We start from the raw sequence: 72,089 nt of genomic DNA, 5'->3' as shown, positions 1-72,089 counted from the left end.
CACAACTTTCACCAAATAGAGCAACCTGGTGAGAGTGAAGCACCTAAGAAAAAATTTGAGGGAATTCACTTTGTAAATATCGTTTTCAAGCAGGTAATAAACTCGAATTTGGTAGATTATTTGTTTAAAAACTATTTTATGCGTTTTATCCAGAGCTCAAAAGAATTTAATTTTTAATTTGCAAAAATACACACTTTATAAGCCAGAACATCTAAAAGAAAAACGAAAGTCTGAGTTTCACTTGCAACATTTACAGTATTCAAACATCGTTAAATGTTATCATTATAAGTACCTGAAGCATCAAAAAATTGTCTCAGATGGTTCCCATAATAATACAACTTAATAATGGAACTGAAAATATACTAGCAATACTTGGCTCTTGGTCAGAATGTTCATGGTTTTAATTCAATGAACAAGTTTTTTTAGAATCCACAACATGTGTTTGTACAGCAGGATTTTCATAGAAATTTGCCATATTAAATTTTACTCATAAAAATTTGCCAGTAAATATTTTATTTCATGGAATTTATTCAAGTAACATTGCTGTACTTAACCTGTTTTTTTATTTAATAAACCTTATTTTTTACAATTTATAACTGTCTTAAGGGTGAAATTGGTTAAAAAAATTGAAATTATGAAGATATTAAATTAAAAAATTCTAAAACTTTTTAATATAAATATTTAAAATTTTATAATTTAAATGTTTTTTACCCCCTTAATGCTAATAAATGTATGTATTAAATGGAAGTATGGGAGGCGTTTTGCAAATGCTTTGATAATTAAATAATTCAGGGTTTTTTTTTTTATTTGACACCTCATGCTTAGATATTTTAACATTTAGTCAGTAAATTTTTAAATATATCCATGTAAGTGTATTGTCGCTCTGACATAACACATTTTGGTATTTTTCCGTTTTGCCAGCGCAAGCGATAAAGTCGCCAATAATGGTACAACCGATGCCAAACGGAATATTCTCGCTGGTAACCTTTTACGCCTCATTTTCAAAACAAATCGCAGCTTTTTCCTATCAGATTGATTCTTTCTTTCAATACTGGCACATAATTTTATAGAATTTTTATCAGCTAGTTCAGTTTTATGTCTAAGGCCATTTTCGGTAATTAAATCAATTAGGATGCAATCATAGCGCTTTTCCGAAGCCGAAACGATAGAAAAGGTAAAGTCAAGGGTTAAATTCATTAATTCAATGAGAATGCATTAGCGAAGTAAAGCACTGCAGTTTTACATAATTTCTGAGTAAGCTATTCGTACGAATTGAAATATTTCTTGCATTTAAACTTGTGTTCCAAATTAAGATTTAACTTGAAATTAATGTAGAATGTAGATAATTACTGAGAGCATTAGATTTTTGTACAGTTGTTTACGTGAGATGAGATCGCTTGGGGTCACGTGATATGAACCAGCGAATCAGGATGTTGAACCATGAAAACATAGTAAATTCTTAAATTAATGTCTTTTTATAATTTTATTTTCTTTATTTATTGGCTTTTTATAAAATTTTAAGCGATATTAAAATGTTTATGCCTTCAAAAAAAGAATTCTTAGAACTAACATTTTTTTAATATTTTTTATGTGTATACTGTATGTTGGCCCCAATAAAGTCTGCTTGGCGAGATTTGCGCCGGCAAAACGGAAAAGTACCCACATTTTTTTTGATATCTTCTATAACTGAATGTAATGTACATACAGACTAGTTCAGCATTTTTTGCAAATTTATATGCATAAATTAAGATACAACTGTTTTGTTATAAATACAGACAAGATTTATCTGAAGTATTAGATTTGTCATTTTTCAAAAGTATCATGAGAATATTCCTTACTGCTTGCTGTAAATACAGTACGAAGTCCGAGATCCAGACTCGCATAAATGATTTTTTATAATTTATTTACTATCTTAAGGGTGAAATCGGTTAAAATAAAATAGAAATTATCAAGATATTAAATTTAGAAATTCTAAAATTTTTTAATACAGTCGAAAGTCGTTAATCCGGACTCGTCGGGACTTCGGCGATTCCGGATTATCGATTTTTCCGGATTATAGATCATCAGTTTAAATCTGGTAAGATGGCATGCAGAAATTATAAAATAAAAAATATGAAACCGTTATTTATGAAATAAAGAACAATTATGATCTAAAGGGTATCAAAATTTACAAAAAAAAAAAAAAATGCTTATTATTTCTTTGTTTACTTTATTAAATATTTCTTTCAATGTAAGTTGCTTCGTTTTTTATGTGATAATACATTCTCTTTAATTCTATAAACAGACATAATTTCTTGTTCAGTTACAAAATTCCGCTGTTCAAGTCCTATAATTGCTGTGTCGAGAATACGGACTAATTTGTCAATCGAAATTTTTTCGTTTTCAATAACCTCTGTTACTTTCTTCGCTATCGGAAGCGAATTATAATGACGAGGAATTTGATTTAAATCATATCAAAGATGGTGTACATCAAGATGAAATACCACATTTAGTAAGGAATTATAAGCCAAATAAAATAAAAACATCTGCCCTGAAGATAAGGATAGTGCTGACAGATCAACTTCCAATTCATTGCACGCTGCTGCATTTAAGATAAACAATGTTTAGATAATCAAGCGTTAGAGTTTAGATAAACAAAGGATATGTCTTTATCCATTTTTTGCAGCAATTCCACTTTTTGTTTAATGGAATTCGAAAGATACTTTCGCTTTGTAGATCCTTTACATATTAATAAATATATATCAGAAATTCTATTTGACATTATCGAAAGTTCAAGCTTACTTTTATAAAATTGCTCTAACAGTCTGCAAAGAATAATAAGCCGAATCCAATTCGAAGATTAAGGAACAACGCAATCTGCAACATTAACTGAATTAGATAATTTTAGCTTAGCTTATACCGTCCGTTATACATTAAACATGCATTCGTAAACGTATTTTGCACACGCGTATTCGCAGCCGTAAAGGTCTTACGCGTATGCGTCTCAGCGACGCATGCGCAGAAAGTTTGTAGCTTTGAGGTCCGGATTATGAGTGTCCGAATTAACGACTTTTGAATGTATAAATATTTCAAATTATATATTATAAAGGTTTTTACCCTCTTAATGCTAATTAATATATGTGTTAAATGGAAATGCATATAAGTTTATTGTTGGTGGGACATAATACTTTTTCCCTGATATTCTCATGAACTGAATGTAACTGACTTACAGACTAGTTCAGCATTCTGTACAAATTTATATGCATCAAATACAACTGTTTAGATATAAATATAGGCAAGATTCATCTGAAGTATTAGATTTGCCATTTTTCAGAAATATTGCGAGAATATTCTTTACTGCTTGCTGCAAATACAGTATAAAGTCTGAGATCCAGACTCGTTGGGACATCAGCAATTCCAGAATTAGGATTTGCCCTGATATTAGATGATCAGTTTAAATCTAGTAACATGGCACGTAAAAATAATAAAATTAAAAATATAAAATCGTGATTTATGAAATAGTGAAGCATTTATGATGTAAAGAGTACCCAAATGTACAGAAAAGCTTAGTATATATCTATTTACTTTATTAAACATTTCTTTTAATGTAAGTTGCGTCATTTTTAGTGTTAAAACTTTCTCTTTAATTCGGTACACAAGCATAATATTCTGTTCAGTTACAAAGTTTCCTTGTTCAAGTCTTTTAATTGCGGTGTCGAGAATTCAAATTAACTTGCCAATCCAAATTTTTTTCATTTTCAATAACCTCTCTCTCACCTTTTTCACTATTGGTAGCATTATTTTCTGGATCAACAACCATACTGCAGATTGGTACTACAGTCAAAAGTTGTTAATTCAGATACCCATAATCCGGACCTCAAAGCTACAAGCTTTCTGCGCATGTCTCGCGTTGATGCATGCGCAGAGGCGTTCACGGATGCGCACAAGACCTTTAAGGCTGCTTGCATATGAATGTGCGCATGCGCATAATACGTTTACGCATGCGCGTTTAATGTGTAACGGATGGTATAAGCTAAAATTAGCTATTTCAGTTAATGTTGCAGATTGCGTTGTTCCTTAATCTTCGAATTGAATCCGGCTTATTATTTTTGCAGACTGTTAGAGCAGTTTTATAAAAGTAAGCTTGAACTTTTGATTACGTCAAATAGAATTTCCGATGCTGGAGCTCCCAAAGGATCTACAAAGCGAAAGTACATTTCGATGTCCATCAAACAAAAAGTGGAATTGCTGCAAAAAATGGATAAAAGCATGAAGAAAGTGACAGAGAGGTTAGTGAAAACGAAAAAAATTTGATTGACAAGTTAGTCGGTATTCTCAGCACAGCAATTACAGACTTGAACAGCTTAACTTTGTAACCGAACAAGAAATTATATCTGTTTATATAGAATTAAAGAGAAAGTATTAGCACATAAAACAAAGCAAATTAAACAACATACATTGAAAGAAATGTTTAATAAACAAATAAATATTAGGCTTTTTTTTTTTTTTTTGTAAATTTTGATACCCTTTAGGTCATAATTGCTCTTTATTTCATAAATTACGGTTTAATATTTTTATTTTTAGAATTTCTGCATGCTATCTTACCAGATTTAAACTGATGATCTATAATACGGAATTGCTGAAGTCCCGACGAGTTCGGATTAACGACTTTTACTGTATTCCGTTTTGAGGGCCGTAAAAAAACTGCAGCGAAAATGTATGCTCAAAAGCGCCAAATCCAGCGTATGCTTTGATTTCAGATTGTGTCAGTTTATGTAGTTTTATATTTCTTAACACACCATTGAAATACAGTCAAAAGTCTTTTATCCGGACTCGTCGGGACTGGCGATTCTGGATTATCCATTTTTCCGGATTATAGATCATCAGTTTAAATCTGGTAAGATGGAATGCAGAAATTATAAAATTAAAAATATGAAACTGTAATTTATGAAATAAAGAGCAATTATGATCTAAAGGGTATCAAAATTCACACACAAAAAAAAGATTAATATTTATTGGTTTACTTTATTAAATATTTCTTTCAACGCGCGTGTGCATAAAGCATACATTACACATAGTCGAAATTAGAAAACTGCAACCAGAAAACTATTTGATATGTATTCGTGATATTTATAATGAATTTGATTTAAATCATATCAAAGTACATCGAGATGAAATACTACATTTAGTAATGAATTATAAGCCGAATAAAATAAAAACATCTGCCCTGAATATAAGGATCGTGCTGACAGATCAACTTCCAGTTCATTTCGCGACGTTCCCCTTCCCCGCAGAGCAGCATGAAATTGATAAACAGATTTCGGAATTGTTAGAGAAACAAAGGATATGCCTTTACCCATTTTTTGCAGCAATTCCATATTTTTTTTTATGGGCATCGAAACATGCTTTCGCTTTGTAGATCCTTTGGCAGCTCCAGCATCGGAAATTCTATTTCACATAATCGAAAGTTCAAGCTTACTTTTAAAAAATTGCTCTAACAGTATGCAAAAAATAATAAGCCGGATCCAATTCAAACATCAAGGAACGATGCAATCTGCAACATTAACTGAAATAGATAATTAGATAATTTTAGCATAGCTTATACTGTCTGTTATACGTATTATGCGCATGTGTAAGTGTATTGCGCACATGCGTGAATGCATTATGCGTTGACGCATGCGCAGAAAGTTTGTAGCTTTTAGGTCCGGATTATAGATCATTCTGGATTATGGGTGTCCGGATTGACGACTTTTGACTGTACCACCTCCTTGAATTATTTGGTATTGATCTGATAGTTTATATATTTTCGAAGTAATAGTTTAAGATATACTCAGTTTTTCAGAAGTAAGGTAAAATATACAATGGTCCCAACAAACTACTATATATTTTCATACATTTTGTGTCTCCTAACACGAAAGAAAAGAAATATTAGGAAATGCTAAATTCCAGATACTTGAAAATTCCAGGTACAGTAGAACTCCAGTTATTCGAATCGGATGGGACTAGAACCCATTCGGATAATTTAATTTTTTTCTCAAGAAAGGATCTATAGACATGTGAATTAACTACTAAATGTACTGTATGTTAAAAATGGGAGAAAAAAAAAACTATTTTTGAAGAAAAGAGGTATTAATTAAATAAAATGAAAAGACAACACTTTTACATCTATGTGATATCGTGTATTTTACAGCACTTACAAGTGCTGAAAGTAATTGCTTGCTGAACATCTCGTAAAGTAAGCTGTTTGACTGTCTTCATCCATTTTCGGGCAGCCGAGTCGTGCGTCCGCTTGACAATGAGAAGCTGTATGTGGTCACATTTGGGTTGATGCTCCTTCGAATGCTGATCATTTGTGGTCAAGTCGTAAATCATAAAGAAAGAAAACAAGAGGATGCAAGAAATGGAAGCGTGAATATCAAAAGCACATATTTATAATTATGTTCTTAAGCATTTTGAAGATATGTAAATACTTTTATTGAAATTATATGTGAATTGTATGTCATGCATAATGTAACATGAAAATCCTCAACAGTGTTAAACGTTGCTGGGAAAACAAGGTTATAGTGATAAGTACATTTAACATTTGGCTAAATGCCTGTCTCTTCAAATTAGTGAGATAGTGCCAAGCTGTCATTGGTCTTGGCAACTAATTTTTATCTCTAAATTTCGAGACGAATCCCCAAAAGTCGGCAGATTTGGAGTCTGTACTTTTAGAAATTTCTCGGTAGACAGGGGAAAATTATATAAGACTAGATCAGTTGACTTTAGTTCAGGTTACCTCAGAGTATTGAGCAACCTTATGCATTTGAGGCTTTTTATATTATCTTGTGTTTAATGATCTTAAAAGCTTGAAATGGTAACTACTGATCTGCTCTGTCATACTGAAAAGAGTTGTCGAAGTAGTTTTGTAAAAACTTCCAGAAATCTAAAGTGTTTCCTTAAGAAAATAAATTTCAGGAAGCCATCATTGGATGTAAGTGCATTCAATCCATTACAAACCTGTACACACATAACAATACCAAATTCTGAAAAATGCTTTTAAGAGGTAAAAGCTTACAGACTCTGTATCGCTGGTAAGTGCGTTGTTTATTTTTATTGGAAGTGGCTAAAAATATGTATATATAAACTATTTAAAGTCCTAAATTAAATGTGGATGGATTAAAGCCACCAAGTAATCTTAGTTTCGAAGGAAATTTAAGCGAAAATTGGAAGAAATGGAAACAAAAATTCCAAATTTATATGTTAGCTTCTGGTGGTATTACTAAATCACCTGAAATTAAAGTAGCTATTTTATTGCATATTATTGGTGAAGAAGCACTTGAAAAGTTTAATACTTTCAATTTAAGTGAAGAAGATAAGAAGGATGTTGACAAAGTAATTGAAGCTTTCGAAAATTTTTGCATACCGAAAGCAAACGAAAGTGTTGATAGACATATATTTTTCTGTCGAACACAACATGTAGGTGAATCGTTTGATGATTTTTTAACCGATTCAAAGAAATTAAGTAGCAACTGTGGATTTGGAGAATTAAAAGATAGTTTAATAAGAGGTAGAATAGTAAGTGGAATTCTAAATAAAAATCTCAAAAATAGATTATTAAGGGAAGATCAGTTAACATTGGGGAAATCTATTAAAATGTGTAAAGCTTCTGAATTAGCAGAACTTCAGCTGAAAACTTTAACTGAAGAAAATAAAATAGAAGCTATCAAACGTAATAAATTTCGACCTTCAGAGGAAAAAAGTCAGCCTTGTAAGAAAGACTATCATGTAAAACAAAAGCAACAAAGTACTAAATCTTCTTCAAACTATCAAGGAAATAAGTACAATAATCCAAAACCATGTAGAAAAAGTGGAACTTTTCATAAGTTATACAACTGTCTCCTGTTTATAATAAGATTTGCTTGTACTGTAAAAAGAAAAATCACTTTTCTAAAATGTGCACTTATAAAAATGTCAATGTTGTACAGAATAATTTAGAGCATGAGTTACATAATAATGGTAATGAATATATTTTAGAGTCAGTAGAAGATACAAATCCATTTTCTAAAAATAAAACTGAATGGTTTGAAAAACTAAAAGTAAACATATCTAAATATTTATTTGTTAAGTTGGATACTGGAGCTCAGTGTAATGTGCTACCATTGCCTAAATTTAAACAATTAAATTTAAGAGATAAATGTTTGACTGAATCAAAAGTCATTTTAAATAATTACAATGGTACTACAATTGATGTAGTTGGAAAATGTAAATTATTATGTGAAACATCGAAAGGGGACAAGGATGAAATAGAATTTCAAGTCGTAGCATGTGATAAAACTGTTCCAGCTATTTTAGGTTTACCTACATTGCAAAAATTAAACCTAATACAAAGGATTTGTACAGTAAATCCTGATTCCAATGAAAAGTTACCAGAATCTTTAAAAGGATATCAAGATTTGTTTAAAGGAACTGGGAATTTAACTGGATATACATATCATATTAAATTAAAACCAGGAGCTGTTGGTAAAATAGAACCCTGTAGGAAAATTCCACTTAGCTTATTAAATCCATTAAAAAAGGAATTAGCAAGAAGGGAAAAAGATGGTATTATAAAGAAAGTTAACCAACCAACAGAATTCATGAATTCATTAGTGGTAGTAAGGAAAAAGGATGGAAATTTAAGAGTGTGTTTAGATCCTCAGCACCTTAACCAAAATATACTGAGAGAACATTATCACATACCAACCTTTGAAGAAATTTCATCTCAAATGACAAATGCAAAGGTCTTTAGTATTTTAGATGCAAACAAAGCATTTTGGCAAATTAAACTGTCAGATTCAAGTTGTCAATTTACTACATTTAACACTCCGTTTGGTAGATATTGTTTTTTGAGGTTGCCATATGGACTGAGTTCATCACCAGAAGTTTTCCACAGAAGTTTTTCTGAAATTTTTAGTGATTTAGAAGGAGTTCAAATATATATAGATGACTTATTAGTTTGGGGTAAAGATAAAAAAGAACATGATTTAAGATTAAAGAAGTTATTGGACAGAGCCAGAGAAAATAATGTTAAATTTAATTTAAATAAATGTAAATTTGGGCTGAATGAAGTGAAATATATGGGACATATATTTTCTAAAGATGGTTTAAAACCAGATGAAGACAAAATCAAAGCTATTCTAGATATAAAACCACCAAAAAATGTGAAAGAATTAGAAACTTTCCTAGGAATGATTACATATGTTTCTAGATTTATACCTAATGTATCAGAATTGACATCATGTTTAAGAGATTTGTTGAAAAAACAAGTTATCTGGAACTGGAATGCAACACATGAAAAAGCATTTAGAAGACTAAAAGATGTCTTAGTAAATAAACCAGTTTTACAGTATTATGATATAAACATGCCAGTAGTTTTATCTGTAGATGCATCTCAAGAAGGACTAGGAGCAGTCTTGCTGCAGAATAATTTACCAGTGGCATTAACAGATACACAGAAGAATGCTCAAATTGAAAAGGAAACTTTAGCTATTGTATTTGCGTGTGAGAAATTTCACCAGTATATATTTGGAAAAAATATTACTGTGGAAAGTGATCATAAACCACTGGAATCAATTTTGAAAAAGCCATTAAATAAATGCCCTGTAAGACTACAAAGAATGCGTATAAGATTACAGCCATATCAGTTTGAGATAAAATATAAACCAGGAAAAGAACTTTTTATAGTGGATGCTTTATCAAGATCATTCACTGATAAAGGATCTGATTTCTTTGAAGGAGAAATAGAAGCTCATGTTGAAGGTTGTAGAATGTATACCAATGTCTAATGGTAAAATGGAAGTTTTTCAACTGGAAACAGAAAAAGATGAGGAACTATAAGTTTTAAGAAAATTAATTAAAACTGGATGGCCAGATGAAAAATGTTTGGTTCCAGAACTGGCAAAACCATATTTTAACTTTAGAGAAGAACTATCAGAAGCAAATGGATTAATATTTAAAAATTCCTGTGTTGTTGTACCAAGAAGTTTACGAAAAGATATGTTAAGCAGAATTCATTATGGTTATTTAGGAGTAGTAAAATGCAAGATCAAAGCAAGAGAAATATTATATTGGCCAGGAATGTTGAAAGAAATTGAAGATTTGGTACTGAATTGTCAAACATGTTTAAGTTTACAAAAAGCTAATACTAAAGAACCAATGATATCTAAAGAAATACCTAATGGTCCATGGGAAGTATTGGGAACAGACCTCTTTAACTTTCAAGGAAGGGATTATCTAATGGTTATAGATTATTTTAGCAAATATGTTGAAATTGGACATTTGGAATATTTGTCAAGTGTAGCAGTGATAAAGCAATTGAAATCAATTTTTGCAAGACATGGTATTCCGAAAATAGTATATTCGGATAATGGTCCACAATATAATTGCAGGAAATATAAAGATTTTGCAAGAAGATGGAATTTTGAAACCAGAACTTCAAGTCCAAATTACCCATAGTCTAATGGAATGGTTAAAAGACATATTCAAACTGTCAAGTGAATGTTAGAAAAAGCTGTAGTTGACAACAAGGATCCATATTTAGTATTACTGGAATATCGTAACTCTCCTATTACAGATGAAATTAAGTCACCTTCAGAATTGATGTTTGGAAGAAAAGTAAATGGATTGATGCCTATAAAAAGAGAATTTTGACCAAGCTAAACGATATGAAGACCATAAACAACATTTACTGAAGAGACAAACCTTACAAAAAAGTTATTATAGGAATGCAAGACCGTTAAAACCACTGAAAACAGGAGATCATGTTTACATAAAAGAGAAGAGGAAAAAAACTAAATGAAAAAGGGAAAATTATAGAAGAAGCAGAAAGACCACGTTCATATAGGATTATAAGAACAGATGGAAGATTTGTAGAAAGGAACAGAAGAGACCTTCTTAAAGGAACTAATCAGGAAGAGTTTGCAATACAAAACAACTATGAGAATGAAGTTATAGATGAACCCGAGATACATGAAAATAGTAGGAGCACTACAAATTTAGATGTGCCTGTAAGTCCTTCAAAACCGAACAGAAGTGTTGTGTCACCAAATAGTGAAAGAGGTATAGTATCATCAAATTTTTCAAATGGACATAACTACGTCACTCGATCTGGTAGGACTGTTAAGAAACCTTATTTTTAAAAGAATATGTTTAATTTTACTACTATTATTATTTTTTATAAAAAAGGGAGATGTTATATATGTAACTGTATCTATTATTATCTTTAATCATAACTGTAATATAGAATAGTAGATGAGCAATGTAGAATAAACAATGTTTGTGTACATCTTGTAATCATCACTGAGCACATACCCAACATATATAAAATACAACACAATAAACACTAATGTAATAGTAATATTAAATACAACAAATGCTTAACAGTATATAACAAATCTTTCCAAGTTTACGTTATGAACTATCAAACAGAAGTATTTACAGAGAAGATAGTTCATGCATAGTGCAACAAATTTTGAAGAGACTGATTGCCTGTATGATGCAAACTGTTTTGTTATATTATTTGATACAGGCTAGCCAAAACTAGATCACAAAAGGAGATCTGTTTGGCATGTACAAAATTTGAAGAAATTTTTTATGTACCACAAGGCACATTTTTGCAGAATTTGTGATAGTTAACTATAAATTTTTGAAATCCTAGTCCGACCTTGGCACCAAATTAGCACCATTGCTGTAGACGTACATGCTAGCCATCTTTCAAAGTATATGCCAGTTACCTCATTGTGGTTACGATGCATGTGTCAGTGATAGTTTATTTGAACAGTTCTTATAAATGTTAAACTTTATTCATTATTAAAATCATATTTTGTTCTCCACACTTTTATTTATTGAGTATTTAAATTTTGAAACAGTCATGGATTTATTTTCTGTTTTGTAGCTTTGAAAAATTAAAAAGAAAGAAAAGAAAATATATTGTTGCTGAAAATTCTGAAATAGTAAATTATATTATTGATTGGTTTGTTGATTATGTTTGTTTGTCTATCAAGATATAATTTATGTCCTTTAAAACAAATCTTTTCTGCATGCTTGTATATCTTTAGCAATATATTATTGCAAGCATCTTACTTACTAATAATCTTTTTAACTAATGAAACTAATTCCATGTATGCATACCTGAGAATTAAAATAATAGTTTAATACTAAATCAAGTTCAGTGACAGAAATATAGGTTGTAAAGATGAATGCTGAAAACACAGAAAGTTGAATGGTTGATATATGTATAAAAAAACACATTCCTAGCACTGCTACCTATTATTTCCCAATTTGGCAGAATCTGCATTTAGTTTGTCTTTCATAAAGATGCAGCCTATACAATTGCTATTCATTTTTTTTAATAATCAGAAATGCAGTGTTCCATAAAATTATAGTAGAGGCAACACTGCAGAACAAAAGTGTGTTGAGTGCCACATATAAAATCTGATATTTATTAATTTTTTTCAGTTTCACTTGTATTATTAAGATGCATAATAAAAGTACACAAAGATTTTAAAAACATACTTATTAGAGAAAAAATGAGCATAAAATTTTTAATAGGAACATTGTGCAGGATTTTTTTTTAACACATGTGAGCTCCTTGTTTGAAAAATATGATAATGATGGAAATAGTATTACAAGATATGATCCTGAAATTTTGCTCATTTTATATTTTAATTGCATCATATAAAATTTTTACTGATATGCACCTAATTTCAACTTGCAATAAAAAACTGTCATTTTTTCTGTAATTTCTGATTTATGTATCTGTTCTATTTGCGAAGTCAAAAAATAGAAACTGTCTACTTTTTTTTTTTTTTTTAACTTTATTGAATTGGCAAGAAAACTATATAACATTAGGTAAAAAAAAAAAAAAATAGGAGCCTAGATTTTGGATAAAACTAAATTGATTTTGAAACAGCGAGGAAACACAAATCCCAGTTTGCCTGGAGCAAAGAAATTCAGTTTCTAATTGTGTTGATATCATTATAAACTGTTATATGAGAGTCAGATATTTATTCACAAGTATGAATGGTGGCATGACAAATATCTGTTATTATGCAAGCATCATAAATCCAATAAAACACACAGATGTTTTAGTAGTAACTATATAAATTTTATTCACAAGTTTGCCCATGATGATGAATGATGTGACATGAGAAAAAATAGCAAGTATATGGAAATGCAGTTGATTGGCATTTTCAAAAACTTAAAATCTATTTTTAAGGTCTGGTTACAAAATATTTGTCACTAATATTTGTAAATAATCTTACTGTGAGGTTACCATATCCCAGTTTTATTCTGAATATTCTTTGAAAGAGAAATTTATAGACTAAATTTGGCTTAATCAGTGAACTTGACAAAGCAACCGTATCATGTAAAAATTTCTGATACTAGAATATCTTATTGAAGATTTTTTTACGTGCACTACATTTTCTATATAACACCAATCTAAAAAAGGTACAACTCTGATATACGCCCTAATTTCACCAAATGTGGCGATATGTGTTCTGTGCTGGTTTTTGGCGCGATTGCGTGTTTTATGGCAAACCTGTTGACGTTGAACGATCTTTAGCTGGAGCTCGTTGATTAGTATTCGACAAGCGTCTACGGAGAGAAGGCAACTTTTGGGATCATGAATCTGATCCTCCCGTCTTACGCGCATCTCAGTTTGCGCATCATGTGACGTTAACAGATACGTCAAAAATGTGTCTGTTTACATTTTGCATTTGACTTCGTGCGTTTTATGCTGCGTTAGTATGTGAATTTTGCTTTCACATATTTATAATGAACTGAAGAATCTCTCAATAAAAGACCCTTCTTACAGCCAAATACTTAGGAATATTGTGAGGATTCTGCTTCAGAATATTATAATATATAGCACCTATTTAAATGAGCTGGGTGGTGATATCAATGATCATTCAAGACAATAGATCTGAAATTCACATTTCCGCTTTGATTACGATTGGTAACATCTTTCAGAAAACTGTAATTTCAAAATCTTACAACTGTTCTATTTGCAAAAAGTGTTTTTCAAATGCCAGCAATTTATAGCATCATTTGAAGAACATACATTCCAATAAAAAGCATATTTCTAATGCTGAAATATTTAATTCCAATTCAGATCATGCATTTTATAAAGTCGTCAATGATAATTCGATTTCATACACTTTTGCTTCAAAATCCAGTATAACTTCAAAAAAGTTTTAGCTGTCCTGATTCCAAAAAAATGTTTCTCAAGTAACAGCAATCTAAAATGTCACTGCATGAAATTGCATATATCACAACAAACAACATTACTCAAAGCAAGTAAAAATAAAGTTTTCCAATTTAAATGCAGTTTATATAGTCGTCAGTTCAACAATAATAAAAATTTATTATTTTCACAATCAGATAGTGCATTTACTGCCCTTGAGTGTTCATCATTAAAAAATTATATAAATGCACATTATGTAATGAAGGTTTTCCATAGGAAAACTTTTCATTACATTTGCAAATGGAACATGAAATAGTCATTGAAAAAGAAAGAGATTTCTCTGTGTTTAATGATTTCATGTTGTGAAAGGAGAATTTTGAAATGGAAACATAATCTAAATTTTTTTAACTTACAAAGAAACATGACCCATTACATGTAAAAGATATTTATTTTGTATGCCATCATTCAGGACATTATTTTATATATAAAGTGCAAGGCATGGGACATTTAAAAATACAAGGGAGTAACAAAATTAATGCTTATTGCCCAGTAAGCCAGTTTAATAATGGAAAATGTACTGCTTATATAGAAAAACCCATTGTAAGTCATAGAAAGGGTATAGGGCATCTGTCTCTTACAAAATTAGAACGGCAGTTATACCATTCTAATGTTAATTTATGTAACTTAAATTGCTGGAAAAGTATCTTTTGATGAAATTTTAGATAAAATTCAAGATTCTGTATATGATACTGCATCTTTTGACAAAGAATGATTTATGGAATATTGAAAATTCGGTACTCTTCCGTTATCAGAACCAGAATCAGAAATGTATGCATGTATGGCTGGATGGATGTGTTCATGTATGCATATATATGTGTACATATGAATGTATACATTTCTGAATCTGGTCCCAGTAACAGAAGTGTACCGAAAATTCTTATAATCCACAATCAAATGCTGTAAGGCATAAAAATGATTGTATAAATGTTAATGAAATGGGGTTAATGAAATTACTAGTGAGGATAACAACTCTATTTTATTTTATAAGCCTTAAAATATATTTTAAAAAGTTATCCTGAATTTTAAAATGATGATTTCACATTAATGAAAATGAATGACTCCCAGAGGCACTTTCTTCAGAAGTTGGGATCAGACTATATATGTATAAATGGTACACATAGGTTGAACGGTTACAGAATTGAATTAATCACACTGCTTTTACTTGATGCTTTGCTTCACGGCTTTCCCTGTGCATTTATTATTACAAACAGAACTGAGCAGGAAGTTTTGTCTGTTTTCTTTGCACATCTGAAAGATAAAGTATGTCAGTTAACACCCGAAGTATTTATGAATATGAATACAAGCTAGTTTTGGCTCACCAGCGGCCGAACGGACGCTGGTAGTTTGGTCCGAGGTTCAAGTCCCTCAAACGGGCTGTCTGCATGGGCATTTCCATGTTTTTCCCCATGTGTAATGTGTATACGAGCCAGTTTCCCTTAGAATGTCCTCCACAAAGGCATCCCTCCCCTTAGGCAGATGGCCGTCAAGTGCTTTGCCATAATAAAATAAACCAAACCAACAAACTAGTTTTGATTAAAAAGTCTTCCATGAAGGTATTTCTTCCCCCACATGATCTTTGCCATATTCCAGTTCCAACAATCAAATCAACACATTGTTATTTAACTACTTAATTTGAAGATTTTTGGGCCCACCAGCGGCTGAGCGAGCGATAAAGTCGCTGAACACTAGTAGTTCGGTCTGAAGTTCGAATCCCGTGAACGGGCTGGCTGCATGGGCGTTTTCGTGGTTTTCCCCATGTGTAACGTGTATAGGAGCCAGTTTTCCATAGAAAGTCCTCCACGAAGGCATCCCTCCTCTTAGGCAGATAGCCCTCGAGGCTTTGCCATAATCACACGCACACATTTTGAAGATTTTATAGCAGATTATGAAATATACAATATTATATTGATGCAAAAATATATTTTTTACTCAATTCTGGAGGAGGGGCAAGTGTTCATTTTCCCGTTTCTGCAGATTCCTACAATCTAGCATTTTCAAACCTAAAACATGATAACCCTAAGTAACATATCACCATCATTGGTACGCATTAGAGCAAACAGATCACTAGAATTTACATATCTTCTATGTCTATTTGCTTCAATATTAAACCAAAGTCTGTAATAGTTAATGTGAAAGGCTTGAAATAAAGCAGTATGCATGATTGTTTAGAGCTCATATTCGCAATATCATTATTGTTTAGAGCCTGTTCTCTGGAAGTAATTTACAGACTTGCTGGGAATTTTATTAAAAATGATATACTTTTCTGTAGTTGCTGCATAAAAAGTAAAAGCCGTGTGTTGGCCATCCCTGGTGTAGGACGGTAAAGATAAAAATTGCCTTTCTCTCGACATGTTGCAATGCAGTGAATATAACTGAGCTTTAACTTCAAATATCTTGAGTTTGTGCAGCAAATGAATGACATATGTGTTATCCCTGTTTCATTCTTACTTTTAAGCAATTCTACTGCAGAACGTAGCTTGAGAGTTATACACCAGAAATATGAAATACTTGTCAGCTGGACTAACACCACAGATTTACACCAGTGGACAGGGCCGTCCCTAGGCCATTGGCTGCCTGTGTACTTTCCTAAGAATATTTCCTAAGAATTTAAAAAAAAAAAATTCTTAATGATTAGTTGAATTTTTATTTCATACTCACTAAGTACTTATATGTGACAAATTGTATAAAAAGTATTTACATGTGACAAGTACAATGAATTAAAAATATTTAGTCGTGGTATCGCGAGTGTTCAGCTGTTGCATAATTTTACAGCTGCACCGCGCTAGGAACGGCCCCGACAGTGGAAGATAACCATATTCAAATCATGACAAAATTACTTTGGCAACAACACAATCAACTGGCTATTAAATTGCTGGTGAAGGTTACTTATCAAGTTCCTATAATTAATAAATATCCTTATTCAGGACTTAATTTCTAAACTTAGAAGTGCCAGAACCCTATGCTAAACTGTCAGCAAAGGAAAAGAAAAGTAAATAAATAAATAAAATGACTGTTACAATCATTAATAATTTAAAAATTAAATAGTTAATTAATACCAAATTAATTCATTATTATTTAATTAATATTAATAAGTATCAATTATTTTTAATTAATGATTGTTATTTAATTAATAAATTATTAAAGTAATTAAAATTAAGTAAAATGTAAAGAGATAAATTAAAATTTAATAAGCGATTTGTAATACAGTTTTACTGCAAAAAATTAAATGTTTGAGATCAAATTTTTGTTCAGTTGCATAAAAGAAGTGCCGGAGCCTTATTTATGATTTATTCCAAAAACTAAGAAGTACCGGAGCCAGGCTCCGGTGCAATTTAAGCTCTGTCTCTATTAACTTTTTAATAAACTTACACATTTAGTCATTATGAATATCTTAAACTTCCATTAAGTTATAAGGTTATTCTTGGTCTAATAATGGAATTTTAGTCTTATAACCCTAATATAATTATCACTTGAGATATTATGACAAAGCTTTATGAAAGATTTTAAAACAACCTTTTTATTTAAACTGAACTTTTAACAAAACAGAGCATGGCCTGAACTTAGAGCATAACCACGGCTAGTGGCGATGCAAATAAATGCGAACAATCAAATAAATGAAAAATGTTGATCAGTAGTCTAAGACTACATAGTTAATTATTAAGCTAGCCACTAATTTACTGGCACATCAGATTAAAGTATCGGTGGCATGAGAACACAAAGCTGATACTTTTAATTATACTAGAGCTGGAAGAATCTGACCATCCAACACAGATGCCAGAAACACTCTCTAAAGATCCAAAATCCTCAATTTAAATAATGGAGGTAGAAATAAGAGGAGAGGTCTTAACTGGTTTTCCTCGTGTACTGCCCTGAAGCAGTAGTGCACCTCTCGTGGAAACCAAACTATTCAGTGACTATCCATTAAGATCAATAGGTTTTAACATAATCAGCGGTAAACATTTTGTAATTACATCGTAAATATACATATAAATATATATATTTTCTTTTTCCGTAATACTTCAAAGTCATAAGTATGTAAAAAGAAAATATTTTAAAACAATGTATTATTCTGAGCGGAATTAAATGCTATACTTTCCCAGAAAAGTTTAATTTGAATGAAATATTTTCACATGTTCTTGTTAATTACATTACAAAGAAATTTTAAGTTAATTTGATTTTATTTGGTTAATGATTACAAAAATTAAGATCAAAGTTTATTATAATACTAAAATCAAAATTATGCATTATTTCTTTCCTATTTACAGAGCTTCTTCCTGAAATACCTTCTCAAATGCAGAATGATTTTTTAGCTTCTGAGGCATCCTTTAAAAATCAGAGCTACTTTATAATTAATGCTCAGTTCAGTTAATTTCAAATTAGAGCAGCTGTTATTTCCATAGTAAAATACGTTAAATATTGCTACTGATTTCCATGTACTTAACTTTCTATGAGTATTTTTGAAATGGATTAAAAAAGTTTATTTTTAATATTGTTTAAAACTTGTAACTGATTTATTACAAAATGTAAGGAAAGAATTCTTTTGATACTTACAGTCAAACGTCTTTAATCTGGACGTCCATAATCCGGACCTCAAAGCTACAAACTTTCTGCGCATGCGTCAACACAGAAATTATGGTTTCATATTTTTAATTGTATAATTTCTGCATGCCATCTTACCAGATTTAAATTTATGATCTATAATCTGGAAAAACCCCTAATCCGGAATCACTGAAGTCCCGACGAGTCCGGATTAAAGACTTTTAACTGTATTATATTTTTTTATATCCTTAATTTCAACAATGCATATTCTAAAAATTATTTTTTACTAATTCCTTAAGTACACATCTGTCTACCTCACTTTTATGTACTTTGTGTGTTTCTGGACAAGTCCTGCTCATCTGGATATGTGCTCTGCACTTTAATGGTCAATAGCCAGGCATTTGATAGATAAAATTAAGTACACATCTTGTAGACTGTGCTTTACAGCACTTTTTAACAGATTGCTTTCCAGTATGAATAATTCTTGCTGAAATAGCAAATAAAAAATTCCTGCTAAAAATTTTCAATTTATGTTTACAATTAAATGTTAAGGTTATTATATATTTAAATAATATTTATAATCATTATAAATTTAGATATATTTAATAACTAGATTTCTTCACAATAACGTTAACAGGGATTTATGAAAGAATAAATCTTTCATTTCCAAATACATTTATAATAATTTAATAAATATTTATGTATTTTATGCTTTTTACAAGGATAATGTATACTCATATATTTAATATTTTTCGAAATGTGCAAATCTTAAATTTCTGTGTATTTACTATATTTTTCAAATCAAGTAATTAACAGTAATGTAGCATATATCAGAATTTTTTACATATGAAATATGTATAAATTGAATGAAAATTAGATGTATTATTTTTTAATATGCACTCAAATGTCAGTTTTGCCTTGAAATTCCTCCATGAAGGCATATTTTCCTTTAGGCATATAGCTCTTGCACTCCTTACCTTATTTAAAAAGATTAACCTGACCTATGTGCCTAATTACAAAGTATTTAAACATCCATAATTTTATATTTACACTCAGCCATCAAGTTTCAAACTTTTGACTCAAAACATGTGTTTGGATACATTCATTATGAAATTCAAATTTTTTAGTAAACATATTTTCACGTAGCATTCAATACCTTCCTTGGCGATTATGCCCAGTTTAATAATTCTCTGATAATATAATAAATAACAACTTTCCATTTCACATTTAAACATTAATCTCATTGTCATCGGATCACAATCTTGATTTCCTTACTCTGCATAATATTGCTTCATTTTTTAAAACAGTTAAAACAACTAATTGATCTGAATTCACAAGTGCATACATTATACAAGTAATTAAAAATATATAAATTATACAAATTTTCACACTTAATACTATTTAGATGTAAGGAAACTGAGGTTTAAAGAGTGTTATATTTTTCCGAAATTTTGACATTTTAAATGTATCTTAAGGTATTTTTCATTTTTTACGCATAACATGAACATTTTGCTAAAATCTATATTTTTGTTATCCAGTAGCTTAGAATTTCCTAAAACAAATTTATAATCAAAATCACTGTTGCAAGTTATTGAAAAATAACCAACACATAATTTTTACATAAATGCCACCAAACTGTACAAAGTACTATCATCCATCCAACAATTGAATGTTTCTTTTATGTAGAAGTGTCCCCCGTTTTCGATTTGTGATGAACTGTCATGTGTGGAAAAAACAGAGCTCTGGATGTAAAAACAAAAAATTCTGCCTCTGGAGACAGTAAGTGAAAATACATGCAAGATCGAAGTACTGTAGGCAGTTCAGGTAGAATGTTATAGCTAACATTCAACCTGAAATGGTCTTTACTAATATCTCAACTATGAACTAGCAATAAAAATGTTGCAAATTTACTAACTGTAGTCTACTACTATACTGTTATGTTACATAATCCTTAGCCATTGAAAGGCTCCTCAATGATAAAATCACAAATATCTGAATTATTAAGTAAACTGCAGCTATGGCTCTTACAGTTATTTTAAAATTAGATACTTCTATTTAAGCTTCATGTCTATTAATTTCATTTTAAAATCCAGGTTGATGTATGTTTTTTAAGACAAAACACAGAGCATCAATGATAATTCTGAGCACCTTGTTCTCCAGCTGTTACACAGACAGTCGATTCATTGGCAGCAACCATCCAGTAAGATGATGTACATAAAAACACGTTATTCATGGATTGATAAACCTCTTTATTTTAGTACTGAGTAATGAATCATGTTTAGTTACAGAAAGAATTCTTATACTTTCTTTGTCAACCTTGTCCTTGACATATAATATACCTCTTTTAAAATGATAAATTATCACAAATAATACTTAGGTATTATTAGCTTGACATTGTAAATATATTGAGAATAACATGATGAATATGAATGTCTAAAGTATTTATTTTTTCCAAAAAGTAACAGTTTTTTCAAAGAAATTGACTTTAATTTTCTTGTTTTCACACTATTGTAATAACAATTTAATGCATTTGTCTCACATGCACGACTTAATGATATAATTAAAATCTCTTGTACAGATGATGAAATGTCAATAGTTTAATTCATAGTTGAAATGCCAGTTGTAACACCAACTTATCACATAGCTCATGCAACAGAATGTGCTCATATGTGTCGTAAATAAGCTTTTTAATACACTTTAACGCATAAGCTTAGTATAAGCAATAAAGAAATTTCAGGAACAAATAATAGACACTCTCTATCATGGTCCTGTGATTACCTGCTAAGAAATAAACTAGCATAACGTATATTTCCTCATTATTTGCACATGTTTTAGCAATAATTTACAGAAGATAGGCATGCTTAATTAACAACAATCATAGATAATATTTCATTATTATTTAATGTATATAATTAATTTAATGTTTAATGTATAAAAAGAAATAAACTTTTTTAATGAAAAGTGCACTACTTAATAACTTTCATTAGCAAAAATTTTATTTTTTTATCTCCAAGCATAAATTAATTTTTTTAACAAACACCGATTTATTAATTGAACTGTATTTCACTGTAGATCAAATACAGACGTAATACAATTTCACCCATTCTCAACACATGACGCAAATTTCAAAACCACAGAGTACTTCACGTAAATAAACAAAATTTCACGAAGTGCACGGCAGCATATGCGCAAATTGAGATGCGCACAGGAGGATCAGATCACGATCCCAAAAGTTGCCTTCTCTCCGTAGACGCTAGTAAAGTTGCCTTCTCTCCGTAGACGCTAGTAGGTCCGAGGCGGACATGCGCAGAATATTTTTTCATCATTAAAGATTTACGAATCACCTGATCATTATACAATATTTAAGTAAGTGCATTTATCTGTGTGTGTACGTAAAGTGAAATAAATTGTATATTAAACGAAGATGGATTTCGAGTCAAAAAAGTTACTAATTTAGTGCAGAGTTACATGTTCTGGGAGATTGTAACAAATCATTTTTAAGAGCCAGTGTTTAAAAGAGCACATGCAGAGATCCTTACGGAACACAAACCTCATGTATGTGAAATTGAACAGTTTATTTAACGGAAAACCTTATTTAAACATGCATATGCTAATTCACATAGGAGAAAAGCTTGATGTGATTTAAGTGCATAAGAAGACATTTAGTTAAATGTTTTTAGTTAATTTAGACTATCATTTGCTTTTTCACACAGGAGACAAACCGCCAATTTAACAAACACCAATTTAAGTAAGCATATGCTAATTAACAGAGTAGACATGCCTTCATATGTGTGTGAAGTATGCAAGAAGTCATATAGTAAGAAGATTAATTTAAAGATGCACATGTTTACTCACACAGGAGAGAAGTCTCATGTATGTGAATTATGTAAGAAGTCATTTATTCAGAAGGCTATTTTAAAAAGGCATATGCTTATTCACACAGGAGAGAAATCTTATATGTGTGAAGTATGTAAGTACTCATTTAAACACAAGTGGTCATTAATTACTCATATACCTATTCACACAGGTGAGAAATCTCATGTGTGTGAAGTATGTAAAAAGTCATTTAGAAGCAAGGGTTATTTGAAGAATCATATGCTTATTCACAGAGGAGAGAAATCTTATATGTGTGAAGTATGTATGAAGACATTTACACATAAATCGTACTTAAAGAATCATATGCTGATTCACACAGGTGAGAAACCTCATGTGTGTGAAGTATGTATGAAGACATTTACATATAAATCTTACTTAAATACTCATATGCTGATTCACACAGGAGAAAAACCTCATGTGTGTGAAGTATGTAAGAAATCGTTTAGTCAGAAGGGTAGTTTAGCCACTCATATGCTTATTCATACGGGAGAAAAACCTCATGTGTGTGAAGTATGTCAGATGTCATTTAGTCACAAGAATTATTTAAATAGACATATGCTTATTCACACAGGAGAGAAATCTCATGTGTGTGAAGTATGTAAGAAGTCCTTCAGGCGCAAGGATTGTTTAAAAAGTCATATGCTTATTCACAGAGGAGAGAAATCTTATATGTGTGAAGTATGTAAGAAGTCATTTAGACAAAAATGTATTTTACATGCTCATATGTTTAAACACTCGGGAGGAAAACCTCATGTATGTGAAGTATGTAAGAAGTCATTTAGGCAAAAGTTACGTTTAAAGACTCATATGCTTATTCACACAGGAGAGAAACCACATGTGTGTGAAGTTTGTCAGAAGTCATTTAGTCGCAAGTGTTCTTTATATAAACATATGTTTATTCATACAGGAGAGAAACCTCATGTGTGTGAAGTATGTAATAAGTCATTTAGCCTCAAGGATACTTTGACTACTCATATGTTTATTCACACAGGAAAGAAAACACATGTGTGTGAAGTATGTAAGATGTCATTTAGTGTGAAATGCGCTTTAAAGAGCCATATGCTTATTCACACAGGAGAAAAGCGTCATTTGTGTCAAGTATGTGAAAAGTCATTTAGACATAGGAGTTCTTTAAGGATTCATATGCTCACTCACACAAGAGAAAAACCTCATGTGTGTGAAGTATGTAAGAAGTCATATAGACACAAGCCTGCTTTGAAGAATCATATGCTTATTCACACAGGAGAGAAACCTTGTACCTGTGAAATATGTAAGAAGTCATTTAGGCTTAAGAGCAGTTTAAACAGTCATATGCTTATTCACACAGGAGAGAAACCTCATGTGTGTGAAGTATGTAAGAAGTCATTTAGGGAGAAGGCCAATTTAAACAGGCACACGCTTATTCACACAGGAGAGAAACCTCATGTGTGTGAAGTATGTAAGAAGTCATTTAGGGAGAAGGCCAATTTAAACAGGCACATGCTTACTCACGCAGGAGAGAAATCTTATGCGTGTGAAGTATGTAAAAAGGCATTTAGTCAAACAGGTAATTTACACACTCATATGCTTATTCACACATGACAGAAATCTTATGTGGGTCAAGTATGTAAAAGTCATTTAGTAGGAAGAGTAATTTAGATAGTCGTATGCTTATTCACACAGGAGAGAAACCTCATGTGTGTGAACTATGTAGGAAATCATCAAGACACAAGTTTACTTTAACCAGTCATATGCTTATTCACGCAGGTGAAAATCCTCATGTGTAGAAAGTCCTTGGGAAGAATGTAAGAGTAAAGAAGAATAAGCGTAAATTTAACAGGGGAATGCATATTCACATAGCATAGAAACTTGTGTATGGAGTATGTGAAAATTCATTTTTAGTAAATGATGAGTAAAATATGCATATTCACTGAAGAGAGAAATCTTTCATGTTATGTAGGTAACAATTCATGTGGACAGTAGAATAATTCGAAGATTAATATGTTGGCCTACACAACAAGAGAAATCTTCTGCCTTTTGAGGACATGTTAAATTAGTACCAGCCTTTAATTATCAGTGCATTAATGATTTGTCCTGCAGCAAACAGACCTCATTTTTTGAGTGCAAGTGAGTTTCAACAGATGTCAGTATTAGTGGTACCAAAATTCTTGCAATTTAGAGATTCATTTAGTAGCTGAACTGTAGATATAAAGGCATTATAACATGTGATATAAAAGGTACTGCTGACCCTGTATGCTGTTTGTAAATTGTCATTTGATACAAATAAGGAATAAACTATTTATTTCTTTCTAAAAAACAAAAAATTTCATTTGCATAAGATACATCTCAAGTGTTTTTTAAATAATTTTAAGTGGAAGCTACCTTTGCTACTATCCTGTGTTAAAGGGTTTAAAGCTGTTTATACCAAACTTGATTGAAAAACTCTTATTTAGAATCTGTCGTGATGTGTTTTGCAATACTTTCAACTTTTACAAAATTTGGGTGCTTGTTATTGGATTCCAATTTTCACAGTTTTTCTATAACTCGTGTTCACTGTCACATCTGTGACCTACCAAAATGCATTTTGTTCATCATATGTTTGTTACCACTTTGATATAGTTCTGATACTGCAATTCTGAAGCATGCCTAAATGTTTCATCCATATGTGTTTTATTGTGATGAAATACTAAAGACCTGCATTTAATTTATATAGTACCATTTTTTTTTAATATCCATTTTAGCTAAGTAGAGGTATTATTGGCAAATATTATTCTCAGTATTAGTATCGAGCTTCAATATCAAATGCGTCAAGTGTATAACATTCACAAAGGCAGTATAGTGGTATAACATATTATACTTGTAAAGCAAAATGAGTTCTCAAATATATTCAGTGAATCCACAACTTTCACCAAATAGAGCAACCTGGTGAGAGTGAAGCACCTAAGAAAAAATTTGAGGGAATTCACTACGTAAATATCGTTTTCAAGCAGGTAATAAACTCAAATTTGGTAGATTATTTGTTTAAAAACCATTCTATGGGTTTTATCCAGTGCTCAAAGTAATTTAATTTTTAATTTACAAAAATACACACTTTATAAGCCAGAACATCTAAAAGAAAAACAAAAGTCTGAGTTTCACTTGCAACATTTACAGTATTCAAACATTGTTAAATGTTAACATTATAAGTACCTGAAGCATAAAAAATTTTCTCAGATGGTTCCCATAATAATACAACTTAATAATGGAACTGAAAATATACTAGCAATACTTGGCTCTTGGTCAGAATGTTCATGGTTTTAATTCAATGAACAAGTTTTTTTAGAATCCACAACATGTGTTTGTACAGCAGGATTTTCATAGAAATTTGCCATATTAAATTTTACTCATAAAAATTTGGCAGTAAATATTTTATTTCATGGAATTTATTCAAGTAACATTGCTGTACTTAACCTGTTTTTTTATTTAATAAACCTTATTTTTTACAATTTATAACTGTCTTAAGGGTGAAATAGGTTAAAAAAATTGAAATTATGAAGTTATTAAATTAAAAAATTCTAAAACTTTTTAATATAAATATTTAAAATTTTATAATTTAAATGTTTTTTACCCCCTTAATGCTAATAAATGTATGTATTAAATGGAAGTATAGGAGGCGTTTTGCAAATGCTTTGATAATTAAATAATTCAGGGTTTTTTTTTTTTATTTGACACCTCATGCTTAGATATTTTAATATTTAGTCAGTAACTTTTAAAATATATCCACGTAAGTGTATTGTCGCTCTGACATAACACATTTTTTTTGATATCTTCTATAACTGAATGTAATGTACATACAGACTAGTTCAGCATTTTTTGCAAATTTATATGCATAAATTAAGATACAACTGTTTTGTTATAAATACAGACAAGATTTATCTGAAGTATTAGATTTGTCATTTTTCAAAAGTATCATGAGAATATACCTTACTGCTTGCTGTAAATACAGTACGAAATCCAGACTCGCATAAATGCTTTTTTATAATTTATTTACTATCTTAAGGGTGAAATAAGTTAAAAAATTAGAAATTATCAAGATATTAAATTTAGAAATTCTAAAATTTTTTAATATAAATATTTCAAATTTTATATTTTAAAGGTTTTTACCCCCTTAATGCTAATTAATATGTGTGTTAAATGGAAATGCATGTAAGTGTATTGTTGGTGGGACATAATACTTTTTCCCTGATATTCTCATGAACTGAATGTAACTGACTTACAGACTAGTTCAGCATTCTGTACAAATTTATATGCATAAATCAAAATACAACTGTTTAGATATAAATATAGGCAAGATTAATCTGTATTAGATTTGCCATTTTTCAAAAGTATTGCGAGAATATTCTTTACTGCTTGCTGCAAATACAATATAAAATCTGAGATCCAGACTCGTGGGGACATTAGCGATTCCAGAATTAGGATTTGCCCTTATATTAGATGATCAGTTTAAATCTAGTAACATGACACGTAAAAATTAAAAAGTTAAAAATATAAAATCTTGATTTATGAAATAGTGAGGCATTTACGATGTAAAGTGTATCAAAATGTACAGAAAAGCTTAGTATATATCTATTTACTTTATTAAACATTTCTTTCAATGTAAGTTGCTTCATTTTTAGTGTTAAAACGTTCTTTTTAATTCGGTACACAGGCATAATATTCTGTTCAGTTACAAAGTTTCCTTGTTCAAGTCTTATAATTGCGGTGTCGAGAATTCATACTAACTTGCCAATCCAAATTTTTTCATTTTCAATAACCTCTCTCTCACCTTTTTCACTATTGGTAGCATTATTTTCTGGATCAACAACCATACTGCTGATTGGTACTACAGTCAAAAGTCGTTAATTTGGACACCCATAATCCGGACCTCAAAGCTACAAACTTTCTGCGCATGCGTCGCATTGATGCATGCGCATAGGCGTTGACGGATGCGCGCAAGACCTTTATGGCTGTGCATATGAATGTGCGCACACGCATAATACGTTTACGCATGCGCGTTTAATGTATAACGGATGGTATAAACTAAAATTAGCTATTTCAGTTAATGTTGCAGATTGCGTTGTTCCTTAATCTTCGAATTGAATCCGGCTTATTATTTTTGCAGACTGTTAGAGCAGTTTTATAAAAGTAAGCTTGAACTTTCGATTACGTCAAATAGAATTTCCGATGCTGGAGCTCCCAAAGGATCTACAAAGCGAAAGTACGTTTCGATGTCCATCAAACAAAAAGTGGAATTGCTGCAAAAAATGGATAAAAGCATGAAGAAAGTGACAGAGAGGTTAGTGAAAACGAAAAAAATTCGTTTGACAAGTTAGTCGGTATTCTCGGCACAGCAATTACAGACTTGAACAGCTTAACTTTGTAACTGAACAAGAAATTATGTCTGTTTATATAGAATTAAAGAGAAAGTATTAGCACATAAAACAAAGCAACTTAAACAACTTACATTGAAAGAAATGTTTAGTAAACGAATAAATATTAACCTTTTTTTTGTAAATTTTGATATCCTTTAATCATAATTGTTCTTTATTTCATAAATTACGGTTTAATATTTTTAATTTTAGAATTTCTGCATGCCATCTTACCAGATTTAAACTGATGATCTATAATCCAGAATTGCTGAAGTCCCGACGAGTTCGGATTAACGACTTTTGACTGTATTTCGTTTTGAGGGCCGTAAAAAAATTGCAGCGAAAATGTATGCTCAAAAGTGCCAAATCCAGCGTACGCTTTGATTTCAGATTGTGTAAGTTTATATAGTTCTATATTTTTTAAGACGCCATTGAAATACAGTCAAAAGTCTTTTATCCGGACTCGTCGGGACTTCGGCGATTCCGGATTATAGATCATCAGTTTAAATCTGGTAAGATGGCATGCAGAAATTATAAAATTAAAAATATGAAACTGTAATTTATAAAATAAAGAGTAATTATGATCTAAAGGGTATCAAAATTTACACAAAAAAAAGCTTAATATTTATTGGTTTACTTTATTAAACATTTCTTTCATAGTGCGTGTGTGTAAAGCCTACATTACACATAGTCGAAATTAGAAAATTGCAAACAAAAAACTATTTGATGTGTATTCGTCATATTTATAATGACGAGGAATTTAAATCATATCAAAGATGGAGTACATCGAGATGAAATACTACATTTAGTAAGGAATTGTAAGTCGAATAAAATATAAACATCCGCCCTGAAGATAAAGATAGTGCTGATGGATCATTTTCCAGTTCATTGTGCGCTGCGATGTCCCCCCCCACACACACACACAGAGCAGCGGGAAATTGATAAAATAGATTTCGGAATGGTTAGAAAAACAAAGGATATGCGTTTATCCATTTTTTGCAGCAATTCCACTTTTTGTTTGATGAACATCGAAACATGCTTTCGCTTTATAGATCCTTTTGCAGCTCATGAATTGGAAATTCATTTTGATATAATCGGAAGTTCAAGCTTACTTTTATAAAATTGCTCTAACAGTGTGCAAAGAATAATTATCTGGATCCAATTAGAATATTAAGGAACAATGAAATCTGCAACATTAACGGAAATAGATAATTAGATAATTTTAGATTAGCTTACACCGTCCGTTATGCATTAAAGCGCATGCGTAAACGTATTATGGGCATGCGTGAATGCATATGCGCATGCGTAGACGCATTATGCCTTTACGCATGCGCAGAAAGTTTGTAGCTTTGAGCTCCGGATTATAGATGTCCTGATTAAAGACTTTTGACTGTACTAGTTTAATTTTTAAATCCTTTTTTGATATCCTATGGATTTAACAATTTGGGAGTTGCCCTTGACAAAAAGTCGGCAATAGAATTTTGGGTAAAGTGCAGAATCACCCACTGCTTGACATGTTTTTAAGAATTGCACATACTCGGTATCCATGTGCGCATCGACCTATTTTCACTTAAAAAAAATCCTAGAATTGCACAAAAATGGCATTGCGCACACCCTTGACTTTATCTATGTACACATCGACCTATTTTTTCTTAACAAGTAAAAGAAAATTGACAAAAATCCAATTGTTTTTAACCCTTGTAAAAAGCGGCAAACAAATAAGTGAGCGATTCTGCACTTTACCAAGAATATTTTCAAAGAAAAGGCATCATTCATTATAGAAAATATCATTTGAACAACCAACGAGATGAAATTATACTTTAGCGATAAATCGGTAGTGAAATAGCAATGCAGGTATCCATTCAGTTATGTTTAGCAATTTTTATATAAATTATAATAATGATCTGAAATAGTTATTTACTCTTATGCTTCCATTCAGTCATATTTAGCCTTTTTCATATAAATTATGATAATAAAAAAGTATTATATGAAATTAACCTTTCATCTAAATTAAAACATCAATCTTAGATAGTTATTTACTATTATAATTCCTTTCTTGCCGAATTATTTTTAGCAGCATTGGCATCAACAATAGTTTGGCGATTTTTTACGGCCCTCGAAACCGAATAGTGCCTACAGATTTTGCCGTCCATTATTGATGATTGGGACGTTGTCATCAAAATGAAATGTACTTTATTAAACATTTCTTTTCATTTCTTTCATGTGGTAGTTTCTTATTATCTGCATCCCCACTAAAAAGTTATGAGCTCATTGGTGACTTTGAAGAGAATTCATAAAATCATTGTTGAGTGTGGAGACAAACATCCATTCGGAAATCATTATATCTATTTAAATGCTACTTTGACTCTTACTGTTTTATTATATTCTTCTTTTCCATGTAATACTCGGATACTTCTTGGTATTTTGTACTGTTGTGGTTGCTATGTACACAGGGATCTGTTTACACGAAAAAAAAAAAAAAGGAAAGTGCACAAACCTTGCATTGAAATTCTAAAATTGGATGGTACGACCTGAATGATAATGGCTTTAAGCAAGCCACAACATGCAATGTGACTGCAGAAACATTGTGACTGCAGAAACTAAATCTGATATTTCACCAAAGACCTGCAGCTTTTGTCATTGCTCAGCAAAACAATAAAACTCCTATAGGAGGAATTTTTGTAGTCTTGGTGGCAAACTTTTCTAGACAGTTAAAACGCCATTTAGGGCAGATGCTACAGGCATATCTGGATTGCCACATAAATAATTTTTGGTGACATGCTGCATTACCTCATCAGCAGTTTGTCAAGGCTTTCCTGTGTGTGTAATGAGAAATTATTGAATATATAGTAAAACACAGATATGAATAACTTATCTGAAGGAAACCAGCACAATACTTGTTTTTGTCTAAGCGAAGTTTGTATATTATCAAGAGCATTTAACAATTTGAGATAAAGTAACTCATGGTTAACTATGCATTTGATTATTTTGATAAGTATTTAAGCAATACAGAAACTAATATCAGACTAAAACTTAATAAAATGAAAAAAAATTAATAAAAGGACGGTATATACAGATTAATTTCACGCTGTCAATTAAAGTAGAAAAAGTCTATTTTTATATCTTAATTAAGAACATGGAACTAATTAGAAGTTTTTAGTTTTTTCTGATACTGATTTTATAATTTATTATTCGTTAATATGTGCTGATATTGCTATTTATATAAAATAAGCATAATTACTGAAATGCAATAAAGTAAAAAATATCACATAAATGTATAAACAAGGCTGAATTTTAAATATAAATACAGATGTGTGTAATAAAGCATATGTACCAAGGCCCGCGCCAAGCCTCATTGGTGCCATCATGCAAATGTCTAACGATCGCCTTTATGCAGTGATGCCTTTTGCTTATGGTTAACATTTAAAATGAACTCTTATTAACATAATAATATGAAAAACCAAAAAAATTACATTTTATCTTTTAATTTGTCTAAATGTGCAAACATTTTGTGCTTTGCTAAAACCCACATTCGAACGTATTTATTAAAGAATTATATGTACATTTATGTTATAAAAAGCCGCCCAACTGGTATAAAGTCAAAAGTCGTTAATCCGGACTCGTCGAGACTTCGGCGATTCCGGATTATGGATCGTCAGTTTAAATCTGGTAAGATGGCATGCAGAAATTATAAAATTAAAAATATGAAACCGTAATTTATGAAATAAAAAACAAAAATTCCAGATACTTTGAATTTCCAGGTACAGTAGAACTCCAATTATTCGAATCAGATGGGACTAGAACCCATTCGGATAATTTAATTTTTTTCCGAAGAAAAGATCTATAGACATGTGAATTAACTACTAAATGTACTGTATGTTAAAAATGAAAGAAAAAAAACTAATTTTGAAGAAAAGAGGTTTTAATTAAATAAAATGAAAAGACAACACTTTTACATCTATGTGATATCGTGTATTTTACAGCACTTACAAGTTCTGAAAGTAATTGCTTGCTGAACATCTCGTAAAGTAAGCTGTTTGACTGTCTTCATCCATTTTCGGGCAGCCGAGTCGTCCATCTGCTTGACAATGAGAAGCTGTATGTGGTCACATTTGGGTTGATGCTCCTTCGAATGCTGATCATTTGTGGTCAAGTCATAAATCATAAAGAAAGGAAAACACGAGGATGCAAGAAATGGAAGCGTGAATATCAAAAGCACACATTTATAATTATGTTCTTAAGCATTTTAAATATACGTAAATACTTTTATTGAAATTACATGTGAATTGTATGTCATGCATAATGTAACATTAAAAGCCTCAACAGTGTGAAATGTTGCTGGGAAAACAAGCTTATAGTGATAAGTACATTTAACATTAATTTAAATAACTTAATTAATAATTAAATGGCTGTCTCCCAAAATTAGTGAGTGCCAAGCTGGCATTGGTCTTGGCAACTAATTTTTATCTCTTAAACTTCCAGAAATCTATTCCTTGGGAAAATAAATTTTATGAAGCCATCATCGGATCTGAGTGCATTCAATCCATTACAAACCTGTAGACACAAAACAATATCAAATTCTGAAAAATGCTTTTAAGACATAAAAGCTTACAGACTCTGTTGGCTTTCAACATCAAAGAAAATATATTATCCGATTGTGAAACTCTTCTGAACATGAAAGTTGAAGGAGACCTTGCCAATCATTTCAGCAGAAGCAGATTATTCAGAGACTCAAATTATGAATATTGCATGTAAAAAGCTAACATCATTTAGAATTTTTCAGATTGCATTGCCATTCTTTACCTATTTTTAAAGTCGAATATGTTGTTAATGAAGAGATGTTGTAGCTTTGAAAATATTCCACTTCATGCAATCTGATATAGATGATGTTTTTGAAAATGTGAAGAAAATGTAGAAATTAATCCATCTTTTCAAAAATTAAACCAGATTATCAAGAATTTATCAAATTTACATTAAACCAAAACAGACTTACTATGATTGCATTGTGACATCATGCTTATTCGTTATTGGAGTAAATCACTCTTTGGTAACAGTGTATATGTGTTAGTAGCTCTATTATGGCTTTACAAACCTCTCACTAAATTTTTTTCGAGGGAAAAATTTTCTGAAATATGCCAGTTACTTGAATAGCTGATAGTTTTGCTTTACTGTATGTATGTAGAAATTTTGTCAGGCAGACTTTATATGTCATAAGTACTAAGCTACATAAAATTTCAGTTCAATTTTTTTTCAACTGTGGTAGGAAACTTTTTCTCTTCAATAAATAGTGAGCGTTAACAATACAAGATAATTAGAAACTTGTATATACACTGAATTAGGGGATCTTGTTTGATGTGCTGGCAGGCACATTTTTTACTTCCTTGTATGAAGTATTGTAATCACGAAAAATTCCGTGTACCACGTTTCAATGAAAATATCCATCCTGACCACTATCGATTGCAATTTAATGATGTTGTTGCATGATATCTGTACGTAAAAATGGAATAATGGATTACTTTCCACCGAAAAGCTTATAAAACTGACTCAAAATGGATTTAGAAGAGATTTTTTTCATGGTGTCTGTACTTACGTATCTATGTATCTCGTATAACTGAAAGAAATAGCCTTAGCATGTTGAAATTTTGAATGTGGGACTGCTATAACATGTAGATGTGCACCTCCCTGTTTGGTTGAAATTGGCTGCACCAAAAGTATATAAATGTTATACAGTACAAAGTCTTTAATCTGGACCTCAAAGCTACGCATGCGCATAATATGTTTACGCATGCTTGTTTAATGTATAACGAACGGTATAAGCTAGGCTAAAATTATCTATTTCAGTTCATGTTTCAGATTGCGTAGTTCCTTAATCTTTTAATTGGATCCGGCTTATTATTTTTTGCAGATTGTTAGAGCAATTTTATAAAAATTAAGCTTGAACTTTCGATTATATGTCAAAAAGAGTTTCCGATTCTGGAGCTGCCAAAGGGTCTACAAAGCAAAAGCATGTTTCAATGTCCATCAAACAAAAAGTGGAATTGCTGCAAAAAATGGATAAAGGCATGAATAAAGTGACAGAGAGGTGAGTGAAAATGAAAAAAATTCGATTGACAAGTTAGTCGGTATTCTCGGCACAGCAATTACAGGACTTGAACAGCGGAACTTTGTAACTGAACAAGAAATTATGTCTTTATAGAATTAAAGAGAAAGTATTAGCACATAAAACGAAGCAACTTGAACAACTTGCATTGAAAGAAATGTTTAATAAAGTAAACAAATAAATATTAAGTTTTTTTTTTTTTTTTTTTTTTTTGTAAATTTTGATACCCTTTAGATCATATTGCCCTTTATTTCATAAATTACGGTTTCATATTCATGCATGCCATCTTACCAGATTTAAATTGATGATCTATAATCCGGAATCGCCGAAGTCCCGGCGAGTCCGGATTAAAGACTTTTTACTGTATATCCTATTACTTGGCTCTGCGAGCTCAGTTTTTTTATTCTTATGTGTTGGTAAATTGTGCAGTTTTTGCTTTAAAAATGATTGAATTATGTTTTTCATATCATCCGGTGAAGGTTTTTATGCCTTTAGTTAAACTACATGTTATAGTTTTAGAATTATCAACAATTTCAAAGTTGTTTAGATGCAGCTAAGCCTAATTTTTTTACTTTAGCAGCTGTAGTTCTTTATATTTGGAAACTTAGCAGAATAGTGGATCTAGAGAAACTAAGCTATAATAACAACAAACTTAACTTCTTTATTTATTATTGCTAATTATATCATGGTTAATCCATTCTGGAATTATCATTTAAGTTATTAAATTATCCCGTGTATTGACTCAGCATAGCATCCATAACAAATAAAGTCAGTTTCTACACCTTCAGTGTATTTTTGATGAGTAGAACGAATGAAAACTTTTAGTTTTGTGCACCCAAAAATCTACTTTTTTGCCTGCTGGCCGAATTGTTTGGTTTTGCGCAGAAACTCTAATTTTAATTGTAAATTTTTTTTTTGTTTCTTGCATTTTTAATTTTGTTAATCTGTTGTTGTTTTGGTAATGTTTAGTGTGCTGCTAATATTGAAAATGGCCATTGTGTTTTGCATCTTAAGTTTGGGGAAAAATAGTGGAAAAAATTGGGTGGAATCAGAATGTTCCACAAATGTTAGCACATTTAAATTAAATCTAAAAATTCTGTTAGCAACCTGAAAACTATTAGTTTAGTTATTTTTTTTTTTTCTTAAATTCGTAACAGAACTAAGTAAACACAGAATTCTGTGTAAATGAAAAGTCTCAAGTGCTTATTATAGGGTTCCAAAATTTTAATTTTTTTCGTTACTTGAAAACAATTATTTCATGGAATATAGTTTTCGTTTTCCCAGTGTCAGTCAAAGGAAAATATTTTAAATTAACTTTCTCTAAATAGATAAGTTTGCCATATTACTCATGTATTTTTCCACTATTTTTATTGAAAACTCTGAAATAATTAAAGTATAAAGGATGCCGTTGAATTGAGAACATAACAAATGAAACAGATACATGGAAAGATTATCAGCAACTCTCAGTTTTGTTTATTAAAAAAAAACCTGCATTTGAGTTAGAATAAATACTAATATTGGTATTATATTTAATCTAATAAAATATTGTCATTATTTTTTATCTGAATCCTGACTCTCATTGTTGTTCTATATTGTTTCTGCATCTCAAATCATGTAATACTGCTGGTATAGCCCTCTGTGTCATCTGCTTCAGCTTGCAGGTCAACACCATTCAGTACGCCTTCCCACATGCAGTTATCTTCCGAACCGTACAGACCATTATGATATCCGCTTTTTCCTGAAGCCCTTCTCTATTGTTGCCCCATGAATTACAGGCCATTTACAAGCAAATCAGTTTAAGAAAAAAAAAGAAATTAACCACTGCATACAGAAACTAAATTTAAAATTCAGAGGTTTTTGCTTTCTGAATACTATGAAGAAATTGAAAATAGAAACCTGTTTGAAACCTACCTTTTTTTTTGTTTACCATGTTCATAAATATTGTTGCGTAATTTTTCGTCCTTTGGTACGTTCACTTCGGGGTTCGTGCAGATTTAGAGTGAATAATGACAATAGCACTTGATAAAGTATCGAAACACGCTTTCTTTAGCCAATATTAATCAGGACAGCTCCTGATTAATATTGGCTAATATTGGCTATAGTCACATTCTACAGTCGTCGAAGATCTACCATACACACCCTGGAACAATCAGCGACACAGCCTTCAGGTTATCCGGCTATAAAGGTAGAGACAGCTTCACTGCAAAGCACCAGAATACAGCTCCCGACTCTTCTCGGAACTCCATGTACTCTCAATACTCTCCACGCTACAACTTGCGATGCACTCGATGACACACAGACCACAGCTCCCGACTCTGGTTCATTCGTTTCTGGAGCTCTACACACTCTCTCGACGCTGCACTAACTGCGATATACTAAGAGAATCTTTCGATGCACTCGACGACCCACTCAGCACTCGCTGCCCGGCTCCCAACTTGATCGAATCTGCACAGACTGACTAACTCGAGACTAAGTATCTCGCACTTTAGACGAGGCACTCACTGACTGACTGCGGGCCAGCAGGGTTTATATAGCTTTCGGCTTGTCTTCGAGAACGTTCTGGGCTAAACCGGTAAGAATTTGTTCCAGAAGGTTCTCCAACCGTCCACGGTATGTCGTGAATTGTTGCGCCAAATGAGCGATTTCTCACCAAATATGGCAACCCTAAACTTTCTTTCGGGGAAGCTATTTCACCGTGAATGTACATTTCGTAACAATATGTTAAGTTTATAATAATTTAAGTTATAATAAACTTAGTGTAGTTATAATGCTGAACTGTGCATTATAATCTATCAGTACATTACACTGTAAAATGTTATTAGTTTAATTATTAACTAGAATTTTTATATAGCAAAAGAATTCTGCATATAATTCATTAGAATGATTTTTTTTTCTTTCAGCATTCATCTGAAGGTGATATTTAACATACCCTAAAGTTTTAAACACTTGTTTGCACTGGCAAAATTCTGATTCTGAGAATGAACAAAGCCTGAAACTGAACAGGTAAACTGATTCTCAGCCTGAGCTGGAACATGTATACTTGATGACTCCATTAATGTAATGCGAACAACTGCTTTTGAATGTTTATTTGGCCAGACTGATACAAACATGGAAAATGTAAAACTTTGTGATATGAAGATTTGATCAGATAGAGACGTGCAAGTTATGAGGAGGTATTTTGTTGACATTGCATGCTTAGCAATATGGCACAAAATTGAACATTAGATTTTAAATGTTCCAAAAGTGTACTTATATGCTATTTTATATGATAAAAAACTAAAAATTTCTCAAACTAAAAACAATATTCTTTTACTTGTTATTTTTAATTTGCTGCAAATATCAAAAAAAATTTTATGTAAATTGAGCCTGTCTTTAACACTGATGGTTTTATGTAAAGATGTCAATTTACTAGGCCATAATTAATGCTATGCAATATATATATGTATAATAAGTGTACAGAGAATGTGATTTATACAATATATTTAATAAAAGCAATACAAAGATGTGATATATGAATTGAGGTATCCAATATAATTTCATTTTAAATTTAAATACTTATATAAATAAAAAATATTTTTACATTTAATTAAATACAACTGTTAATATTTAAAATGATAATAATTGGTATTTATTAGATATTCTTATTCGGCTTTTATTCCTTTTGCTTATTCTAATTGTTTTTAATGTGACTGGAAATCCATAGCTTAATTTCCACACAAATTCGTCTGTGATTTTACTAAATATAGTTGAACTGCATTTTTCACGATTTCCAGTGAAACTTAATAAATGTTAATTATAATTATTCAGTGACACGGGATTTCATTGCAAACCTCTAATGTATTGTAATAGTTAAGATTTCCAAATTTAGAAAAATTATTTAAAATATGTATATTTATTTGGATAATTTCTTGACTTTAATTTTGTCTTAATATTAAGTGTATTTAACCATTCGATCACCTAATGAATGGGAAACGACTTTGTATCCAAGAAAAGCAAAAAACCTTTTTTTTTGGTACTATCCTATTTGTTTCCAAAGCTCTGTGCATTTAATTGCAATACTTTAAAGTAGTTTTTTTATGTCTGTAAAAAAAAAAAAAAAAAGATTAGATGCAGTTACATAGGAAAAAATTAGATGGGTTAATATGTATTGGTCAGAGCGAGTACTTGATTACTTATGCATTGATATCACTGCAAATAAAAGGGATGGATATTTAATTAATAATTTTCACTTGGATTTTTTTATTTCCTTTATTCTTAATTGTTGGTTATTTAAAATGAAGGGCAGAACTTACCAGCGTAAAATGGCTAAAGAGACATCAGCAGAACTGTCTGTCGTTGCCTAAACTTTCATTTGAATTCATATGGAATGGGTTGGAACAGGAGTTGCAAAATTTGTGCCAACAAAATAGGCTGTTTTGTGCATCTTGTGTAATCTCAAATTAATGTGGTAAAATCTCATATATGTTTTTTATTTGTAAATTTTTCTATCAGTTTTGCATTGAATTAAATATTTTTCTTTCTAATTATTTTGTCTGAAATATAGAGCAATCACTATCAGTAATAAAAATAATTCAAAGAAACAACTGAATGATGCTAAATGACTTCCTATTGGAAAGCTGTGTTCGATTCGCTGTGTCGTCGACATCATCAAAACAAACATACTTGATTGAGGATGGCGTTGCTGCCATATTCCTCATTCAAGTATCTTTAAACTTTTTTTTCTAATAATTATTAACTCAAAAGTGACGTTAGACCCAAATGGACGATAGTCTCGAAATGGCATATTGTGTTGAATCACAATAAATGGCGTATCACTTTCCAAATCGTTGCCACCAAATTTTATCGCCCTGTATTATATTTAAAGTAATTAAGTAATGGAGAATCTGCATAAATGTGTGCATGTTTCTCGCATTATGAAAAAATAATGGCACCTAAAGCCATGAAATTTTGAATAGCGTAGTCCTGCACCTGGAAGTCCGAATCTCGATTTTAGGAATAGGTTTTGTTATATATTTCACATTTTTAAAATCTTAACGGGATAACATCTGCCAATGTGCTCTGCAAGGTATACAGATGCTTCCTTGGCCACCATACTTTCCTGACCTGTCACCAATCGAATATGTGTGGGATGTGATTGGACGCCGTTTGCAGACTCTGCCCCTGCCTCGTTCAGAAGACGAACTGTGGTAAATGGTTGAAAGGGAATGGAGAGCCATCCCTCAGGACACCATCCGCACTTTTATTGATTCTATGCCTGGACGTGTTTCTTCGTGCATTGCTGTCCTCGGCGGTCCTACGTCCTACTGAGCTACGACGCCGTTCTCGCTCTGTATTCTGACTATCATTTTGAAATAAAAATCACTTATTGCTGCTTTCTATCTCAGTCTTTTTTCCAAATTTCATCACTTTCTGACCACTGCTTCTTGGTGCTGCATTTTCAATGTCGAGCAGTGTAATTTAACTAATTTTAAAGCTATAGGAAAATGTACATTGTTTGTAATAAGGATGACGTTTTTGGAGCATTATATAAATGAACATCTTAATAAGCTTTTTCGTTAATAAAAAAAAAAGGGGAAATAGATGACTGTGAATGTATTTACAACTGTTCAACATTCTAGATAAAATTCTTCTATGAAATTAATAAAAAGTTGGATACACATTATGATTTATAAATGTTAAGTTTTTTTTTTTTTTTCTTTTCTCACAAATGTGAATAAAGAATTAAAGTTTTGGGATGAAGCATTCAGAATTACCTACACCATTAAGTGCATGCACAAAATGTTCATTATGTATTTTTATTATCTATAAAATATTCAACAAATAATATTTACATCAAAAAATAAAAGAAATGTAAAATCTTAGTTACTGTGTGATTGACAAAACATATTATATTAGTCAGATGTTATTTACAAATGTTTTCTTTAATCATAGCACACTTTCATTTAGCAAACAGATTTTCTGGTTGAAATTAAGCGTATAAATCCTAGCTTGTAATTATATTAAAAGTTCTAAAGCCACTTGAAATAATCATTTAATCTCTCATAGTTTGTTCTAAGTTATTAATATAGAAAGAAAGAAACTTACAGGAGTAGTTAACAGTAAAAGTAATGATTAGCTTGTATGATTAAATTTCGTTATCAAACAGCAGTAATAAAGTTCAGTTATTAGTGATGTTTCTGTATTGAAAGTCCTGATCATTTCCCTTGCTAATGACAGGCTGTTATAATAAAATATCTGTGAACTTTTCAGTTTCATTTGCTGCAGGTTTCTTCAGTCTTCGTTCTTTTACAATTTTTTGTTGAAAAAAACTTTTTTGTAGAATAATCTTTTTACTTGTAGATTCAAATTTAGTGGTTATATTTTTTTGGATTTATTATGTTGCAATTTTCTGACAACTGTAATATTTTTTTAAAAGCATTTAAATGTTGCATGATTTTCTGAAATATTTTGTCTGTAGTCTGCAAATTTTTATTTATATTGCACAGTTTTTGGATTTCATTTATTAGAATTTAAAAAAGAACATTTTTGATTAGTTGATTTCTCAGAAGTTATGTGTGGTTTTTCAAAATTTCGTACTCCTTCTTTTCAGAAGTTAATGATTGCTTCAGAATAACCTGTTTCACTTTTGTTGTACATTACTGCTGAATAAATGTGTTTGCACAAATTATTTTGAATACTAAAGTCAATACATTCACAAGTATATGCTTGCATGCTAATATTACGCTGTGTACACATTTTCAAACAGTGTTTGTTACAATCATGCTCTGAATTTTGTTTATTATGAATTATTTTGCTCTGTGTCATCAAGAGAAAGGTCCGAAAAAAATGGCAGAAAATTTGGGACGTTCAGCATCACAACAAGTTGAGAAATGTCAAGTCTAGAATTGAGCATTGGGATTTTGCTGGAAATTGTAAGAAGGAAGTTCTTTTGACTCGCCTCAGAATTGGTCACACTAGAGTGACATATAACTATCTTCTCAAAGCTGAAAATGAGACTGTTTGTTTTAATAGCAATGTTTGTTTATCTGTTTGTCATATTTTAATTGAGTGTCCATGTTTTAATAGTCTTCGCCAGAAATATTTTAATAGCTGTGACTTACCTCTCGACCGTTTAGTCGGAAGAGAGGTCAATTGTAATTTATTTTATTATTTAAAAGAGACTGGATTTTATTACCTAATGTAATTTGTTTTGAAGACTGTGTCTTGAATTTTAATGTCTGCTTTTAACTTGTATTTATATGACTTCATCCGCTGGACTTGGTACATTTGTCTACTTGTTTTTATTTATTGTATTTTAATTTCATCAATTGTAATCATTCCATCTCGTGTTTGGCGCTCTATAATCATCTTTGGTTTTGCGCGATAATCTCTCACTCACTCACCCAGTATGATATCATGTGGCGGGGCCTGTATGGCTGTAAGGGAGGACCATACCCCTTATTAACCCATTTCTTTTGTGTCTTCTGCAACTGCTGTTTCAGACCTTCAGACTCCCATGAGTGTTACACACAATCATGTGTGTCTATTATAACTGTTGAATGTTTATTTTGTTTGTATTATATCAGTCTATGTCCACACCAAATTTTATTAAAATCTGTTGGGTAGTTCTGGAGATCATAGATAAAATATGAAAATTAACTTAATTTCTTACACCAGTGTATATTATGGAAACCAATTTTAACCTGTATATATTAAAAAAGAATAGGAAGTCAATAGTTGATTTTAACATATTGTGTCATTTAAAAAATTCTGTCATTTTTAGTGGCAGAAATTAAAATTACTTCATACAGAAAGCACCAACAGTGGATCACTTATGTAATCGCTATCATTCTCACATTTTATCATCTGGAAATCAGCTTATAGGTGACTTAGAAGGCAAATACAATACAAAGTCCGTAATCCGGACTCGTCGGGACCTTCGGCGATTCCAGATTAAGGGTTTTTCCGGATTATAGATCATCAATTTAAATCTGGTAAGATAGCATTCAGAAATTATAAAATTGAAAATATGAAACCGTAATTTATGAAATAAAGAGCAATTATAATCTAAAGGGTATCAAAATTTACAAAAAAAGCTTAATATTTATTTCTTTACTTTATTAAACATTTCTCTCAACATTTCTCTTAATGTAAGTTGTTTAAGTTGCTTCGTTTTTCGTGCTAAACGCGCATGTGTAAACATTAAGCGTGCATGCGTAACATTAAATGCGCATGCGCAGGTTTGTGGCTTTGAGGTCCGGATTATAGATCCTTCCGGATAATGGACGTCCGCATTACATACTTTGTACTGTACTGTTCAATATACTGTTTAACATGTTTCAAAATATTTCACAGCTGAGAAATTTTGGAAGTACTGAAATATTTTAATGCAATGTTACTGGGTCTAAGATGTAAGAAACAGAACATGCGAACCAAGTACCCTGATTTTTTTGTTACGTGTTTCAAGAGGCACGTAGGTGGTAGTTATCACAGAAGAGTAAGAACTTTTCTCTATTTATAAATCCAAGCAGCCACTGGTAGTTTGATCCAGTTCAAATCCCTGCAAAATTGCCAACTGCACAGTTATTCATGTAATTTTCAAAATGTGTAATATGAATACGACCAGCTTCTCTTAAGAGGGCTCCCCATGATTATATCTCTGTTCTTAAGCAGATAGTCCTAATGTGCTTTGTCATTATCTGGTTAATCCAAATTAATCCTGAAAAATTATTTTTGAATATTTCTGAGGGCAATGTCTGTATTGAACATTGTTTCTTTTAGAGAACTACCTGCACAGAAAAAAAAATGTATCTGTGACCATGGGTGGTAATCTTCCAGAGGGTTCATTGTATATGTATACATTAAAGCTTTGCCAAACACATGGGTTATGTCATTAACACACTGCACATACAGCAAAATTACGTTCCGCAATGACAACTTTCTATGGAAAAAATGCGTTGGGTATATTTCAGATTAAGAAAGCATGAGTAATTAGTACAAACCTTAATATTATTGTAATTAAAAGGCAAAGATGAAACAAATGGTAATTGAAAGGTGATTGAATCTTAATTTGTTATTTCAGAATTATCATTCTTGATTCACGTGGTTTTCTATTTCTCCTTCTTCCCCATATATGGATATTCCTTTTGCAGTTTGTATGATTTCCTTGCTTTCTTTTTCTCTCGATGGAAATCCTTTAAAATTGTTCATTGGCCAGAGCAGAATCCAGAAAACATTAATTGTTGATGAATTCACTTATTCCCATGGGAAGAATGGCTGCTTTTTTTTTGTCTCAGGATTTGGACTTTTTTTTTGCGTGTTCCTACAAGAGACTGACTAATGAGATACGTTCCGCTGACCTCGTAGATCACGTGACTTATGTATACCTTTTGTAAACAGACAAAGCAGATGACCTCAGAGATCACGTGACTTATGCACAGCTAATGCAAACAAGCAAGGTCTTCTTCTCTTGCGGAATGTATCTCATTGCGTACAAACTGGCCCTACATTGATAAATTTAATATCAATCTAAAGTCCTTAACGAGGTGAAGCATTTCATATAATTTTGATGTCTGTAAGTCAACGTGTTCAAAAATTAACGTTTGAAGTCAGCATATTATAAATTTTTTTTAGCAATTCTCGCCATTTAACGACTCATTAACGACAATATAAATTCTTTAAATTTGAATTCAATGCGCTAAATATACACTCACTTCCAAAATTTAAGCACGAAGATGTAAAATGCAAAAAAATGAACAAATACTGCTTTGATTGACACAAAATTGGGATATTGTTCGGAGAATATATTGATGAAGCAGGGGATACTCAGATAACCGGCACTTCGCCAACATGCTGAAATCGCGTTCGGCAACATGGGCGATACAGTGGGAGAGTTTAAGTTGCTAGTTTAGATCTTCACTACGCTAGGCAGAAAGGGAAAAGGGGATAAGGTTCGGAGAACAGCCTTGGTTGCGCCAACTTGGCTCCTTTAAGGATACGGGCGACATTTCATTACGCCAACGGAAGTAAATATCATGTGAGGAATAGACACTAGGGAGAAAAGAAAAATATAATGGGGAAAAGCGGGATTAAAATGTGTTTAGATTTGTTTGATATCTGATTGCTAATTTGGTTCTCTTATATTGCTAAATTAGCATTAAAAGTCGAGTAATGTGCGTTTATTGCGAAAACGCAGGGCAATTACTTTTCGATCCGATTTTATACATGTATTAATATATCACATTCCTGCTCATATGTATTTGACACTTACTTACTACTTTTGACACTTATTTCTGGTTGTGTATTATTTTACAACTTTTTCTGCTTTGAAATCCCAAGTATTGAAACATTATGTGTATGCTTGTGAAAATATTATTTCATACATTCTCGTATAACTAACTATACTATAATCTCATATTATTCAGTTCTCATATATAACTACGATAGAAATATGCTTCTATTATTTACTTTAAAAATGCAGTATTTGATAGCCTTCCACATAGTAGCCATTCTAGAATTAGTTCTGTAATGTTATATAATGTTCATTAAATTGTCTTATGCATTATTTTGTCTAAATATTCATTTTCATAAAGACTATATTATCAATGTAGAGAAGGTGAGTTCAATATATTTTAAAGACAGAGATAGTAAACAAAAAATAAAAGGGAGACTATTCATGCAACCAGATAAAAGTGAAGAAAGTTAATAAACTCAAAATGATGTGAAAGCATAGCCCATGCCACAAAATTCGCTTAAGTATTGCTAAGTGGTAAAGCAGAACATATATCTGAGTGAATTTTATTCTACTAAATCTATATAAAAATTGATTTTTTAAATATAGAATCCCACAGTCAGCATTAAAGTAGTTTTTATAGCATTCGGCACTTCATTCTAAAAAAAATTATAACTTAAAGGTGTATATCCTGAATCAATATTTAAAATCATAAAGTGTTTAGCAGCCTTTTCTTTAAAAACACAAACTAACATTTTAATTGAATTTATTCAGTTCCCATTTGCTCATAGGTCCTTAATTTTTTTCTTTAATGGTCCTTAAAAGTACTTAATTTCCATGTGCAGAAATGTGTACGAACCCTGTTAATATGGAAAATCATTTGAAGTTATTTCATTAAATTAGGTAAAAATTTAAAAAATTGGAAGTGCAATAAACAAAGAATAGTTGCTCTATCTGCAATGGAAGCTGAACTTTTAGCGTTCTGTGAATGTGAAATTAAATGGTACACTGCTCAAAAAAAAAAAAAAAAAGAAAAAAGAAAAGAAAAGAAAAAAAGAAAAAAAAAAAAAAAAAGGACAGTTCTATACCTCCCGTTCGGGTAATGGCAGACCGCACATTGAGTTGATAGCGTTAAGCGAATTTCGCTTACTGCGCATGCTTGATGGTGTACGTTTGGCGCGAGGAGAAACATTGGCGAGTAAGCAACCCTACATTAGCTTATTCGTGATGTCCGTTGCTGTCCAGTCTGGTTCAGTGATGTTTACAATTGCAATATTATGGAACTTTATTTACTCGTTGATTCCATGTGTGCAAACTTCAAATAGCAGACTACATGATTAACATATAAAAAAATAAAATAAAATAAAAAATAAAAAAAAAGAATTATGCAGACAAGCTATTAAATTTTTCAGATGTTTAAAATGTGAACTGGCTAGATATATTAAATCATCAGCATGCAGTTCTGTATTTATCATGTAAAATTTTTCATAGTTTTAGAAAAGTATCTGTTGATTCAGGAAAGCTTTAGACATTAAAAAAATTACTGAAGCTGTATTCATACCAATTTGTATCCACAGCTTTAATGTCCTCTAAATATTTTAATGTGTAATGTAAATAAAAGTAATATGCTTAACGCCATCAATACTGAAATGTCATAGCTGAGAAATTAAGAATTATCATACAAATACAATACTGAGGCTTATAATTTTTATATAACACATGAAATTACATTGAATTCTAAAAGAAAATAGTTAAATAAATATGAAAATGTGATTTCAAAACTAGTATTATCAGGACTTGTGTTCCTCATTACTTGCTTTGGAAACATGAACTGTCCTGACTCGGAACAGGGAGCTTACTCAAGCTATGTGAATAAATTGTGAAGTAGACAATACACACAGGAAGGGTATACGAAACCCTTTATTTTTCTATCTTTACAGAGATTTCCGGAACTTCGGAATACAGAGACCAACCACTTGTGGTCTGAAAGTAAGAATATAAAACTACTAACTAAAACTAACTTTGGATTAATATACAAGTGCCTAACTTTAAGATTGGCCGTTATTTAACAAAATCCGTATGTAGTACAGAGAGCTGCTAAAACTCCGTTTGAAATTATCAAGAGGACTAAACCTCTGGCCTTGAAGCAACCAGCAACCAAGTAAAACTACTATGGCCAGCGGCCTGCTTCTAATAACTCCTTTCTCTCTCTCGCTTGGCAAAAAGCCACAACTTAAGTACTTGGCGTTAGCAAGACAAATTTGCATAAATAAGTTAAAGCTTTTAATTCTGGCCGGAAGTAGAAAATAAGAAGTGATAGTAAAGATTTAAAATAAAATAAACGTTAGTAAAACTTAGGATTCTTACAGTATAACCTCATCCAAAATTAAGAATATGGTTGAGTGAAATCTCTTTTCAAAAAATACATTTTGAGATGCCTAACATTATATGTGTATTTAAAAGTAAAAATTGAAAATTCAATAAAGGAATTCAAAAGGAAAGTATTTTAACTAAAAGTACAAATTTGAAATATCATACGTGAAAATGTTTCATAAACTTTTAAAATCACTTGACTCATAAGAGAAATTTGGCAATTTAAAAAATACGAGAAAGAATATGAACTGCAGACAGAAGAAGGGGGAAAAGCCACACATTTTTATATGAATGCAGAAAAAAGCTGAAATTCGGATTCTCTAGAATGTGAAATAGTAAAATTTCAGCGAACAGCGCTAAAAAGCCAAAGCTGGCGCCCTAAACCTAAATAGCGCTTCAAAATGACTGACGAGTCAGCCGCTTTTTCAAAAACCCTTAGACCGTTTCTTCTGCTGTTTGCTCCGATTGGTTAAAACAGGAAACGTAGGATTACAGAACCTAGTGCTTGGCGACTTTTGCTTCATCGCCTTTAGAATTTGTATTTGAGCGTCGTGTACCAAAAATTGTGCGTATCTCACCGGAGAAACCGCAGCTCAGCAGTAACAAGCGCGGAGAAAATCCTCATACTTCTAGATCTCCAGTTCTTATCCCTACTCGTAGCTTTCGTAAGCTCTGCTTTACACGGGTTTATTATTATTTTTTTTAGCTTTATTGAATGACTTTGTCATTATTTGTCTTTTTGCCTTCGGGTGCGGTGTTAAAAATTAAACGCCTTTGTTTTCTCTATTTTTGTTACTGTTAATTTTTCTTATTTCTATTTACTGGTTTGTACACTTTGTAGTAGGTACCAGTAGCAAGATTACGATCCAAGATCCCGAAAAGAGTTTCAATAGAAATAGCTCATAATGGAATAAAATATAAATTTAGTTATACTTACTTTTCATAATTTAGGTAAAAAAGAATAGGTATTCGACGCCCTTAAATGTTTACTGAATGTTTTCATTTGGTTTATTTTTTAATATTCCTTTATTCCTTTATTTTATAATTTATTTTATAAATTAATGCGCTATGGGAATTTACACAACAGACTCTATATAACAGAAAAAAAAGTGCATATGCTATCTCAGTGTAAACACCTTTTCTTGTAAAACAATTACGTACTTTTAAAAGTTTAAATTCAAATACAAATAAACTGTTAATAAGGTAAGTAAATTATTTAAAATATATTCCACAGAATTCTAAGTTTTCATTCATAAACTTAAAAAATATCGAATGAAATAAACGCTCTTTCCGTTTGTTTGGCGTTAATTACCACGCCTACAGGGCGATAACTCGCCATTCCAAATATGACCGCCAAGCAGATGTTTCATCCAATGAGAGCAGACCGTAGAAATGGTCTGTAGGCTTTATGAATATGCGAGTCAGCCTGTATTAGCTCTAGTCTGTCTAATCTCTAAATTGGTTGAGGCTCAGAGGAAGGGGCGGTTTGTTGACAAAAGTACTCTTTCGCACGGGCATATAACCGAGGAGGGCGAAGAAAAAACTGAGGAGAAAGAAAAAAAAAAAAAAAAAAAAATAAGCGACCGGTTCAAGTAAATGGTAAATATTTCGAAAACATCCGCTGCTGTTAAGCGGTAAACTGGATAGTACATTTAGTAAAAAGCATAGACAAAAGAAATAGGAAGCATTAATGGATATTTTAAATGCAAAATCAAATGGCCTTTCCAAAACTTCAGGTATGTGAAGAAACGTAAGCATAATTTCATTTATGATCTTATGCCGAATGGAAATTTTCTAAAAGGTTACATGTTTGTAAACTCTTTGTTAACAGGAATTTTACGATTAAAATATTTTTTGTCTTAAAAAGTTATGCAACAATGTTATAAATAAAATCATTGAAATATAGCATTGCGTAAGCGTGTTTAATATTCCTACTGAATTTGAATAAAAAAATTTTTATATTTTTAGCAACTCATGATTATATAAAAAATTTTATTTATTAATGACTTATAACTGTCACTTAACCACAGATTAATTTTACAAATATTCTCTCATTCGTGTAAAGCTAATTTTTAAAATTTAAAGTTAAATTAGCTTTATGCGATCGAGAGAATATTTCTTAAATTCAAATTTTATTCATTGCAGCAATGGCGCAAGAGAATTCTTTAAATTTAATTTTACTTTACTCTTTGTTCTAATTTATATATGTAATAATAAAATTCCATAGTTAAGAATACCCTTAAAATTCTAACTGTATGTTCTTTTCATTTTTTAATGGCGACGGTCTCTTATTTGAAAGTACGTGGAATTAAATTCACAGTCCCGTAGTCAAGTTGTTTTCCCGCCTTTTCTACACGTACAGTTGTAGAATGTTCTGGAAATATTTAAAGCGAACTGGAATGGCTAACGAGGCTGACGTCATTTCTTGGAAGCTCCGCCTTTCCAGAGGCTATAAAAGGACTCGCAAAAGAATATCGGGGTCTTTTCTTTAATGTAACGATGCAGTTAAACTTCATACAAAATATTATTAGTAGTTCTTTTTTATTTACTCCGCATATCTGATTTTGTAACTGCTATTTCTCCTGAACAATAATAAATGGATCCTGTTTTTTAAACTTATCGTCTGATAATTTAAGTTTCGACTACATCTATGATTCTTCACCAATCTATTTATTCTGGACAAACACTGGTACATCACACACACACACATATATATATATATTATATAAAATTTAAGGAAAATTTCCACATTAGGCGAATGGAAGGATTTTCTGTTTATATAAATGAACCTTGGCATTCTTCCGTATCATTAGGTGCAATTATAGATACGTATCATCACAGCGCCAATGACACCAGGAAATCCAGACTTTCGAATGAATCGTAATTTGATTTTATTTTGTTGAAATATCTCCTTACTGTAAATTTTATCTGTATGGTGAAAATACCAGAAGGAATTGCATTTGTAACTTCTCAAATACACCTACTGACATATTTCTGGCTCAGCCCTATATATCTGTCATTAACAACATATCTCTGGTAACTTCCGAGAAGCATAAACGTTTAAGGCACGCAAAACCTCAAACGTAAACTGTAAATAAATAAATAACTATACAAATATATATATAAAAACTGTATTATAAATATATTAACATATTCAGTGAAAGAAATTTCAGTACATTTTAATATTTATACCCTTTTTAAATTGGTAGTTCCGCCCGAGTTTTCGAACCCTGCGAACGGGCTGGCTGCATGGGCGTGATTACCAATATATCTGTCATTCCCAACATATCTCTGCGAACTTCCAGAAGCAGAAAAGCTTAAATCACACAAAACCTGCTTTAAATAAGTAAATAAGTACATATATATATATATAATATAACTGTATTATAAATACATTAACATGTGCAGTGAAAGAAATTGCAGTACATATTTCTATTTATACCCTTTTTAAATCGACCCGACTAGCGGCCCAGCGGTAAAATTACTGAGTTCGGTCCGATTTCGAATCCTGCGAACGGCGTCACTACCAATATATCAATCATTACCAAGATATCTCTGGTAACTTCCAGACAGTTTAAGGCACAAAACAGTTTAAGGCACACAAAACCTGTTTTAAACAAATAAATAACTATATGTATCTGTAAAACTGTATCATAAATATATTAGCATATGCAGTGAAAAAATTGCAGTACATATTCCTATTTATACTCTTTAAATCGATCTCACCAGCGGCCGAGCGGTAAAATCGCTAAACACTGGTAGTTCGGTCCGAGGTTCGAATCCCGCGAACGGGCTGGCTGCATAGGCGTTTTCGTGGTTTTTCACTGTAACGTGTATACGAGCTAGTTTCTCTTAGAATGTCCTCCACAAAGGCAACCCTCACCTTAAAAAGATAGCCTTCGAGACTTTGCCATAATCACACAAAACCAAACACCTTTGAAATCTGAATACAAATTGCACAAAACTGATGTAATTTCTAAGCAGATCACATAAAATTATCTGATAATTAATTATAAATCATGCATTAATATATTTACAAGTATTTAATTTAACAAAAAGTTATATAGGAATTTAACTTGAATTATACAGGAGATTCTAAAAGCTATTGGAAAAAAAAAAAAAAAAAAAAAAAAAAAAAACTATTGAAAACTCAATTCATATCGGTACAATTAAAACTGTTTAAATATTTTTTTAACTCAAAGCAATTTAACATGACTGTTGAATTTAGGATGTGCATAATTTGAATATATACTGCATATTTTAATGCATTTGTTAATGTATTAAATTTTTATACTCTACAAATGAAAATAAAAGTAGAGCGAAATACATTATAATATAAAACATAAAATTTCAAAATTACTCATCAAAACATGAAATTCAATGCATTAATATATACATTAGTTTAAAAATTAATATTTTAAATAAAAAGTTAGCACTCCTTCTCTAAATGTGAAAAAGGAACACACCGAATATATTATTTTCACTAAAATTGAATTAAAAAATTGCTGATATGATAGATCAATAGCCAGAAGCTTATATCATACAGATATGAAAACAAGCGAATTATTCCTTACATTTAATTCAGGAGTTACTGCTGTCTTTCATGTGGATGCTACGGTAAAATATGGCCTTAATTTATTGATAAGGGTCCATGCTATAGGTTTGGTAAGTCGAAATAATTTAATAAAAGTAGAATCGTTAGCATCAAATGCGTTATTTCTATCGCGAAACACTCGAGTTTTTCGCAAATCTTAAAAAAATATCCACACACACAGATCGTATTTTATTCTCGAGTGTCAAGATGTAGAAACATCTTTTTACTCGCCTTCTGATAAGGATCAGGTGGGAGGAGAAAGAGTAGGGTGGAAGGAAGTGTGGGAGGCGGAAAAAAGAGAGTCAGGTCCGCACTAGCGGCGGCGAAAAAAGGAGTGGTGGCAAGTTCAGTGTCGTTATAAGATGTAGCCGCAGTTGGTAAACTGCAGAGTCAGTTTAACGTGAATGAGTCAATTAAGGTTGTAATTCTTATGTGGGTAGGATGTTACTTGGGTAACGATGTTTTTCACTGGGATGCGGAGAGTGTTTGAGAGTGCTAACAAGGCTATTACTGTGGGTTTGTACTGAATAAAAGAAGTTGACCGCTAATCGTTTAATATACTCTTGAATGAGTTCGATTTGAAGGTCTCTGTGAATGTAGATGTTTGGAATATACCAAGGAGCATTGATAATTTCTCGTAGAATTTTATTTTGTAGAATTTGTAATTGTTTGTTATTGCTTTTAGCTGCATCTTCCCAGATCGGAGCTGCATAAAGGAGAGCTGGGCGAAGTATGGAGCGATATAGAATTAATTTGTTTCTAGTAGATAAGTTGCTTTTTCTACAAAGAAGAGGTCGCATAGTAGCTGTGGTGATTTTAAATTTTTGTACTACGGACCGGAAATGGGTTCTGAAGGTAAGTTTTTGGTCAAGGGTGACTCCAAGGTATTTGGTTTCATTAATCCAGTCTATTTCTTCGTCAAATTTTTCAGGAGTGGAGGATAGTATTTCATGTTTCCTTTACGAAAAATGATTGCCTTAGTTTTTTTCAGTATTAATTTTAATCTTCCAAAGGGTGAGCCATTTTTCCAGTTTTATGACATAGTTTTGGAGTTGGTTTCTTACGGCGATAACTGGGCAGGCTTTAGTAAGTATGACGGTGTCATCGGCAAAGAGTGCAAGATGAACAGAAGCGTCTTTAGGGATGTCTTGTGTATAAATATTAAAAAGCTACGGCGAACGTGCCGACCCCTATGGGGCATCAGCATTGATTACTCTGGTGGTTGAGTAAGCAGTACCGATTTTGATTCTGAATGTTCTGTTGCTGAGAAACGAGGCTATTAAGCGAATAAAATGATCTGGAAAATTGAGAGTGATTAGTTTGTAAATAAGGCCTCGATGCCATACCCTGTCAAAAGCTTTCGCGATATCGAGGCATATAGCACCGGTCGGAAGCTTGCAGTTGTAGCCTTCAGTGATAACTCTAAGAAGTTGGTGGCAAGTGCTATGATAATTACGAAATCCGAATTGTTCTTCTGGGAGAAAATTCATGGAAGGGTGAATTTTTTGGATGTGGAAAAGTAGGATTTTCTCAGTAACTTTTGACAGATGGCTAAGTAAACTGATAGGGCGATAGTTCTGTGGGAAGGTTGGATTTTGTTGCGGGTTAGCAAAAACAATTATTACAGCTTGCTTCCATGAGTTAGGAAAATGAGCGAATTTGATAATGTTGTTGATTATCTTAGATAGGCAGGTAAGAGCGTTGATCGAAGACAATTCAGTGCTTTGGTCGAGATACCATCGTGCCCTGTGGCTTTCTTTGTTTTTAAGGCGCTAATGGTGTTGGCAACGATTGTTGGGGTAGTCAGGAAAGTGAAGTTGTACGGAGCAGGGGTATTAAGGAAGTTATTGACCACCAGGCTGACCCTTTGCATATGGTAATTGGGAGTGGGATTAAGAGTGACTGTATCTTCCATACAGTCCGCAAAAGATTTAGCTTTATCTTCTTCTGTATATGAAATTCCACTAGGTCCATGGATAGGTGGGATAGGTTTATAAGCTTTCTTGAATTTGCGGGAAATGTCAAATAGGGAATTTCCTCTATAGCTAGGTTATTTAGGAAATTGGTCCATTTTTGGTTTTTGAAGTTCTTGATTCTTCTGTTGATTTCTTTTTGCATAGAGTTTAGTTCGCGTTTGAATTGTGGATCCCTGGTGGTTTTCCCTCTTTTACGGATCCTGTTTTTCTCTTTAATACTATTTCTTATATCGGCAGGCAGGGGGAGGAAAGGCTTGTTTACATAAAAAGTATTGGTGGCTTCCTTTAAAGCAGAATTGATGCAGTTGGTAAATTTTGAGACTTTGTATTCTAAATCTTCTTTGTTGTTGATGCATGGGTTTCCTTGTATGGAGTTATTCAGAATTTCAGAGTATTTGATCCAATTTGTAACGCCTATACTTTTGTCAAGTGAGGGGAGGTATTTATTAATGGGGATTTCAAATACAATGGGGGTTGTGGTCGGAAGATAGGGCTGGAATTACAGAGAAATTTCATCTGTTAATAATGTTATTTGAGATGAAAAAGTCAATTGTGGTGGCGCTATTGTACCCATAATGGGTGGGCTCGTCTGGGGCATGAATGCTATAATTATTTGATTGAATGAGTTTCAATATGTCATTTCCTTTTTTGTTAGCAGGTCCTCTGTTCGAGCAGGGGTGTTTGGCGTTGAAGTCCCGTCTGACAATGGTAGAAGTATTAGAATTAAGGAGGTGAATCAATTCTTGTGCACTGGGATTATTATTTGGTGGGATGTATATATTAGAAATTTTGAATTTTTTATGTTCTATTAAAATTTCTATTGTGTTACTTTCGAAAGTGGTGCTGGGATTAGAAATCTGAGAGTGTTTTATGCTCCTTTTAATAAATGTGATGATGCCACCGCCTCTTCCTGTCTCACGATCCGTACGGTAGGTGTTATAATTAGCATAAAGTACTTTGAGTGCTGGTCTAAGGTGAGTCTCTTGTATGAGTATTACGTCAGGTTCAATTTCAAAAATGAGGTCGGATAATTCATCTTTTTTATGGTAAAGAACGTTTGCGTTCCAAGAGTGGATTTTTATGTTGCACCTATTCTTGAGTTTATTAGAATTAAAGATGATTTCCTATTTTACAATGATTTTGACTACTGCGATTATTTTATCAAGAGGTGATTTCTTGGTTTTAATGTTTTTGAATCCTTGTATCACTATTGTCCAGACTGTTTTTAGCGAAAAGAAGTCGAAGAGTTCTGACAGGGAGGATTCTGCGGTGCTGATAGTTTCTTCTGTTGGATTTTCGTTTTGAATGGAGGTTTGAGCGAGATTTTCGTTACTGTTTGATGTCATCGGAGGAAAGTCTTGTCTTCTGTTAATACAGGGACGGATTGCTGGTGAAGGACTGGGTTGGAATTGAAATTGTTTGTTTTTTGGTCTGGCGGGACAATTTGAGAAGTTGGCTGGGTGAGGACCTTTGCAGTGATAATATATGGCTGGCTGGTCACGACTATAGGTGCATTCTATAGGTTTATGATTGCCTCCTCGACGGATGCATACCCAGTCTCTAGTGCAGAGCAGGGAACTGTGAAAAAAATCCCTGGCATCCATAGCATTGTGGAGGGCCAAGTTTCTTGCGTAGTGATTATATTGATACGTTTGACTTTCCGTTTGACTTTGAATACTTCCTTATTTTCTTCTGATTTTGGTGTATGTACTAAGAAAAGCGACATTGGTTTATTTTCTTTTCTGTTTCTTAATAGTGTAATAAAATTAACCTTGAATCCTTTGTCGGGTAGCTCTTGAGTGATGGTTTGGCGGTCTGTGGTGATGGGTAAGCCTTTTATTATGACTTTTAAAACTTTATCTTCGGGCAATAAGTAGGTGTGGGTCTTAAGCTTTGTTTCTTCAACTATTTTGCGAATGAATTGAGGGGAGTCAGAGTCTGCAGGCTGTATTTCAAGGCGGCGTAGTTCTTTGTTCTTTGAAACCACTGTTGGATTGAAGTATGTCGCAAAAGTTTTTAATCTCTTCACATTGTTTAGCGAGCTTTTCGTTAGAAGTTTGTAATTCATTTATTTTTGCACAGGCGATCTCGTTTTCCTGCATACGCAGTTGATTAATTGCTTTTACAAGGAGAAAGTTTAGTTCTTTTTTATCACTAGCGGACATAATCACATTTGGGTCGTTACGGATTACGTATATCTTGGATATCTTCCACCAAGGATCTGGTAGTTCCGACATCATTGGATAAAGTAATTTTGTGACTTAATATTTGGAGAACCTTGGGTTCATCATTAAGGTGTCTCATGGGAGGATTTTCAGAGTTTGAAGGTGAATTTTCCATGTTTGTGTTATTATTAGTTACATTTATGTTTGTTGTGTCATATTGATTAATCATGTGAGGCAAATAGGTTGGAAAAAAGGCCTAACTAGAGGCCATACCCGAGGGTACCCTTATCAGCACGGTGAATAAAGAAAATCACAAGAAAGAATAAAATACGACCTGTTTTATCCAGCGAAGGATGCAGCAGTAGAGTTAAGGCGACGCTTCTGCGAGGTGAAAGCAAAAGAAAAAAAAAAAAAAAAAACCCAGAGCCCGTGAGGCGAGGTCGATGAACTCGGTACAGTAGCGGGGTAGCAGCAACGCAAGGAAACGGAGAGCGAAGCGATAAGACGTCTATCTCGAACGCTGTCTCACCTCGGAATAAAAAATATCCATTACGTACACTTCCAAAAACTATCCGTGACCTCCACCGTCTTTAGTTTAGCTCTAAAACGACAGTCAGAATCTTATACGGCAGCTACCCAGCACACGGAAAAATTTCCGACACATCGTTCTCTGTAACGATCGAGACGATCACACCAGACTCGTTATCTGTCGAGTTAATGTCGAGTAGATCGAAAAAACGAGCCATTCTTCCATGTCGACGGTGTGCAGACTCAGGGACAGCCGGAACTAAGGCTCCTCTAAACCAGGCTGAATCACCAACTTTTCTCTCTTGGCGAGGGAGGGAACGCGCTGCCAATTTTGGCGCGTTTATCGCACACGCTGGCTGAATGTCTGCTGTTTTTTTAAAGATTTATTTTATAGACGCGCGGCATTCAGCATATAAACTTTTCGGATAATTTATTAATTCTCGAATAGTATATAGACGTTTTAACTTAAATAAAAATTTCGCGTATATTTTGTAAACATATTCAAAATAACTTATTCTTTAGATGTTTCAGTTTCGTTAGCAGACTAAAATAAATAAGATATGAATAAAAACTTTCAATAGTGTCAAATGGGGAAATAATTAAAGCGTAGAGTGTGCAAATAAATTTATCTTAATGACATTTTAACAAAAATTTCCATAAAAACACTGTAAATTCATACTAAAAAAATAACTTAAGAATATGTTGTCATTTTAGTCTGAGGTATATGGAAATAATTGTGCAAGATTCTGAAGAAACACTTTCTTTTAAATGTGTGAAATATTTCATAACATATATGGAAGAAGAAAGTACAGCATTCTGTGTTTTGGATGCTTTTTATCAAATGTAATATAAATACGAACTAGAAACCATAATAAAAAGTCCTTCCTCTTCGATCAGATCACCTTTGTGTTGCATTGTATTTGTAATACTTCTAAAAATCCAATTTTTACCTAAATTAAAAAACAGTTATTCCATAAAAGATAATAACTTTGAACGTATATAGAATGAATTTTGTAATTTGAGTTATGTTACAAAATAATTCATAGTTTATATATTTTATACTAATAATTTAGATAAAACCTGTCCAATTTAAGAATGTGTGTTAACCACATTCTTAAATTGTAAAAGGACGACTTAACCACATGTAATTCATTTCAAAGCATAAAAGAAAGCTTATTTTTTATTTTACACAGCAACAGCATTTTCATGCAGCCAAGTTTTTTTAACTGCTAGTTATTATACATAATACTTAATTTTAAACCCATTCTTATTAGAAAGCATAACTAAGAAACTTCTTTTTAAAGCACCACAGTGATTGCAAAGAATGTCGTTAAATTTACAAAAGTATTGAAGATATATTGAACAGCATTATAACAAGAAAGTACTGTACAAAATATGTAAATTGCATAACTTCTTTTTTAGTATTTGCATAGTTTCCTCCAAATGAACCTTAATGGGAAGTTATCTTGTGAAAATTTAAAAGTATTAAAATGGCCTCTATTTAAGATGTAACTGCATTTATAATTATTTTGTAATTGCGAATAGATTATATTATTGCAATTAGATTATGCACTTACAACATAATTGCATAAAGTAATGAATGAAATTAAGAGTTCACAGATACAATGTAATATAATTACAATGCAATTACCTAAATTGTAATTATAATCACTTATTTAATACCACAATATTATTACAATCACAATGTAATTTAAATTGGGTACTATATTTGCATACCCTCCACTCAAAAGGAGGTACTGATAAGCCTGGAAGTTATTATCAACAAAAAGCCTGTTCAGGACAGTTTGATGACAATTTCCACCGGGCGAAAAGTACATTCTTAAGCCCAGGCAAATCATGACAATAAAAATCATTTAGTCTTATGATTCACTATATTTTAAACCCTAAATTTGAATTCTGCACCAAATTATTTACCTATATTTTAACATACTTTATGAATTATTAGAAGCGATATGGCAAATATCTTCTAAAAATAACTGTAAAATATTTGTATCCATTAATTGATTCAGATACACACTTTTATTATTTAAGTATATCAAAATAACAGTTTCATGTTCCTGAAATACAAAAATTATGGAAAAAGTTAAAGTAATATTCTTAGAAGCATATGATATTAGTCACCAGATGCAAAATTATAGCTAATTTTTTGCTCTAAATACAATTTTATTACACAGTAGTCAAATGTATAACTTAATAACATGTTATATAAAAAATTAATGATAATAAGTTTATCAGAAATGAATTAATTCTGCAAATAAACTTTCTGCACTTGAAAATTTTCTACACCTGAGGGGAGGGAGAGATCTAGTAAAATTAGATTTATTATAACTTCAGTTGGACCAAACACCTTCTCTTTATATATATGCATCACTAAAGAAATAAATAAAATTATCATGCTTAAAAAACAGATATACCATACCAGTTTTTTTCCCCCTTGTTACCCTTTACATTGAGAAATAACAAACACTGAAAAATACTATCCTTGAAATTTTGTTTAAATGAAGAAACACACACCATCTTTTTATTTAAGCATTACACTTCAAAAACAGATACACATACCAATTTATTTTCACTAGCCTTTATACTGATGACATGCCATATAAAAATGAAAAGAATTATCCTTGAAATTTAGATAAAATGAAGTAACACAATGGGAAAATTTATGCACACGGACATCTTTTTTCTATTGCATGTTGTCTGACATGATCCACAAGTGCCTAAAAATGTACCCAAGGAAACACATTTCAATATTAACAAAAAATTGTTTACAGATTAAAATTCATTCATTTCATACCACTATTATAAAGATCATGCATGAAACAAATCTGCTTTCCCATACTTTTAAGTAAAACTTTTATACTGGAAAATAGACTATATTTCTATATATTAGAAACAAGAAAATACTAATTTGAATGTTCTGCTTTCATTTCTAAATCTTTACTCCATTGCCAAATTGTATAATACTGTGATTATAAATAAACTTGCACAATCCTTGCAATTATTGAAGTCAGATTATATATATTTTGTCTCACACTATTCAATTTATTCTATTGACTTCAGATGTCAATGTCAAAATTCTGGAAGTTATTTTAACCAAGAAACAGTAGTGGGCACCGTGCATAAACAACTCATCTAACTTTTTAACAATAGTGATTATAAAATAAAGAAAAAAATTACATATCATTCCAACGATATTGCAACTATAGTATAATGTTACATATATCTTTAGCAAACATTCAGATTTTATCTTGACTTTCCAAATTATTAATTTTTTAATAAATTTCAATATGCTAATGATTTTCATGTTACATTACTATAAATTCCACAATTAGCACAGGAAAGCAAAATCCGCGCTTTATATTAGAAGAGAAATTTCTTTTCCACATTCAAAACATCTACATTAGCGATGTTTGGCGACGGGTACATTAACCCTAGACTAATTTAATTATAGCTATTATTACAGAAATTAGCAGATACTCAGGTTATTGTACACAAGAATTTCACTTTACTTGCACATTATAAACATCAGAGAAGATATAAACTCTAAATGAAGGCGTAATTAACATTATACTTACTAAGCAAAGTTCAGCACCTGGACCAGGTTTCCAATTGTCTCTTCGGCAATTATTTACCCATATTTTTCTTCTTTCTTCATTTTTAGGAAATTTTACCAATATATGACCTTTTCGTGAATGATTTGAACAATTAATAGCTGTACATCCGCCCATTTTACACAAAAAAAAACACAAAAAATTGTTGCACCGTAACTACACGGCCGCCATTAAATCTCCCACTTGGGAGCGCGAATGCCTGATGATTCAGCCTGGTGTATAGGAGCCTTAGCCGGAACAAACCATGCGAAACGCATGTTACTCGCGGCATAAGTGGAACTAGAAACTAAGTTAAAAATGTCATGGTTAGGGTCCATATTCATAGTTATTATAAATGTACACGATCCTATACTCAAAATCCCTTTTCCCTTCTTCATTCCCCAGAGAATTTTCCTCCGGCCAGAGAACCGGCTATGACCAAACGTAGGGTTTGATATCTAGACATTTCTCTCCTGAATATTATCTGGCAACAATCTGCTAGTTTTAAAATTGCATTATTATGAGTCATTTTTTTTTTTTTTTTAAATACTGAGTCTACCAATTTTGTTTCAAACTAATATGGTGTTTTTTTTCGCTGCAGAGAAATATTTTGCGGATTGTGTATGGTTAAAATGTGGAATCTGTGTCGCAGTTATAAATAAGCAACTTCTGTGCTGATTAATTCCAGAAAAATCAAAACTTCATATAGTTGGTGAAATACCATATATGGCGTGATTGCATAAATTCATAAAGCTTTATCTTTATATGGCAAGAAATCTTATTTTTTCAGAACATAACAAACTTATTTAATCAAGTATTCCTGAATATCACACTAGATGTTTTTGTTGTATACTATGTATCAATATTTTTTATAAACACATTTAGACAAGATAATGAAAGCTGTGTGATGCATGCAACAACTCCTTTGAACTCTCCAACTTTGCAGGTTTGGCCCTGAAAACCTAACGTTTCCCAAGATAGCATGAATAAGTGATAGCTTCTTAATGGTAGTTCCAAAGTGAGACTGTTACTTTCTACTTTGACTCATTTTGTTCCTATAGACATCCCTGCAGAAATAGAATCAATTCAGAGTTGGCAGAAATTTTCGAATGGAACAAATTGCAAAGCCATTTATCTGTGTGAAATTTACATCCATAACTCTTCAAAGGTTAACATTTTTGTAAGCCAAACCATTTTACATTTGTGCCAAACACAAACAGCATTGTAAGGTAAGTAGTGAGTTATGTGATATCAAAGATGTCAGCTTAACTCCTCTTTATAGGAAAGAAATTTCATGTCGTGAACTTTGATGAAATGTTGTGTAGAAAAAAAATAATAAATAAAAAAGAACTAATACCTACACGTCAAACAGAAAAATTTGACATGTATGACGTAGACAGCAAATTATTGAGACAGAAAACTGAAATAAATGAACTTGTTCACACAGAAGAGAAATCTTGTGAATATGAAGTATGTAGCATGCCATTTAGGCTAAATCGTGATTTAAATGACAATGCATTTATTCATGCAGTAGATAAATCTTAATGTATGTGAAAGTTCTGTTAAAAATCGTCTGGGAAAAACGGTAATTAAAAACATGCTTACCCAAATTGCTGATAAATCTCATATGTGTAAAAAGTCATTTACTCCAATGTGTACTATAATGAGTGTATGAGTCATTTATTTGAAAGGAGGCATTAATCAAGCATATGCTTATTCACACAGGAGAGAAACCTCACATGTGTGAGGTATGTAGCAAGTCATTTGCATTAAAGCATCAATTAATGAGGCATATGTTAATTCACTCGAGAAAGGAATCTCGTGTGTAATGCATCATTTAGTCAAAAGGGTCCTTTAAACAAGCATATGCTTACTCACACAGGGAAGGAATCTCGTGTGCAAGCTGTGTAATGCATCATTTAGTCAAAACGATTCTTTAAACAAGCATATGCTTACTTACATAAGGGAGAAACCTCACATATGCGAAGTATGTAACGCAAAATTTAAATCGATGAATGGTTTAAAAAGACATATGCTTATTCATACAGGGGAGAAACCTCATATGTGTGAAGTATGTAGTGCAAAATTTAAGTCGTTGAAGAATTTAAAAAAACATATGCTTGTTCACACAGGAGAGAAACCTCATATGTGTGAGGTATGTAGCAAGTCATTTGCACGAAAGTCTCAATTAACGAGCCATATGTTTATTCACTCAGGAAAGAAATCCCATGTGTGCGAGGTATGTAACGCATCCTTTACTCAAAAGGGTCTTTTAAATAGCCATATGGCTACTCATACAGGAAAGAAGCCTCACATATGTCAAGTATGTAATGCAAAATATAAGTGGATGAGTGAATTAAAAGGACATATGCTTACTCACACAGGGGAGAAACCTCACACATGTGACATATGTAGTGCAAAATTTAAGTGGAGGAATCGTTTAAAAAAACATATGCTTACTCACTCAGGGGAGAAACCTCACATATGTGAAGTAAGTAGCACAAAATTTAAGTGGATGAATGGTTTAACAAAACATATGCTTACTCACACAGAGAAGAAACCTCACATATGTGTAGTATGTAGTGCAAAATTTAAGTGGATGAGCGATTTAAAAACACATATGCTTATTCACACAGGAGAAAAACCGCATACGTGTGAGGTATGTAGCAAGTCATTTGCACTAAAGTTTCAATTAAAGAGCCATATGTTTGTTCACTCAGGAGAGAAGTCTAATGTGTGCGAGGTGTGTAATGCATCATTTAGTCGAAAGGGTACTTTAAACAAGCATATGCTTACTCATACAGGGGAGAAACCTTATACATGTGGAATATGTAGTAAGTCGTTTAGACTAATGGATGTATTAAAGAAGCATATACTTATTCATACAGGAGAAAAACCTCACATGTGTGAAGTATGTACTAAGTCCTTTAGGCGTAAAGATCATTTGAAAAACCATCTGCGTATTCACACAGGAAAAAAACTTCATGCGTGAGATGTGTAACAGGTCATTTTCTGAAAAGTGTGAGTTGTATGGCCATATGCTAGCGGACATGGGAGAGAGACCTCGTGCATGTGAGGTAACAACTCTTTTACTTGAAAGATTAACTTAAATTACTCAGAGGCGTAGCTAGGGATTTCAGCGCTCGGGGATAACTGAAGATTTTGCGCCCCTTTCTGTGTACCAAGAACAGAAAACGTTTCATTCTGCAATTTCATCACATCAGTTTCTCGCCCCTTGGATGCTGCACCCGGGGACAGATATACCACTTGGCCTCACTCTAGCTACGCCACTAAAATTACTGTATGCTTATTCACACATGTAAGAAATCTGTTGTGAAGCAACTCATTTAGAGAGAATATTTCATTAAACAAGCATATGTTTTTTCACAGAGGAGGGAAACTACATGTGTAACTAATCACTTGGATGAAAAAAGTGTTTGAGGTAACATATCCACAGAGAATAGAAGGCTTTTGTCTTTTGTGGAAATGTTAAATGAAAAAGGACCTGCACTGCTGTGTATAGTAAGGGCTTGTTCAGGCAGCCAAGAAGTGTCTTTGTACAAGATGAGTTTAATCTGTTATTTTATCTGAATTCATAATAAATAATTTATTTATTCCAACAAAAAAAGTCTCATGTTTGTAATGTCCGTATCACATTATGTTTCGGCTAGGCGGGACTGAACGTCGAACGGGGCATTTCTTGGAACCCACATTCCCGGAAAAACCTACGTAACTAGGTTACTATTTGCACTTACTAAACAGACCCTGAATGCCAAACTAATCGATTATTGCTCAGATTGGCGAAAGAGACATTTGTTTTCAAATTCCATGCTGTATCGCTGTTATGGAAGCATTTCAGTAATTTCTTTTTGACATTTTAAATTTGTTTGTATTTCAGATATTAGGTGGTGGTGATCACTTTGATCTTGACACTGGTGATTCTGAAAGCTAAAGAGAAGAAACGTGAAGCAGTGTTTGCTCAAGAGAGTTAGCACTGAGGTAAGAATGTTTTATTTATATTTTTCAACACTTTTATAAACTTCTATTTCAATTTACCAGTTGTTAAACATTTTTAATAAATTTCAATATTATGAACTTTCTTTTATGTAATCTAATTCAAAAATGTTTGTACTAAGCAATCATGTTTCAAGATTATAATAAATTCTAATTATATATTGCTTATGTAATTAACATTTATTTTTAATAATAATAATAATTAAGCAGAATTAAATCCGAAATTTTAAGTTTGAGATTCTGTGCATATATTTTTTTTTGATGTGAACTTATTTAATTTCAAATACTTGTGTGTATAAATATGTCTATGCGTGTGTGGGTGTTAAGTTTCAACTGTAAGTATGTTATTATATCAATTTGTTTATAGTTGAAAATTAAGTTTATATATAGTTAATTATCCCAAGGCTATATAGTGACATAAAAATACTTAAATGTTACGTATGTTTAAATGAAATTTTAATGTTTTCAATCAATATTCTGATTGTTTATGATTTAAAAGTTTAAGCAAAGCATGCACTCCATCTACATGATGTTCATCTGCATTTAATACCAACAAAATGAAATTATTCCAGTAATCTATTATAAATAACTTTCTTGATATCTTATTTTGCTATCTAAAAAGTTGCATATATTTTTAGGTTTCAGAGGGATATCGATGATAGATTAGCATGGATATCTGTACATTTGAGATTTTACACAATAGCATATCTAGCCAAATTGCCAAAAAATAATAAAGTCAAAAGTCGTTAATCCGGACTCGTCGGGACTTTGGCGATTCCGGATTATAGATCATCAGTTTAAATCTCGTAAGATGGCATGCAGAAATTCTAAAATTAAAAATATGAAACCATAATTTATGAAATAAAGAACAATTATGATCTAAAGGGTATCAAAATTTACAAAAAAAAAAGCTTAATATTTATTTGTTTACTTTATTAAACATTTCTTTCAATATAAGTTGGTTAAGTTGCTTCGTTTTATGTGATAATACTTTCTCTTTAATTCTATAAACAGACATAATTTCTTGTTCAGTTACAAAGTTCTGCTGTTCAAGTCCTATAATTGCTGTGTCGAGAATACCAACTAATTTGTCAATCGAAATTTTTTCATTTTCAACAACCTCTGTGTCACTTTGATCACTATTGGAAGCAAATTATAATGACGAGGAACTTGATTTAAATCATATCAAAGATGGAGTACATCGAGATGAAATACTACATTTAGTGAGAAATTATAAGCCAAATAAAATAAAAACATCTGCGCTGAAGATAAAGATAGTGCTGACAGATCAACTTCCAATTCATTGCGCACCGCGTCGTTTTCCTTCCCCCGTAGAGCAGTGTGAAATTGATAAACATATTTCGGAATGATTAGATAATCAAAGGATATGGCTTTATCCGTTTTTTGCAGCAATTCCACTTTCTGTTTAATGGACTTCGAAACATACTTTCGCTTTGTAGATCCTTTACATATTACAGAGTTGCCAACTCTCCCGATTTAGGCGGGAGACTCCCGATTTTCGACCGATCTCCCGCCAACTTGATTTACAATACATTTCTCCCGACTTTTTCTTATTCTTAAAATTTCTCACGATTTTTATGGAACTTGGCTTAATACTTTGTTATATGAACAAAAGTGATTTTGGATGTCTGAAAGCAATTGAATTTTCTCTAGATTATATCTAAAACAAAACCTTACGAATCAGATAACTTCTGCTTTGTGAGTGAGAGCATTATACGTATCCCAGAAACGTCGTTCTCCAGTTCTCCAATGGGCATCGAACTCCACTGCGTGTCAGCTGGCATATATTAGCCAATGAGGATAAGGCAAGCTGTTATTTGGATGTTCTTTAGTTATTTCGTTCAATTTGTGCTGAGTTGTGTGAGTGCACGTGCCTTCGGGAAATAGTTTTAGAAATTATCATCTTTTGTTATGTCTGCGAGAATGAAATATTCGTGTACGTTTCAAAAATCGTACACAGTTGACTTTCCTTCCATTATTTCCTCAAGGAAATGTAATAAATTTGCGATGTGCACCGCCTGTCGTTGCGATTTTTCGAATTCGCAATATGGAAGGGCGGATGTTCTCAAACATGTGTGAACACAAAAACACAAGGATAACATGAGTTGTTTTTTAAAAAAACGAAAAATTAAATTTTTCTTCGGAAACAAAGGACCAAAAAGTTATTAATGAGGAGTGTCTGTTCTCTGCCTTTTTACTGGAGCACAACCTGCCACTGAATGCATCGGATCACGCTGCAGCTTTATTTAAAAAAATGTTTCCCGATAGTGAAATTGCTAAGAAATACTCAAGTGCAAGAACCAAAACAGGTGCAATTGTTAAAGAAATGAGTTTGAAAAATAAATCTTCAGTTATTGATTGCACAAAACAGCTCCGTTCTGCCTCTCTACGGATAGAAGCAATAATACCGATTCAAAACTGTATCCAATTGTTGTTTCTTTTTTTAATCCAGATTCTTAAGAAATTGAGTGCAGTTTACTTTCTGTCCCCATTTTAGAAGGACATTTGACAGGCTTTAATATACCACAGCTAATTATTAAACTTTAAAAGAAAATGCAGGCCCTCTGGATAATTGCTTAGCACTTGGTGCCGATAATACACCAGTATTGGTAGGCTTGAAGACTGGTGTTGCAGGCATCTTAAGAAGGGAAAATTCAGATTTGCAGATTATGAGGTGTACCTGTCACCTCTTAAATTTAGCAGCTGAAAAAGGGGCAGCTTCTTTACCAATAAATGTGGATGAACACATTGTTGATATTTATTATTATCTTGAAAGGAGTTCTAAAAGGAAGGAAAAATTGAAACAATTCCAACAGCTGCATAACAGCAGTTTACAATTAGAAAACTTGAATGAAGTTATAAAATCAGCTAGGATTGACACCCAGTGGAGTTTAATTGGAAAACTGAAAGGTGCTGATGGAATTTTAAAATATAGCCAACTGTCTAGAATTGTGTTGGCCATCTTGACAGTTCCCCATAGTAGTGCAGAGTGTGAAAGGATTTTCAATGTTGTTGCGTAAACGAGAACTAAATTTAGATGTAATATTAGTGATGACACATTAGGAAAACTTTTCTTAGCGAAAGCAGGCCTACGTGTCAATTGCAGTGAACAAAATTAGTTCTTTAACAAAGAAACTTCCTAATTTTCTAAACTAAAATTCCCTCCTTTTTTTTTTTTTTTTTACCGTAAACGATGCAAGTAATAAAAATGTTTTTTTATGTGTAAGGTATTTTTGTGTTGCTTGCATTTAAGAATTAGTTACTATTAAAGTTAATTCATTATTAAAAACCATATTTTTATCATTTAAAAAGTCTTTTTAACATTGTGGAAAATCTCCTGATTTCTTAAAAAAATCTCCTGATTTTTGAGTGTCATAGGTTGGCAAGTATGATATTAGTAAATATATATCGGAAATTCTATTTGACATAATCGAAAGTTCAAGCTTACTTTTATAAAATTGCTCTAACAGTCTGCCAAAAATAATAAGCTGGATCCAATTCGAAGATTAAAGAACAACACAATCTGCAACATTAACTGAATTAGATAATTTTAGCTTAGCTTATACCATCTGTTATACATTAAACAAGCATGCGTAAACGTATTATGTGGATGCGCACACGCATATTCGCAGCCGTAAAGGTCAACGCGATGCATGCGCAGAAAGTTTGGAGCTTTAAGGTCCGGATTATGGGTGTCCGAATTAACGACTTTTGACTGTACCAGATTTAGTGAAGCAATTCCACCAGGAGAAAGATTAGCTGTCACTCTTAGCTTTTTGGCCACAGGTATAGGTAATTTATATATCTCCATGTCATTCAGTTACCTAGCTATTAATATATATATATTGTTATAAAGAATTATCAGATTTAATTATATTTAATTACAATACAATTTTTAAAAATATGATGTAATCATATCTAGCACTTTTGTGCATTAAGCTGCTGAAAAATATCAAGAAAAACACAAAGCAAGAAATTTAGAACCAATTTTTCACAAATCCCAAAAATTGAAATTCATGAGTAATAAATTTCAAATATTCCTATAAGTACAAAAAAAGAATTTAATAAATGTTAAAACCAAAACAGTCTTTGATGAGATTATTGCCTTTGAATTTATCTTTGACAAAATTGTGAATGATAATAAGATGAGATTCTGTGAGGTAGTTAATGAAGGTAATTAAGAATACTTTTCTTGAAATTTGGTTCTTTAAATAAATCTTGAAATTTTGACTGTACAATATTAGTATGAAGAAAAGTCGTACCTTTTTTCTATTCCCTCTAGTACCTCTGCGTTTTTTTACTAAAAAGACTGAATTGTTCATATACAGTAGCATAAAAGGCAGATTTACTGTATGATAATTTTCCATCAGTTTAATATGCAAAAATACTAGGCATTATGTTTTTCAAAAAAATTGTTTTGTAATTAAATATATAAATATATATTGGTGTAAAGAATTCTCAGATTTAATTAAAGATAAATGTATAAATTCAAAATTCCTTATGATAGAAGCATAAGTTATATAACATTAAACTATTATTTATTGAAAATATATTCATAATAAGACATTTTGTAGATATATTTTATATTTATCACTGCTGATTATACTTTTTTCCTTTAGGAGAAGCACAAAGCTCTTTATTCTTTATCCCATAAATGTGGCTTCTTTTGAATTTCGTTGATAAAATTGGCTTCTATTTCCACCGTCCACGATCGTACTCTTCCCGCCATCGCCATATTGGAAGTTACCTGTGATCTTTCAGAAGCAGAACTCTGATTGGTTGACTCTACCCGGGACTTGAGACATTTTTGGTCAGGTTTGAAAAAATCCCTCGTAGCCACAACACTGCTTCCGTAGCTAGGTGGGACTTCGCTTCAGGCATGGCTCTTTTTTCTAGGAATCCGCCCGGTTAAATCATAGCCTCCAGAATCTCGTTTCTCAGAAAAGTCCCTTCTAGCCAAGTGTGATAAGGGTCTAAGATATTCATGAATCATTTTAAATTATTACTAGCTATTAAAGCCACATATCTTTATGCTTGGTAGTTAAATAGCTATGAAATGATTAAAGTAGCATATTTGTACTTGGAAAATTTAGGAATTATCTTACTGTGAATCAAGCAACTTTGTGGATCTCGAATTTCTCCCATGAGCAAAATTTCATTTGAATAGTTTGAAAATTCGAAACTTTTTCATTAAAAAATATTTGGTATTTAATTTCATTTATATTTTTGCTGAAATGCAATTGCAATTCTGTAGCACAGTTAAGTATTTCATGACCGTATGCATACTGTAACTTCTAAGTACATTATATTAAGCTCTGTCAGAAATCTCATATGCATAAAGTATGTAAGAAGGCATTTGCAAAATAGGATGTCTTAGGCTGCTATCACACGTCAGTTTGTTTCGGAAGAACAACTGTTTGGAACAATTTTTCTGCTTTGTTTCGGCAGCCAATCACCAATGATCGCTTTGGGGTTAACACAAGGGAAACTGGTTCCCCATTACAAACAAGCTGATAGCATTCGAAGCTGAAAGCTGATTGGTTGAAAACGAACAACTTGCAATTTTTTTGGAAAGGAAGGAAAAAATCGCACGTCTATCTTTCTATAGTAAACCAGGCAGAAAAATTGTTCGAAACAGTTGTTCGTGTGAAACAAACGCCGTGTGATATGGGCCTTAGGAAACATGTTCCCTTGAAAGTAAAAAACACTTATATTATAAATGTTTGTTTAAATAACTTCCTGTCCATTCTTTAACCAGTTGCAGAAAAAAAGCATGTTTTTTTTTTTTTTTTTTTTTTTTTTTTTTTGTAATTTTCGAAGTTATGCACTTCCTTTTTAATGAAGTGCAAATGTCGAGATGGGGGATTTATAGTATTACTCTATCTGTGGTTCTAAGCATATATATAATAATACTGATATCCTAATATATAGTATCAGTATCTCTATGGTACTCAAGTATTACTTTATCTATTGTTTCAACCATTTGTCAATGCTGTTTTGTTTTAAAAACATCTGTAATTTCTTTAAAACGTCATAGTTTTAAAATTACCATAGATAATCTTGGGTTATTACAGGTTAGGATAACAAACTGTTTCAACCACTTGTCAAGGATGTTTTAAGATGAATATCCGTAATTTCTGTGTAAGTTGAGTTTCAAAATATGCTTTGTTAAAAAAAGTTATGATAGTGTATAATTTAGTTTTAAGATTTTAGCAACTGCATATTTTTGTTGGTTAGTTATTTTGCCTGTGCCTGAAGAAGAACAGTTTAGCTTACTTGGGTAAATAAACGAAAAGCCAGGGACTTAATCCGCTGTGATGTTCCTGAGGTTCGCTGTAGCTGCTCCTAACAGTAGTTTCGAATTTCCTTTCGAGATATTTTCAGTTTTTTGTTGAGAAAATAAAAGTTCTTATATTTAGAATCTAAACGTATTTGCCTCAAATATTGTTTGCTATATAGAATAAGTCTTAACCCTCTACGCAGCCAGGGTTTTCGCTAAGAAAGCACACATTTCCCAAAACTACTATGAGAAAAATTTTCTGTTTTTAATGTAAAAACTCTTCTGGTATTCCATACCTGAATTTGTGTACTCTTGCTAAATTGCCTTAATTTTTTTGACATATTCATTACATATTTTGACATCATATTCTAATATGCCCTTATATATATGTTCTTACAGATATCACAAAAAATATTCTTGGACGTATATATACGGTTTAGCCGCATATAGGTTTAATTATGAAAATTTTGCCCTGTAATGTATTGTTTCACCAGAAATCATTCAAACTTTGTTACGGAATTGTCCACTCAAGATTCAGTAATTTATAAATTTACTCATTTTAGCATGATCAGGCTGAGCGCCCATATTTTACAAGAACTGGAAGTATTTAAATGTTGAGACAGAAGAAATTCAAATTAAGGGCATTTTATCTTACATATCGGACAGCCGATATGTAAAGTCGTACCAACTTGTCCCATATGTTGGAATCTAATGAATCTTGAATCTTCAGTTTCGATTTTAGTGCCAACTACTGAGAGTGTATACTAATAACTCAGGTGGGCCATTGGCCTTTCATAATTTTTCAATAAATCAAGGCTGCATGAGCACCGCGCCCGAAGGCGAACGAAGGTCTGAGTGGCAAGTCATTAGGGGAGGCGAATAAGTTGAACAAAGTGAAAAAATCAACTTTTATCTATAGTAAAAGTTATTTAAATCAATGTAGAATTTTTTGAGTAGGTGGAGTAATGCATGCGTTGACTGTGGTTCCTAACTGAGCAGCAGATACGAGAGGAGAAAATTTAAAATCACGTGACTGAGTGTCGCTATGTTATTGGTTTGAATTTGCATAAGCTCACATTTTTTTAAGATAAAAACTTAATATTACTAATTAAGGGTACATTTCATCAGTAGGAAGTGCATTTTAGTCCAGAAAATTTATTTATGTAGAAAATTTGCATTGGAGTGTTTATTTCTTTTGAGATTTGCAGAAGTGGGCGGGAGATTACGTGGTCCAATCGGAGACTTGGAAATGAAATTTTTTTCAGAGTAAGTCGAAGCGATTCACTAATATGAATATTTTATCAAAATTTTCGTAAAAACATGCACAAAGTCCATTTGGTTATGCCAAGTATTCAAAGTCCTTTCTTTATCAAACATAGTCCAATCTTTGTAGAGCACAGTTTTTACGTACACAAGTATTAATTAAAAATAAGATGAAAAGAGAAAAATATATACACTATATACGCATAGAGTCCAACTACTACGGATTCTCCGTAGTTTCTACGGAAATTCATGAAAAACTACGAGCTACGAAAAGTATGGAAAAAACTACGGATTTTACAGAAACAAGAGCAGGAGAACCAGTACGCAAAACGGAACCAACTAATTCATCCGATGATTGGCTGAATACTCGTGTTATCATATATCACGTGTTGAGTGCGTTCCTAGTTTTGAAGAATTAGCCAATCGTAGATCAGTAACTCCAACCGTTAACGACTTATCAATAGTTCCACCCAATTGTCTGTCTCCCAGGTTCCTCGCTGATGCGTGTTTAGGCTGCATTCGGCTGCATTGTGTAGTTTACAGCGAGAGCTTAGCGTGTGTCTTGTGAACTGTGAATCAGGTGAAAGATTTTTAATCATAATGCTGCCTCGAACGAAGAAGCCAAAATTATCAAAGCAGAAGTTTAAAGATTCATATTCTTCAGAATTTCCATGCATTAAAGCATCCGAAATTTCTGTGAATCACGCACACTGCAGTGTATGCAACAAAGACTTCTCAGTTGCTCATGGCGGAAAAGATGACTGTAAACGGCATGTGTTTTCTCAAAAGCATATAGAACTTGGCACTGTAAAATCTAAAGAAATAACAAATTTCTTAATAAAAGATGATGAAACAGATCCTATAAAAGCCGAATGCTATCTTGTTCGTTTTTTAATTGAACATAATCTACCGCTTTCTGTTTCGGATC

The 72,089-nt window shown here is 31.9% G+C and overlaps 1 protein-coding gene and 2 long non-coding RNA genes across 5 annotated transcripts; 2 read left to right on the top strand and 1 right to left on the bottom strand.

Moving 5' to 3' along the window:
• Window positions 1-22,156: 22,156 nt before the first annotated feature.
• LOC146993839 (uncharacterized) lies at window positions 22,157-39,673 on the top strand. 2 transcript variants are annotated; one of them, XM_085826579.1, is made up of 2 exons: window positions 22,157-24,876; window positions 37,027-39,673. In XM_085826579.1, the coding sequence occupies exon 1, from the start codon at window positions 22,541-22,543 to the stop codon at window positions 24,239-24,241; it is 1,701 nt and encodes a 566-aa protein (XP_085682705.1). In that variant the 5' UTR covers window positions 22,157-22,540; the 3' UTR covers window positions 24,242-24,876; window positions 37,027-39,673. The 2 variants fall into 2 exon arrangements, with proteins under 2 accessions (XP_085682705.1, XP_085682704.1); XM_085826578.1 differs by having other exon boundaries at window positions 22,157-25,629; window positions 37,027-37,642.
• Window positions 39,674-57,800: 18,127 nt separating this feature from the next.
• On the bottom strand, window positions 57,801-59,879 carry LOC146993838 (uncharacterized). The gene is made up of 2 exons (XR_015043911.1): window positions 59,569-59,879; window positions 57,801-58,710 (listed from the first exon to the last, which is right to left on the bottom strand). It is a non-coding gene; the product is annotated as an uncharacterized LOC146993838 (long non-coding RNA).
• Window positions 59,880-59,967: 88 nt separating this feature from the next.
• Window positions 59,968-70,076, top strand: LOC118180103 (uncharacterized). 2 transcript variants are annotated; one of them, XR_004756582.2, is made up of 3 exons: window positions 59,968-60,812; window positions 63,482-63,582; window positions 68,238-70,074. It is a non-coding gene; the product is annotated as an uncharacterized LOC118180103 (long non-coding RNA). The 2 variants fall into 2 exon arrangements; XR_015043912.1 differs by lacking the exons at window positions 59,968-60,812; window positions 63,482-63,582 and adding an exon at window positions 64,240-67,404 and having other exon boundaries at window positions 68,238-70,076.
• Window positions 70,077-72,089: the final 2,013 nt, after the last annotated feature.

This window comes from Stegodyphus dumicola, chromosome 11, assembly GCF_044657685.1.
Source record: "Stegodyphus dumicola isolate Sdum_Otavi_A_Nest chromosome 11, ASM4465768v1".
Taxonomy (NCBI): Eukaryota; Metazoa; Arthropoda; class Arachnida; order Araneae; family Eresidae; genus Stegodyphus; species Stegodyphus dumicola.
The sequence above is the reverse complement of the archived record's forward strand: the minus strand, read 5'-3'. Positions and strand labels throughout refer to the sequence as shown.

Bases quoted from the DNA above. Each gene is read 5' to 3' on its own strand.
- LOC146993839 (XM_085826579.1), top strand. From the start codon at position 22,541: ATGCTAATTAACAGAGTAGACATGCCTTCATATGTGTGTGAAGTATGC.